Source organism: Mus musculus, chromosome 7 (assembly GCF_000001635.26).
Source record: "Mus musculus strain C57BL/6J chromosome 7, GRCm38.p6 C57BL/6J".
NCBI classification, from domain to species: Eukaryota; Metazoa; Chordata; class Mammalia; order Rodentia; family Muridae; genus Mus; species Mus musculus.
The window spans coordinates 13,554,648-13,616,887 of record NC_000073.6 but is presented as its reverse complement, the minus strand read 5'-3'; the positions used below and the strand labels follow the sequence as shown (position 1 = coordinate 13,616,887).

Genomic DNA, 62,240 nt, shown 5'->3' with positions numbered 1-62,240 from the left:
TGGATGCAGAAAAAGCATTTGACAAGATCCAACACCCATTCATGATAAAAGTTCTGGAAAGATCAGGAATTCAAGGCCCATACCTAAACATGATAAAAGCAATCTACAGCAAACCAGTAGCCAACATCAAAGTAAATGGAGAGAAGCTGGAAGCAATCCCACTAAAATCAAGGACTAGACAAGGCTGCCCACTTTCTCCCTACCTTTTCAACATAGTACTTGAAGTATTAGCCAGAGCAATTCGACAACAAAAGGAGATCAAGGGGATACAAATTGGAAAAGAGGAAGTCAAAATATCACTTTTTGCAGATGATATGATAGTATACATAAGTGACCCTAAAAATTCCACCAGAGAACTCCTAAACCTGATAAACAGCTTCGGTGAAGTAGCTGGATATAAAATTAACTCAAACAAATCAATGGCCTTTCTCTACACAAAGAATAAACAGGCTGAGAAAGAAATTAGGGAAACAACACCCTTCTCAATAGTCACAAATAATATAAAATATCTCGGCGTGACTCTAACTAAGGAAGTGAAAGATCTGTATGATAAAAACTTCAAGTCTCTGAAGAAAGAAATTAAAGAAGATCTCAGAAGATGGAAAGATCTCCCATGCTCATGGATTGGCAGGATCAATATTGTAAAAATGGCTATCTTGCCAAAAGCAATCTATAGCTTCAATGCAATCCCCATCAAAATTCCAACTCAATTCTTCAACGAATTAGAAGGAGCAATTTGCAAATTCATCTGGAATAACAAAAAACCTAGGATAGCAAAAAGTCTTCTCAAGGATAAAAGAACCTCTGTTGGAATCACCATGCCTGACCTAAAGCTTTACTACAAAGCAATTGTGGTAAAAACTGCATGGTACTGGTATAGAGACAGACAAGTAGACCAATGGAATAGAATTGAAGACCCAGAAATGAACCCACACACCTATGGTCACTTGATCTTCGACAAGGGAGCTAAAACCATCCAGTGGAAGAAAGACAGCATTTTCAACAAATGGTGCTGGCACAACTGGTTGTTATCATGTAGAAGAATGGGAATCGATCCATACTTATCTCCTTGTACTAAGGTCAAATCTAAATGGATCAAAGAACTTCACATAAAACCAGAGACACTGAAACTTATAGAGGAGAAAGTGGGGAAAAGCCTTGAAGATATGGGCACAGGGGAAAAATTCCTGAACAGAACAGCAATGGCTTGTGCTGTAAGATCGAGAATTGACTCCAAAGTTTCTGCAAGGCAAAAGACACCGTCAATAAGACAAAGAGACCACCAACAGATTGGGAAAGGATCTTTACCTATCCTAAATCAGATAGGGGACTAATATCCAACATATATAAAGAACTCAAGAAGGTGGACTTCAGAAAATCAAATAACCCCATTAAAAAATGGGGCTCAGAACTGAACAAAGAATTCTCACCTGAGGAATACCGAATGGCAGAGAAGCACCTGAAAAAATGTTCAACATCCTTAATCATCAGGGAAATGCAAATCAAAACAACCCTGAGATTCCACCTCACACCAGTCAGAATGTCTAAGATCAAAAATTCAGGTGACAGCAGATGCTGGCGAGGATGTGGAGAAAGAGGAACAATCCTCCATTGTTGGTGGGATTGCAGGCTTGTACAACCACTCTGGAAATCTGTCTGGCGGTTCCTCAGAAAATTGGACATAGTACTACCGGAGGATCCAGCAATACCTCTCCTGGGCATATATCCAGAAGATGCCCCAACTGGTAAGAAGGACACATGCTCCACTATGTTCATAGCAGCCTTATTTATAATAGCCAGAAGCTGGAAAGAACCCAGATGCCCCTCAACAGAGGAATGGATACAGAAAATGTGGTACATCTACACAATGGAGTACTACTCAGCTATTAAAAAGAATGAATTTATGAAATTCCTAGCCAAATGGATGTACCTGGAGGGCATCATCCTGAGTGAGCTAACACATTCACAAAGGAACTCACACAATATGTACTCACTGATAAGTGGATATTAGCCCAAAACCTAGGATACCCAAGATATAAGATACAATTCCCTAAACACATGAAACTCAAGAAAAATGAAGACTGAAGTGTGGACACTATGCCCCTCCTTAGAAGTGGGAACAAAACACCCTTGGAAGGAGTTACAGAGACAAAGTTTGGAGCTGAGATGAAAGGATGGACCATGTAGAGACTGCCTTATCCAGGGATCCACCCCATAATTAGCATCCAAACGCTGACACCATTGCATACACTAGCAAGATTTTATCGAAAGGACCCAGATGTAGCTGTCTCTTGTGAGACTATGCCGGGGCCTAGCAAACACAGAAGTGGATGCCCACAGTCAGCTAATGGATGGATCACAGGGCTCCCAATGGAGGAGCTAGAGAAAGTACCCAAGGAGCTAAAGGGATCTGCAACCCTATAGGTGGATCAACATTATGAACTAACCAGTACCCCGGAGCTCTTGACTCTAGCTGCATATGTATCAAAAGATGGCCTAGTCGGCCATCACTGGAAAGAGAGGCCCATTGGACACACAAACTTTATATGCCCCAGAACAGGGGAACGCCAGGGCCAAAAAGGGGGAGTGGGCGGGTAGGGGAGTGGGGGTGGGTGGGTATGGGGGACTTTTGGTATAGCATTGGAAATGTAAATGAGCTAAATACCTAATAAAAAATGGAAAGGAAAAAAAAAACAAAACAAAAAAAAAGATCCATTTGGTGTTAAAAGCTCTGTCAGATGTTGTCTAGGAGCTTGGAAGATAATTTTGAAAACAGTGCAGAAGATGGATGCCTGGCTTGTGAAATTTCAGAGGGAAAATTAAAGACCCTTTTCAGGGCCATTGCTATTTCAGATCGTGAAGTTTCAGTGGTTCTGGTTAGTTGGGGCTGAAGAGTCAGCTGTGATTAACAAGATTCCAGAACTATTAAAGCAAAACCTTGGCATTACAGGGACTATTGATCCTGGTTAGCTGGTGATTAAGAAGAGACCCAGCAACATTGAGGTGACATCTTCTGGGAAGTGTTTTCTGAAAGCACAGAGGCTGTGTTTCAGAGATAGCCAAAGCTGTACCTTTGTGCTGTGGCTGGACTTGGTAATGTGTAAGAGTCACCCAGGTGGTACTGGTTTTGAAGGCATGAAGGGATCACACAGAGCAGCTGAGGCTTGGCACTGTGAGGCCATGGAAGGGCATTGTTGAAGTAGTAGAAATTGATGGCCCAGGACTGAAGGGATCATGCAGTGTTTTGGAGATGCCAGTACCATGAGATGACCAACAAGAGCAGCAGCAGTGGAGTACAGGCATCTGGAGCCTAGAGGATGACACATGTGCTACAAAGGGCATGGCTGGAGAAGTGATCCAAGCCCTGAGAGGAGCCAAGAAGATCGTTAGTTGGATCCCAGACATTGGATGGTTGGAGATTGTTGCTTTTGATTGTGACTGTGACCTGATATTTTTCCATCTTGAAGGAAGTTTTATAGTGAAGCCCACAGTTAAGAGACTGTGAATTTTAAAAGATGCTGGATATTTTAAAAAGTTTGAACTTTTAATATGTAAATACTGTGGGATTTTAAAGTTATTTAAGATCTTGGAGATGAATAAGAACTAAGGTTTGAGGCTTACTAGTGATGTGTTTGTATGTCAAGTTGACAAGGGGTCAATTGTACTGGCTTGTTCTGGGTGTCAACTTGACAGAGGCTGGAGTTATCACAGAGAAAGGAGCTTCAGTTGGGGATATGCCTCCAGGAGATCCAGCTGTAAGGCATTTTCTCAATTAGTGATCAAGAGGGAAAGGCCCCTTGTGGGTGGGACCATCTCTGGGCTGGTCGTCTTGGGTTCTACAAGAGAGCAGGCTGAGCAAGCCAAGAGAAGCAAACCAGTAAAGAACATCCGTCCATGGCTTCTGCATCAGCTCCTGCTTTCTGACCTGCTTGAGTTCAGCCCTGACTTCATTTGATGATGAACAGCAGTATGGAAGTGTAAGCTGAATAAACCCTTTCCTCTCCAACTTGCTTCTTGGTCATGATGTTTGTGCAGGAATAGAAGCCCTGACTAAGACACTTCTTTATTTTCTTGTGTTTGTATCTTGGGTATTCTATGGGATTGCAAGCTGGTACAACCACTCTGGAAATCAGTCTGGTGGTTCCTCAGAAATTTAACCTAGTACAAATGAAAAACCCATCAATACCTCTTCTGGGCATATACCCAGAAGATGTTCCAACTTGTAATAAGGAAACATGTTCCACTATGTTCATAGCAGCCTTATTTATAATAGCCTGATGCTGGAAAGAACCCAGATGTCCCTAAACAGGTGAATAGATACAAAAAATATGGTACATTTGCACATTGGAGTACTACTCAGCTATTGAGAACAATGAATTTATGAAATTCTTAGGCAAATGGACGTGTCTGGAGGATATCATCTTGAGTGAAGTAACCCAATCTCAAAAGAACACACATGATATGCATTCACTGATAAGTAGATATTCGCCCAGAAACTTAGAATACCAAAGATATAATTCACAAAACAGATGAAACTCTAGAAGAAGGAAGACAAAAGTGTGGATACTTACTTCCTTCTTAGATTGGGCAACAAAATATTCATGGAAGGAGTTACACAAACAAAGTTCAGAGCTGAGACAGAAGTAAGGACTGTCTCACAAGGGGATTCAACGCAATAAACAATCACCAAACCCAGACACTATTGGATAAGTCAGAAAGATTTTGCTGACAGGACCATGATATAGGTGTCTCTTGTGAGGCTATACCAATGCCTGGCAAATACAGAAGTGGATGCTCACATTCATCTATTGGATGGAACACAGGGCCCCTAATGAAGGAGCTAGAGAAAGTACCCAAGGAGCTAAAGGGGTATGCTACCCTATAGGAGGAACAACAATGTAAACTAACCAGTACCCCCTAGATCTGTGTCTCTAGTTTCACATATAGCAGAGGATGGCCTAATCTGCCATCAATAGGAGGAGAAGCCATTGGTCTTGCGAAGATCATATGTCCAGGTACATGGGAATTCCAGGGCCAGGAAGTTGGATTGGTTGGGTTGAGGATCACATCAGGGGGACTGTATAGTGGACTTTCAGGATACCAATTGAAATGTAAATGAAGAGAATATCCAATTAAGAAACCTTCAAGAAGTCTTTTATTTCTTTTTCTACTTCTTCCTTGACCAAGTTATCCTTGAGTAGAGTGTTGTTCTGCTTCTATGTGAATATTGGCTTGAATTGAATGTTATTATTGAAGGTCATCCTTAGTCTGTAGTGGTTTGATAGGATGCATGGGATAATTTCAATATTTTTGTATCTTTTGAGGCCTGTTTTGTGAACAATTATATGGTCAGTTTTGGAAAAGGTACCATGAGATGCTGAAAAGGAGGTATATTCTTTTGTTTTATGATCAAATCTTCTGTAGATATCTGTTAAATCCATTTGTTTCATAACTTCTGTTAGTTTCTATGTGTTTCTGTTTAGTTTTTCTTTCCATGATCTGCCAGGTGTTGAAGTCTCCCACTATTATTGTGTGAGTTGCAATATGTGCTTTGATCTTTATTATAGTTTCCTTAATGAATGTGGCTGCCTTTGCACTTGGAGCATAGCTATTCAGAAGTGAGAGTTCATCTTGGAAGATTTTACCTTTGATAAGTATGAAGTGCTCTCCTTGTCTTTTATGATAACTTTGGGTTGGAAGTCAATTTTATTCGATATTATAATGGCTACACCAGCTTGTTTCTTCGGACCATTTGCTTGGTAATTGTATTCTAGCCTTTTACTCTGAGGCAGTGTCTGCCTTTATGCCTGAGTTGGGTCTCCTGTATGCAGCAAAAAGTTGGGTCTTGTTTACATGACAAGTCTCTTAGTCTATGACTTTTTATTGGGGAAATGAGTCCATTGATGTTAAGAGATATTAAAGAAAAGTCTTTATTGCTTCCTTTTATGTTTGTTGTTAGATTTGGAATTCTGTTCTTGCAGCTACCATCTTCTAGGTTTGTTGAAGAATTACTTTCTTGCTTTTTCTAGGACTTAATATCCCTCCTGTGTTGGCATATTTCCTTTATTATTCTTTGAAGTGCTGGATTCGTGGAAAGATACTGTGTGAATTTGTTTTTGTCATGGAATACTTTGGTATCTCCTTCCATGGTAACTGAGAGTTTTTCTGGGTATAGTAGCCTGGGCTGGAATATGTTTTCTCTTTGGGTCTGTATAAACTCTGTCCAGGATCTTCTGGCTTTCATAGTTTCTGGTTAGAAGTCTGGTGTAATTCTAATAGGTCTGCCTTTATAAGTTACTTGACCATTTCCCCTTATGCTTTTAATATTCTCTCTTTGTATAGTGCATTTGATGTTCTAATTATTATGTGTTGGGAGGAATTTCTTTTATGGTCTAGTTTATTTGGAGTTCTGTAGACTTCTTTTATATTCATGGGCATCTCTTTCTTTAGGTTAAGTAAGTTTTCTTCTATAATTTTGTTGAAGATGACTACAAGCCCTGTATGTTAAAAACCTTTATTCTCATCTATACCTAATATCCATAGGTTTGGTCTTCTCATTGTATCCTGGATTTCCTGGATGTTTTGAGTTAAGATCTTTTGCATTTTGCATTTTCTTTGATTGTTGTGTCTATATTTTCTGTGGAATCTTCAGCCCCTGACGTTCTCTATTCGATCTCATTCTGTTGTAGATGCTTGCTTCTATGGTTCCTGATTTCTTTCCTAGGATTTCTATTACAGAGTTGTCTCCCTTTGGGTTTTCTTTATTGTTTATAGTTCCATTTCTAGATCATGGATGGTTTTGTTCAATTACATCACCTGTTTGGCTGTGTTTTCCTTTAATTCTTTAAAGGATCTTTGTGCTTCCTCTTTAAGGACTTCTACCAGTATAGCAATGTTTTTTCTGTAATTCTTTAAGGGATTTTTGTGCTTCCTCTTTGAGGACTTCCACCTGTTTAGAAGCATTCTCCTGTATTTCTTTAAGTGAGTTATTAATGCCCTTCTTAAAATCTTCTACCAGCATCATGAGATGAAGTTTTAAAACTGAATCTTGCTTTTTGGATGTGTTTGGGGTATCCAGGACTCGCAGTGTTGGGAGTACTGGATTGTGATGATGGTAAGTGGTCTTGGTTTCTGTTAGTAAGATTCTTACCTTTGTTTTTCTCCATCTGGTAATCTCTGGTGTTAGATGTTCTAGCTGTCTCTGGTTGGAGCTTGTTCCTCCTGTGGTTCTGTTAGCCTCTGTCAGCATTCCTGGGAGTCCAACTCTGTCTTAAATCACAGTGGTCAGATAACTCTCTGCAGAGAAGCTCTCCTCTTGCAGGGAATGCGCACAGAGGTCTGGAGCTCAGCTACACTTCCTGGATGAAGATGAAGGCCCAAAGGGACCCCGTTGCTTCTGTGGCCCGCAGGCTCTCCTGCAGGTGCTGGTCTGTGAGAGACCTGGGATACAAGATGGCGCTCTCACCTGCATCCCTGGGTCAGAGCTCTCCCAGGAGGCTGATTCTCCTCTGGCAGGGAAGATGTACCACAGTTCTGCCTCTTAAAATTGTTTCTATATCCTTCATAGATGCTTGAGCCTCAGGATGGGTTTGATGGAGATATCCTCTTTAGTACTTGAATGCTCAATTTTTCACTGTATGGGTATTTTCAGTTGTGAATCTGTGTTTTAATTACCATCTACTGAAAAAAATAAAAACCTTATGTGATGAGGTTTTAGCAATGCACTGATCTAGGGGTTTAGAGATATCTCATTAGGAGTCATTTTATTGCTATGTTGATTTAGTGGAATCTAGGATAAGGGTTTGGGCCTCATTACCAGTATCAGGTGTGGGTTCCATCTCATGACATTGGATTTAAATTCAATCAAATAGTTGTCGGTCATTCCCATAACACTTATGGTTAATGCACAAATATATCTTGGAGATAAGTCACTGTATCTTATCTTCAAGTCCTAAATCATGACCATGAGATGTAATTTTTAAATCTGGGTCTTCCTTTTCCAGTATATTGGGATACCCAGGGCTTGCCGTGGTGGGAGTACTGGGTTCTGATGATGCCAAATAGCCTTGTTTTCTGTTGCTTATGTTCTTTCCTTTGCCCCTCACCATCTGGTTATCTCTGGTGCCAGCTGGTATTACTGGCTTTTCCCTTCTGCAAGCCTGTGTGTCAGTATTCCTGGAAGACCAGTTCTCTCTGGGAAGAATTTGTGTATGGAGTGCTGTGGTACAGGGTCAGCTCTGGGTGCAGACAGAACCTGGATGGATATTGTATCTGGCTGTTACTTGGTTTCTGTGACCTAATGACTCTGGGTGGGTCCCTCTTGAGCCAGGAATTTTAGCAGAAATGGTTGTCTTATGAATGTTCACAGACAATTTGGCACTCCTGGGAGTTCAGCTCTCTCCCAGCCATATTTGGGTATGGAGTGTTGTTGCACAGGATCAACTCCAGGGACTGTGACACAGGAGGAGTTTTTGGCACAGATGGAATCCAGAAGGAACCAGTCCATGTTTTCTCATTTTGTATTGTCTTTTAGGTTATTTTTATAAAATGGTGTCTTCTAAAGTAGAGAAGCAGGGATGAAGGCCAAGTGGGGATATTTGAATCTCACTTAGAAGGGTGAACAAAATAGTCATGGAGGCAGATGGATTGAAGGAACATTGTAACTTTGTAGAGGGGATTGAGGGGAGGATGTGGGTTTCAGGATCAGGTATGAGCAGGAACAGGAGAGATGTCCAGACGGCTATCAGAATGAATGAAAATCAGCAACTGACAGGGGAGGTTGGAGGATATGGAGGACATGCTAGAGATCTGGGGTGGAGGAGACTTTCAAACTATGAATCACAGCATTGGAGATACACAAATATGAAGTGGTCAACAATGGAGGGTAGGTACTCTAATCCACTCACAAAAACTTTGACCTAAAATTTATACTGTCTAGAAGAACTGTAGTCAGGGAGGATAGAGAAGATTCTGAAACAATAGCCAACCAATAACCAGCCCAACTAAAGATCCATCCTATAGTTAAGGAACAATCCCTTATGTTATTAGTGATATTCTGCTATGCTTGCAGACAGGAGTCTAGCATGACTGTCCCTTGAGAGGCACTATCTAGCAGCTAATTCAGATATCCCAACAGAAGATGGAGATTGGGGCCTCTTGTAGCAGTATTTAGGGAAGGATTGAGGGACTGAAAAGGGGACAGGAGCAATGCAGGAAGAACAACAGAGTCAACTAATCTGAACCCTTTGGGCTCTAAAAGTTGAATGACCAACCAAGAACACAAGTTGGACCTAGCTTCCTCCCCACTCCTCCATATGTATGTAGCAGTTGTACAGCTTGTTCTTCATATGGGTATCAAACAACTGGAGCCAGGGCTATACTGAAAGTTGTTTCCATTCTCAGGATATGTTAATTTAGCTGGGCTGTGTTGTCTGGTCTCAGTAGGAGAGAAAGTGCCTAACTCTGCAGAGATGTGTTTTGCCAGTGTTGGGGGACTATCAGTGGGGCCGCCACATCTTAGAGGAGAATGGGTGGTAGAGTCTTTAAGAAGGATACAATAACTCACAGAAAGAAACACATACACACACACAAACCACAGATAAACAGGAGTAGGAGTTGAATAAAGTCATTCAGGACCTAAAAGTGGAAGTAGAAATAATAAAGAAAACACAAATGGAGGCAAACCTAGTAATGGAAAACCTAGGAAAGAGGTCAGGAATTACAGATGTAAGTATCACCAACAGAATACAAGAGATAGAAGAGAGAATCTCTAGCTGAAAGGACCCTGATATAGCTATCTCTTGAGAGGCTATGCCAGTGCCTGGTAAATACAGAAATGGATGCTCACAGTCATCTATTGTATGGAACTCAAGGCCCCCAAGAAGGAGCTAGAGAAAGTAACCAAGTAGCTAAATGGGTCTGAAACCATATAGAAGGATCAACAATATAAACTAACCAGTACCCCTCAGAACTGTGTTTCTAATTGCATATGTATCAGAGGATGGCCTAGTCAGCCATCAATAGGAGGAGAGGCCCTTGGTCTTATGAAGATCATATGCCCCAGTACAGGGGAATGCCAGGGCCAGGAAGCAGTAGTGTGTGTGTAGCGGAGAAAGATAGGGGGAGGTTATAGGGGACTTTTGGGATAGCATTTGAAATGTAAATGAAGAAAATATCTAATAAAAATGAATTACAAAATAAAAAAGAAGAAGAGAGAATATCAGGTGTAGAAGATACCATAGAAGAGATTGACACAATAGTCAAAGAAAATTCAAAACATAAAAAAAAACTCCTAACCCAAAGCACCCAAGAAATACAGGACACAATGAAAAAACAAACAAACAAACAAACAAACAAGCAAACGTAGGAATAATCAGAATAGAAGAGAATTGAAGGTTCCCAGCTCATAGGACCTGGAAAAGTTTTCAACAAAATCATAGAAGAAAACTTCCCCAACCTAAAGAAAGAGTTGGCCATAAAGGTACAGGAACCCTAAGGGACACCAAATAAATGGGACCAGAAAAGAAAATCCTCTTGTAACATAATAATCAAAACACAAAAAGCACAGAATAAAAAACAATATTAAAATATTCAAGGGAAAAGGGCCAAGGAACATTCAAAGGTAGACCTATCAGAATTACACAAGGCCTAACAATAGAGACTATGAAAGCCAGAAGAGCCTGGTCAGAGGTCATGCAGAATCTAAGAGAACACAAATGCCAGGCCAGCCTACTAGATGAGAAAAAACAATCAATCAACACATATGAAGAAACCAAAATATTCCAGGACAAAACCATGCTATATACCAGCCCAGCCCCACAGAGGATCCTAGAATGAAAACACCAACACAAGGAAGGCACATGCACCAAAGAAAGGAGAAGATATTAAGCATCTCACAACAAAGCCAAAAGGAGAGAACCACAAGCACAGAAAGCCATCCATAAAAACAAACATATCAGGAACCAATAGTCATCTCTCTTTAATATCTCTGGATATTAATGGACTCAACTAACCTATAAAGAAACATATGCTAACAGCCTAGATATGCAAACAAGAACCAGAATTCTTTTGCATAGAGGAAACACATCTCAATAACAATGACAGTACTATCTAAGAGAAAAAGGATGGAAAAAGCTTTCCCAAGAAAATGGTCCTAGGAAACAAGCAGGAGTTGTCATCCTATCATCCAATAAAATAGAATTTCAACCAAAAGATATCAAGTGTGTTGAAAAAGGACACTTCATATTCATCAAGGGGAAAATCCACTGAGAGAAAGTCTCAATTCTGAACATGTATGCTCCAAAAGCAAGAGTACCAAGATTCATAAAAGAAACTTCACTAAAGCTCAAAACCTGCATTGAATACCACAGAATAATAGTGGGAGACCTCAACACCCCACTTTTGCCAATGGACAGGACATTGAAACAGAAACTAAACAGAGACACAGTGAAACAAAGAGAGGTTATGAACCAAATGAATTGAACAGATATCTACAGAACATTTTACCCTAAAACAAAAGAATACACCTTCTTCTCAGCACCTCATAGTTCCTTCTCCAAAATCGACCATATCATTGGTCAGAAAACAACCCTCAACAGATAAAACAAGATTGAAATAATACCATGCATCCTATCAGATCACCCTGGCCTAAGGCTGGTCTTCAAAAACAGCAAAAACTATAGAAGGCTCACATAAACATGGAAATTGAACGACTGTACTCAATGTAACTTGGTCAGGGAAGAATAACGAAAGAAATTAAAGACTTTCTGGAATTTCATGAAAATGTTGACACATCATACCCAAACTTATGGGACACGATGGAAGCAGTGATAAGAGGAAAGTTCATTGTACTATTTGCCCTGCTACTGAAATTGGAGAGATCTTAAGCTAACAATTTAAGAGAATACCTGAGAGCTCTAGAGCAAAAAGAAGCATACTCACTTGAGTGGAGAAGGAGGCAGAAAACAGTCAAAATCAAAAACTGGAACGGAAAATGAAGGGAAAATTTCTCTCTCTTGATTCAGTCTAATTATACACAGCGGAGGTTAATTAAAGTTGCCCAACACCTTATCCAGGGGTCTAGCACAGCAGGATAGGTCCTGCTGAAAAACTGTTTTTAAAAAAGGAGTCTGCAACTTCTTAGTTCTAAGGCAGATAAGTTGATAGTTGATTTTTCCTAGAAAATACTCTGCAATTGTGATTATTCAGTTTAGCGAATAACAAAGTGCTTTTTATCTTGAAGTTATAGCTAGAAAAAGTAAAATTTTTTGATTGGTCTAAATTCATAAGATTCATGTAGTGGCTTCATTTAATTTCTGACTGGTCTTTAAGGTATAAATATGCTCTACATGACTTGGTCAAGGAGTATTGGCTTATAAATTATTGGGTATGATTTTAAAAGGTATAGCATTAGTAACAAGAAAGTCAGCTTAAAACTGGTAATTCAGGGCTGGAGTCATTTTAAATAACAGTACACGGCATTTACCAGCCCTGGAAACTAGGCCTGTAAGGATATTTCCAAATTGAGATAATATAATATGTAATTCTTTTCCTAGAAAGTAGACTTATAAGAGATAAGATTTAAAACAATGTCACCTTAATGAGGCATTAAAGATTGCACTTTCATGCATTCATATATACAAAGTGGCAACCAACCTTCGTAATGTTAAAGTGATGTTTCTGGTATTGATTTTTAAGAGAAAAATTTGTTTAAATTGGGTTTTGCTTTCCAAAAGTTATAGATATATTCTAAGATTGCAAAGAAAACTTTAAAAATATGCTTAAAATTGCCAGTGTTCCACTGACTGCAGCTTGATAGCAAGCTTAAGATTTTTAACTCACCCATACATTGTTATTTAGGATGATTACATGAGTAATCATCTTATGAGAGCACTAATGCAGTTCATTGCAGCAATCTGGCCATACAAAGTAAAGGCAGAGTTATCTAGATATATTTGTCTTTGTGCAAAAATTTGATCCTTATATAATCAGTTTGGCTATGGCTGCAGCCTTGCACGGAACTAGAGTACAAGCAATTCTTTCACAGCACTAAGGTTATAAAGAATGTGTTAACTATAAGTCATCTTAAGAAAGACTGTCCAAAATTAAAGGCATAGACAGACAGTCCAATTGTTCCTCTGGAATCTGTCCTCACTGCAGGAAGGATAATCTTTTGGCTAGGTCTCAGGCAGTATGCTCAGATTAAGAAATGTTTACATTTGAGTTAATGCAAAGCTTAGAGAAGCCTCAGAGAGGCTTGTCCTTGTCCAGACCCAGGATCTTGCCTGGGGCCTGCTTCTTTTGTTCCACCCTGAGATTGTAGTTCCTGCCTTGACTTGCTTTCCTATTATAACCTAAAGATTGAGACATGTTTCCTTGTCCTTGGTCAATGTCAGATTTTTACTTAGTGGCAACCCATAGGTCTCTCCACAACGCATCCCAATAAGACTACATCTACTGTATTTATAAATAGCACTTCTATGGGAGAGAAGTATATGTTATTGGATCATATGTTCACATGTATATTCTTTTGAGTTTCCTCCTGCTTCAAGGCAAATAATTGAATAGTGTGCTGTAGCCAGGGTTTTGAAATGTTAAAAAGAATCAAGCTTTAATTTGTGTGTGTGTGTGTGTGTGTATGTGTATATATATATATATATATATATATATCAGTGATTACAATTGCTTAAAATTGTTCATTTTTTTAGATACTGCTAATTCACTAATTTGTAATTGCTGTGCATATACAACTCAAGTTAAGTAAAATAATACTGTTCCTTTAAAGGACTGTCTTTAGACACTTAAGAACTCATCCTAAGTTACCTGGACAAGACCTCAACTCATTCACAATAGCCACAAATAATATAAAATATCTTGGGATAACTCTCACCAAACAAGTGAAAGATCTATATAACAATAACTTCAAGTCTCTTGAGAAAGAATTTGAAGAAGATCTCAGAAATGGAGAGATCTCCCATAGTCTCAGATTGGCAGAGTTAACATCGTAAAAATGGCCACCCTATCAAAAGCAATTCATAGATTCAATGCAATTGCCATAAGAATCCCAACACAATTCTTCAAAGGCATGGAAAGAGCAATTCTCAAATTCATCTGGAGAGGCAAAAGTCCCAAAAGAGTGAAAACAATTTTTAACAATAAAAGAACAGCTGGGGAAATGACCATCCCTGACCTCATGCTTTACTATAGAGCTATAGTGATAAAAAGTGCATGGTATTGGTACAGAGACAGACATGTTGTTCAGTGAAACAGAATTGGAGACCCAGGAATCAAACCACACATTTAGGAACTCTTGATCTTTGATAAAGATGCTAAAAATATACAATGGAAAAAGAAAGCAATTTCAATTAATGGTTCTGGTCTAACTGGCTGTCTTTATGTAGAAGAATGAAAATAGACCCATTATTTGTCACCTGTACAAACGTCAAATCCATGTGGATCAAGGACCTCAACATAAAACCAGATACACAGAATCTAATAGAAAAGAAAGTGGGAAAGAGACGTGAACTCATTGGCACAGGTGGGAATTTCCTGAACAGAACTCCAAAGGTTCATGATGTAAGATCAATAACTGAAATATGGGACCTCATGAAAGTGGGAAGCTTCTTTCTGTAACACAAAGGACATAGTCAATAAGAGAAATTGGCATTGTACAGATTGGAAAAAAATCTTCACTAACCACATATCTAATAGAGTGCTAATGTCCAAAATATATAAAGAAGTTAATTACCAAAAAAACCAAACAACCCACTCAAAATATGGGGTATAGAACTAAGCTGAGAATTCACAACTGAGGAATCACAAATGGCTGAGAAGCACCTAAAGAAATGTTCTAAGTCCTTAGTGGTCAGAGAAATGCAAATCAAATCTACCTCGAGATTTCACTTTATGCCAATGAGAATGGCTAAGACCAAATTCTCAGGTGTCAACACATGTTGGAGAGGATGTGGAGGAGAGGAACACTCCTCCATTGGTGGTGGGGTTGCAAACTGGTACAACCACTCTGAAAATCAATCTGGAGGTTCCTCAGAAAATTGGAAATAGGTCTACTTGAAGACCAAGGTTTACCACTCTTGGGAATATACCCAAAAGATGTTTCATCATGCCACAAGGGCACTGTGTTTATAGCTTTTTATTTGTAATAGCCAGATGCTGGAAACAATCCAGATGTCCTAGTACAAAAGAATGAATACAAAAAATGTGGTTCATTTACACAACAGAATACTACTCCGCTATTAAGAACAAGAACATCCTGAGTTTGGCAGGCAAATGGGTGGAAATAGAAAATATCATCCTGAGTGAGGTAACTGAGACTCAAAAGGAGATGTATGGTATGTACTCATTAATATGTGAATGTTAGCCTCAAATGTACAGAATTCCCAAGATGAAGTCCACTGAACTCAAAAAGTTCACCAAGCTTAAGTGCTCAAGTGAGGACACCTCAGTCCTACTTGGGAGGGAGAAAAAGGCATTCACAAGGGCGTTGTAAGAGAGGGACCTGGAATGACAGGGGCTGGGGAGGGATGGGGAGAAGAAGGGAACCTGATCTGTTGTTGAGTGAGGGAAAATACCTAAAGCCATGAAGGATGACAGGTAGAATGGAAACAGGCATCTTCAGGAGATATGAGGTTGGGGGGACCCTCCAGAATGTACTAGAGATCTTCAAGTTAAGAGACTCTGAGGACTCAAAGGGAGGGATCTTAGATAAAATGCCAGAGAGTAGGGAGAGGATACTTACAGAGCCCTCCTCCAGAAGGAAGACAGGGCATCAAATCAGGGAGAGGTGACCCATCCCACTGTCACAACTCTGACCCATAATTGTTCCTGCCTGAAAGGATTACAGGGAGGAAAATGGAGGAGAGCCCGAGGAAAGAAAGGTCCAGAAACAGGCTCAAAGTGGGATCCAGCTCAAAGGGTGGTTCCAAGGCTTGCCACTATTATTTAGGCTATGGAGCACTCACAAAACCGGTCCTAGCATGACTGCATTCAGGAAGCCCCAGCAAGAAGCTGAAACAGTCAAAGGCAGATATATGTCCCAACCAATGGACAGAAGCAGCTGAACCCTGTTGTTGAATTAGGGAAGGATGAAAGAAGCGGAGGAGAAGGGCAAACCTGTAGGGGCGCCAGCAGTCTCAGTTAATCTGGACTCCTGAGATCTGTCCAACACTGGACCACCAACCAGGCAGCATACATCAGCTGATGAGTCCCACAACACACATACAGTGGAGCAATTCCAGGTCTGTGTTCATTCAGAGATGATGCACCTAACTCAAGAGATTGGCGGCCCCAAGGAGTTTAGTGGTCAGGTGGTGTGGAAGGTAAGGGTATCCATGTGGAGTCAGGATGGGGAGGAGGTCTGGGATGTGGAGCAGTCCAAGTGTGGCCTGGTAGGGGCTGATAAAATATGGAGTATAAAAACATTAATAATTAATTAAAAAGGAAATAAATTGAAGCCTGAGAGATATAAGATGGAATCTCAATGTACTTTTGAATTGTATTTCTACTCCAGGGCCAATCCCAGTGGGAGTCTTCTTTCTTGTCGGTTCTTCTTGAGGGACAGGTGAGGGAAGAGCATCAGCAGAGAGTAAGACTTGGTCATATGAGATACAGGCATGACTTTGTCTTACTAGATATTTAGGGTTGCTGCATAATAATGAAGAGTTTATGTATTGTACTGGCTGGTTTTATGTGTCAACTTGCCACAGGCTGGGGTTATCACAGAGAAAGGAGCTTTAGTTGGGGAAGTGTCTCCATGAGATCCAGCTGTGGGGTATTTTCTCAACTAGTGATCAAGGGGGAAAGGCCCCTTGTGGGTGGGGCCATCTCTTGACTGTCAGTCTTGGGTTCTATAAGAGAGGAGGCAGGGCAAAGACAGAAAACAATATCCTTCCATGGCCTCTGCATCAGCTTCTGCTTCCTGACCTGCTTGTGTTCCAGTCCTGACTTCCTTAGTGATGAACAGCAGTATGAAGTGTAAGCTGAATAAACCCTTTCCTTCCCAACTTGCTTCTTGGTCATGATGTTTGTACAGGAATAGAAACCCTGACTATGACACTTATCTAAGTCTATGTTACTTGCTACTGGAGTTGACTGGCCTCCTGTGAACATCTGAGACCAGAAACAAGTTTCTTTCTAAAACTCTCAAAGCATTAAGCCTTTGTACTATCTCAGCAGGAACTCTACTATTCTATCGGCCTCCTATTTGTAAATAGCAGGAAGAGAAAGGGACATTTATAAAAGTGATTATAGCATTTCTTACTAAGTTGTAAAAACTTTCCTATGAAAGCTAACTTAGGGGAAAAGCAAAAAGATCCTAAGTGGGGTAGGGTTGGGGGAAGGCGCAAAAATTCTAGTAGGGGAAAAATTCTTCTAAGGGAAAAATTCTTTTGTATTTGCCCCTCATCTCTTTGTCCTCAGTACTTATACATCTTTCAGAATACATGTTCACATGTTACAAAGTTCATCGCAAGTTCATAGAAAAATATCATATCATAAATTGAAGTAGGAGTTTTCAACAGAGAATGTTTACATGCAAATCCAACAGGAGTAATTATCTGGCTAAACATCCATCACCAGTCACAAATTCACAGGTTTTTGGAAGGTTTAAAACCATAACTAACTTATTAGTGAAGTTTTGTATAGAAAAACCCAGTCAATATTTTATCTTCTGTCCTCTAACCTACAAAATGTCATTAGTTTTCTTTTTATGACCTTTGATTAATTGTTTCACAACCTCTTGGAATATGCTCTGAGTAGGAGAAAGTATGGTTACTATCTAAGAAAAGTTAACTTGTGACACTTCCGAGACTGACAGACTTCTCATTGCAGTTTTTACTATCAGAAAATGACCTAATAGCAGTCCCACTACAAAAAAAGCATATTAATCTCAAATATAAGTTAGGAATTCTTATAGGATCATCATTAAAACTTAAGAAGTCATCTATTTGTCTATATAGCATCATTTCAAAAAATGCATCTTAATGTATCTGCAGTGATCTGCTAAAAAGGCTTGTATTGTTACTTAATGATTGTTACATATGTTTAATAGCAACAGGAAAAATATATTAATAGTAGCAATCTTTCCTAATATATATTCCCTTAAGGCATTTCCCAATAAGGGCAAACCTGTCACAGATGATGTAATAATCAGAAGCAGGCCATCTCAGAAAGATCACCTGCTTGTTATTACCTTGTCACATTTTGTCTCCTGACAATCAAGAATTGATAAACAGGAACTCATGAAACTGAGAAGCTTCTCCAAGGCAAATGACATAGTCAATAGGACAAACAGGCAAATTACAGATTAGGAAAAAAACTTTAGAAACTGCACATCAAATGGAGGGGTAATAATCAAAATATATAAAGAAGTCAATGGGCTAATCTCCCAAAAACCAACCCACCAATAAGAAATTGGAGAGTAGAGCTAAGCAGAGAATTTACGACAGAGTAATTTCAAATGACCAAGAAGCAGTTAAGGAAATATTCAAAGTCCTTAATGATCAGGGAAATGCAAATCAAAATGACACTGAGACCTTGAGACCCCACCTCACACAAGTCAGAATGGCTAAGATCAAAAACTCAGGTGACAGCAGATGCTAGTGAGTATGTAGAGAAAGTGTTGCACTCTTCCATTGCTAGTGCGATTACAAGGTGGTAAAAACACTCTGGAAATCAATCTGATGGTTCCTCAGAAAATAGGATATAGTATTGCCTGAGGAACCAGCTATACCACTCCTGTACATATATACAAAAGATGCTCCAACATGTAATAAGGACACATACACATGCTCCACTATGTTCATAGCAGCCATATTTAAAATAGCCCAAACCTGTAAACAACCCAGATGTCCCTCAACAGAAGAATCGATATGGAAAATTTGGTACATTTACACATGAAATACTACTCAGCTATTAAAAACAATGACTTCATGAAATTCACAGGCAAATGATGGAACTTGAAAATAACACCCTGAGTGAGGTAACACAGTCACAAAAGAACAGATACAGTATATACTCACTGATAACTGAATATTAGCCCAAAAGTTCAGAACATACAAGGTTCAATTCACAGACCATATGTAGCCTAGGAAAAGGAAGACCAATATGTGGATTCTAAAGTGCTTCTTAGAACGATTAAGAAAATACTCACAGACTCGAGCCCCGGGCTACCTTGCCAGCAGAGTCTTGCCCAACACCCGCAAGGGCCCACACGGGACTCCCCACGGGACCCTAAGACCTCTGGTGAGTGGACCACAGTGCCTGCCCCAATCCAATCGCGCGGAACTTGAGACTGCGGTACATAGGGAAGCAGGCTACCCGGGCCTGATCTGGGGCACAAGTCCCTTCCGCTCGACTCGAGACTCGAGCCCCGGGCTACCTTGCCAGCAGAGTCTTGCCCAACACCCGCAAGGGCCCACACGGGACTCCCCACGGGACCCTAAGACCTCTGGTGAGTGGACCACAGTGCCTGCCCCAATCCAATCACGCAGAACTTGAGACTGCGGTACATAGGGAAGCAGGCTACCCGGGCCTGATCTGGGGCACAAGTCCCTTCCGCTCGACTCGAAACTCGAGCCCCGGGCTACCTTGCCAGCAGAGTCTTGCCCAACACCCGCAAGGGCCCACACGGGACTCCCCACGGGACCCTAAGACCTCTGGTGAGTGGAACACAGCGCCTACCCCAATCCAATCGCGTGGAACTTGAGACTGCGGTACATAGGGAAGCAGGCTACCCGGGCTTGATCTGGGGCACAAACCCCTTCCACTCCACTCGAGCCCCGGCTACCTTGCCAGCTGAGTCGCCTGACACCCGCAAGGGCCCACACAGGATTCCACACGTGATCCTAAGACCTCTAGTGAGTGGAACACAACTTCTGCCAGGAGTCTGGTTCGAACACCAGATATCTGGGTACCTGCCTTGCAAGAAGAGAGCTTGCCTGCAGAGAATACTCTGCCCACTGAAACTAAGGAGAGTGCTACCCTCCAGGTCTGCTCATAGAGGCTAACAGAGTCACCTGAAGAACAAGCTCTTAACAGTGACAACTAAAACAGCTAGCTTCAGAGATTACCAGATGGTGAAAGGCAAACGTAAGAATCCTACTAACAGAAATCAAGACCACTCACCATCATCAGAACGCAGCACTCCCACCCCACCTAGTCCTGGGCACCCCAACACAACCGAAAATCTAGACCCAGATTTAAAAACATTTCTCATGATGATGATAGAGGACATCAAGAAGGACTTTCATAAGTCACTTAAAGATTTACAGGAGAGCACTGCTAAAGAGTTACAGGCTCTTAAAGAAAAGCAGGAAAACACAGCCAAACAGGTGATGGAAATGAACAAAACCATACTAGAACTAAAAGGGGAAGTAGACACAATAAAGAAAACCCAAAGCGAGGCAACGCTGGAGATAGAAACCCTAGGAAAGAGATCTGGAACCATAGATGCGAGCATCAGCAACAGAATACAAGAAATGGAAGAGAGAATCTCAGGTGCAGAAGATTCCATAGAGAACATCGACACAACAGTCAAAGAAAATACAAAATGCAAAAGGATCCTAACTCAAAACATCCAGGTAATCCAGGACACAATGAGAAGACCAAACCTACGGATAATAGGAATTGATGAGAATGAAGATTTTCAACTTAAAGGGCCAGCTAATATCTTCAACAAAATAATAGAAGAAAACTTCCCAAACATAAAAAAAGAGATGCCCATGATCATACAAGAAGCATACAGAACTCCAAATAGACTGGACCAGAAAAGAAATTCCTCCCGACACATAATAATCAGAACAACAAATGCACTAAATAAAGATAGAATATTAAAAGCAGTAAGGGAGAAAGGTCAAGTAACATATAAAGGAAGGCCTATCAGAATTACACCAGACTTTTCACCAGAGACTATGAAAGCCAGAAGAGCCTGGACAGATGTTATACAGACACTAAGAGAACACAAATGCCAGCCCAGGCTACTATACCCGGCCAAACTCTCAATTACCATAGATGGAGAAACCAAAGTATTCCACGACAAAACCAAGTTCACAAATTATCTTTCCACGAATCCAGCCCTTCAAAGGATAATAACAGAAAAGAAGCAATACAAGGACGGAAATCTCGCCCTAGAACAACCAAGAAAGTAATCATTCAACAAACCAAAAAGAAGACAGCCACAAGAACAGAATGCCAACTCTAACAACAAAAATAAAAGGGAGCAACAATTACTTTTCCTTAATATCTCTTAATATCAATGGACTCAATTCCCCAATAAAAAGACATAGACTAACAGACTGGCTACACAAACAGGACCCAACATTCTGCTGCTTACAGGAAACCCATCTCAGGGAAAAAGACAGACACTACCTCAGAGTGAAAGGCTGGAAAACAATTTTCCAAGCAAATGGACTGAAGAAACAAGCTGGAGTAGCCATTTTAATATCGGATAAAATCGACTTCCAACCCAAAGTTATCAAAAAAGACAAGGAGGGACACTTCATACTCATCAAAGGTAAAATCCTCCAAGAGGAACTCTCAATTCTGAATATCTACGCACCAAATGCAAGGGCAGCCACATTCATTAGAGACACTTTAGTAAAGCTCAAAGCATACATTGCACCTCACACAATAATAGTGGGAGACTTCAACACACCACTTTCTTCAAAGGACAGATCGTGGAAACAGAAACTAAACAAGGACACAGTGAAACTAACAGAAGTTATGAAACAAATGGACCTGACAGATATCTACAGAACATTTTATCCTAAAACAAAAGGATATACCTTCTTCTCAGCACCTCACGGGACCTTCTCCAAAATTGACCATATAATTGGTCACAAAACAGGCCTCAATAGATACAAAAATATTGAAATTGTCCCATGTATCCTATCAGACCACCATGGCCTAAGACTGATCTTCAATAACAACATAAATAATGGAAAGCCAACATTCACGTGGAAACTGAATAACACTCTTCTCAATGATACCTTGGTCAAGGAAGGAATAAAGAAAGAAATTAAAGACTTTTTAGAGTTTAATGAAAATGAAGCCACAACGTACCCAAACCTATGGGACACAATGAAAGCATTTCTAAGAGGGAAACTCATAGCGCTGAGTGCCTCCAAGAAGAAACGGGAGACAGCACATACTAGCAGCTTGACAACACATCTAAAAGCCCTAGAAAAAAAGGAAGCAAATTCACCCAAGAGGAGTAGACGGCAGGAAATAATCAAACTCAGGGGTGAAATCAACCAAGTGGAAACAAGAAGAACTATTCAAAGAATTAACCAAACGAGGAGTTGGTTCTTTGAGAAAATCAACAAGATAGATAAACCCTTAGCTAGACTCACTAAAGGGCACAGGGACAAAATCCTAATTAACAAAATCAGAAATGAAAAGGGAGACATAACAACAGATCCTGAAGAAATCCAAAACACCATCAGATCCTTCTACAAAAGGCTATACTCAACAAAACTGGAAAACCTGGACGAAATGGACAAATTTCTGGACAGATACCAGGTACCAAAGTTGAATCAGGATCAAGTTGACCATCTAAACAGTCCCATATCACCTAAAGAAATAGAAGCAGTTATTAATAGTCTCCCAACCAAAAAAAGCCCAGGACCAGATGGGTTTAGTGCAGAGTTCTATCAGACCTTCAAAGAAGATCTAATTCCAATTCTGCACAAACTATTTCACAAAATAGAAGTAGAAGGTACTCTACCCAACTCATTTTATGAAGCCACTATTACTCTGATACCTAAACCACAGAAAGATCCAACAAAGATAGAGAACTTCAGACCAATTTCTCTTATGAATATCGATGCAAAAATCCTCAATAAAATTCTCGCTAACCGAATCCAAGAACACATTAAAGCAATCATCCATCCTGACCAAGTAGGTTTTATTCCAGGGATGCAGGGATGGTTTAATATACGAAAATCCATCAATGTAATCCATTATATAAACAAACTCAAAGACAAAAACCACATGATCATCTCGTTAGATGCAGAAAAAGCATCTGACAAGATCCAACACCCATTCATGATAAAAGTTTTGGAAAGATCAGGAATTCAAGGCCCATACCTAAACATGATAAAAGCAATCTACAGCAAACCAGTAGCCAACATCAAAGTAAATGGAGAGAAGCTGGAAGCAATCCCACTAAAATCAGGGACTAGACAAGGCTGCCCACTTTCTCCCTACCTTTTCAACATAGTACTTGAAGTATTAGCCAGAGCAATTCGACAACAAAAGGAGATCAAGGGGATACAAATTGGAAAAGAGGAAGTCAAAATATCACTTTTTGCAGATGATATGATAGTATACATAAGTGACCCTAAAAATTCTACCAGAGAACTCCTAAACCTGTTAAACAGCTTCGGTGAAGTAGCTGGATATAAAATAAACTCAAACAAGTCAATGGCCTTTCTCTATACAAAGAATAAACAGGCTGAGAAAGAAATTAGGGAAACAACACCCTTCTCAATAGTCACAAATAATATAAAATATCTTGGCGTGACTCTAACTAAGGAGGTGAAAGATCTGTATGATAAAAACTTCAAATCTCTGAAGAAAGAAATTAAAGAAGATCTCAGAAGATGGAAAGATCTCCCATGCTCATGGATTGGCAGGATCAATATTGTAAAAATGGCTATCTTGCCAAAAGCAATCTACAGATTCAATGCAATCCCCATCAAAATTCCAACTCAATTCTTCAACGAATTGGAAGGAGCAATTTGCAAATTTGTCTGGAATAACAAAAAACCTAGGATAGCAAAAAGTCTTCTCAAGGATAAAAGAACTTCTGGCGGAATCACCATGCCTGACCTAAAGCTTTACTACAGAGCAATTGTGATAAAAACTGCATGGTACTGGTATAGAGACAGACAAGTAGACCAATGGAATAGAATTGAAGATCCAGAAATGAACCCACACACCTATGGTCACTTGATCTTCGACAAGGGAGCTAAAACCATCCAGTAGAAGAAAGACAACATTTTCAACAATTGGTGCTGGCACAACTGGTTGTTATCGTGTAGAAGAATGCGAATCGATCCATACTTATCTCCTTGTACTAAGGTCAAATCTAAGTGGATCAAGGAACTTCACATAAAACCAGAGACACTGAAACTTATAGAGGAGAAAGTGGGGAAAAGCCTTGAAGATATGGGCACAGGGGAAAAATTCCTGAACAGAACAGCAATGGCTTGTGCTGTAAGATCGAGAATTGACAAATGGGACCTAATGAAACTCCAAAGTTTCTGCAAGGCAAAAGACACCGTCAATAAGACAAAAAGACCACCAACAGATTGGGAAAGGATCTTTACCTATCCTAAATCAGATAGGGGACTAATATCCAACATATATAAAGAACTCAAGAAGGTGGACTTCAGAAAATCAAATAACCCCATTAAAAAATGGGGCTCAGAACTGAACAAAGAATTCTCACCTGAGGAATACCGAATGGCAGAGAAGCACTTGAAAAAATGTTCAACATCCTTAATCATCAGGGAAATGCAAATCAAAACAACCCTGAGATTCCACCTCACACCAGTCAGAATGGCTAAGATCAAAAATTCAGGTGACAGCAGATGCTGGCGAGGATGTGGAGAAAGAGGAACACTCCTCCATTGTTGGTGGGAGTGCAGGCTTGTACAACCACTCTGGAAATCAGTCTGGCGGTTCCTCAGAAAACTGGACATAGTACTACCGGAGGATCCAGCAATACCTCTCCTGGGCATATATCCAGAAGATGCCCCAACAGGTAAGAAGGGCACATGCTCCACTATGTTCATAGCAGCCTTATTTATAATAGCCAGAAGCTGGAAAGAACCTAGATGCCCCTCAACAGAGGAATGGATACAGAAAATGTGGTACATCTACACAATGGAGTACTACTCAGCTATTAAAAAGAATGAATTTATGAAATTCCTAGCCAAATGGATGGACCTGGAGGGCATCATCCTGAGTGAGGTAACACATTCACAAAGAAACTCACACAATATGTATTCACTGATAAGTGGATATTAGCCCCAAACCTAGGATACCCAAGATATAAGATATAATTTGCTAAACACATGAAACTCAAGGAGAATGAAGACTGAAGTGTGGACACTATGCCCCTCCTTAGATTTGGGAACAAAACACCCATGGAAGGAGTTACAGAGACGGAGTTTGGAGCTGAGATGAAAGGATGGACCATGTAGAGACTGCCATAGCCATAGCCAGGGATCCACCCCATAATCAGCATCCAAACGCTGACACCATTGCATACACTAGCAAGATTTTATTGAAAGGACGCAGATGTAGCTGTCTCTTGTGAGACTATGCCGGGGCCCAGCAAACACAGAAGTGGATGCTCACATTCAGCTAATGGATGGATCATAGGGCTCCCAATGGAGGAGCTAGAGAAAGTAGCCAAGGAGCTAAAGGGATCTGCAACCCTATAGGTGGAACAACATTATGAGCTAACCAGTACCCCGGAGCTCTTGACTCTAGCTGCATATATATCAAAAGATGGCCTAGTCGGCCATCACTGGAAAGAGAGGCCCATTGGACTTGCAAACTTTATATGCCCCAGTACAGGGGAATACCAGGGCCAAAAAGGGGGAGTGGGTGGGCAGGGGAGTGGGGGTGGGTGGATATGGGGGACTTTTGGTATAGCATTGGAAATGTAAATGAGTTAAATACCTAATAAAAAATGGAAAAAAAAAAAAAGAAAAGAAAATACTCACAGTTGGAAATATGGAGACAAAGTGTGGAGCAGAGACTGAAGGAAAAGTCATCTAAAGACCTGGGGATCCATCCCATATACAGCAACCAAATGTGGATGCTATTGTGGATTCTGGGAAGGGCTTGGTAGTGGAAGCCTAACATGGCTGTCTTATGAGAGGTTCTGCCAGTGTCTTTCAAATACAGAGGTGGATGCTCACAGCCAACCATTTGACTGAGCATGGGGGCCTCTGATGAAGGAATTGGAAAAGAGACTGAGGAGCTGAGAGGAGTTGGTTTGCAGACCCATGGAGGGAGCAACGGTGTCATAAGTCCAGAATCCTTGGAGCACCTGGGGACTGAACCACCAACCAAAGAATACACATGGAGGGAACCATGTTGTTGGTATCATATGTAGCAGAGGATGGCCTTGTTGGACATCAGTGGGAAGAGAGGCCCTTTGGCATGAAGGTTTTCAATGACCCTATGTAGGGGAATGCCAGGGAGGGAAGATGGGAGTGAGTGTGTGGATGGGAGAGCATCAGAATTGATGCAGTGGTGGAAGGGAGGACGGAGGAGGGAGGAATTTTACAAAGGGAAGACATGGGAAGGGGAAAACATTTAAAATAAAAAACAAAAACAAAAGCAAAAACAAAAACAAAAATAACCCTGAGAGTCCTCCTTACACTAATCAGAATGACTATGATGAAATCCCCAGGTGACAGCAACTGTTGGGGAGAATGTGGAGAAAGAGAAATACTCCTCCATTGGTACTGGAATTGCAAACTGGAACAACCAATCTTCAAATCAATCTGCAGGTTCCTTAGAAACTTAGAAATATATCTACCTGAAGACACAGCTATACCCTTGAGCATATACCCAAAAGATCTCCACCATGCCACAGTGACATTTGATCCACTATGTTCACAGCAGCCTTACACAATGGAATACTATTCAGGTATTAAGAATGAGGACAATATGAGTTTGCAAGCAAATCTGAGTGAAGTAAGTCAGACCCAAAAGGACACACATAATATGCATTCACTAATATGTGGCTATTAGCCAAAAAAACACAGAATATTCAGGATATAATCCACAGAACTCAAGAGGTTACTGAGCTAAATTACCTAAGTAAGGGTCCTTCAATCATACTAGGGAGGAAGCAAAAATCAATCATGGGGGCATAAGTAGGGAGAGGGGGGGAAAGGTGGGGAAAAGGGGAGCATGATCAGGTAACTCCTAGCTCTGAGTGTCTCCAAAAAGAAACTGGAGAGCATACACAAGCAGCTTCACAGCACACCTGAAAGCTCTAGAACAAAAGGAAGCAAATTCACTCAAGAGGAATAGACAGCAGGAAATAATCAAACTCAGGGCTGAAATCAACCAAGTGGAAACAAAAAGAACTATACAAAGAATCTTCCAAACCGGGAGATCTTTCTTTGAGAAAATCAACAAAATAGATAAACCCATAGCCAGAATAACTAGAGGACACAGGGACAATATCCCAATTAACAAAATCAGAAATGAAAAGGGAGACATAACAACAGAATCTGAGAAAATCCCAAAAAAAAAAAAAATCATCAGATCCTAGAACAGAAGCCTATATCACCAAAACTGGAAAACCTGGATGAAATGAACAATTTTCTAGACAAGTACCAGGTGCCATAGTTAAATCAGGATCAGATTAACAATCTAAACAGCCCCATATCCCCTAAAGAAATAGAAACAGTCATTAATAGTCTCCCATCCAAAAAAAGCCCAGGACCTGATAGGTTAATGCAGAGTTCCATCAGACTTTCAAAGAAGAGTTAATTCCAATTCTCCTCAAATTATTCCACAAAATAACAACAGAAGGGACTCTACCCAATTCATTCTATGAAGCCACAATTACTCTGATACCTAAACAACACAAAGACCCAACAAAGAAAGAGAACTTCAGACCAATTCCTCTTATGAATATCATTTCAAAATTACCCAATAAAATTATCTCAAACTGAATCCAAGAAAACATCAAAATGATCATTCACCATGATCAAGTAGACTTCATTGCAGGGATGGTTCAATATATGGAAATCCATCAATGTAATCCACTATATAAACAAACTCAAAGACAAAAACCACATGATCGTCTAATTAGATGCTGAGAAAGCATATGACAAAATCCAACAACTCTTCGTGATAAAAGTATTGAAAAGATCAGAAATTCAAGGCCCATACCTAAACATAATAAAAGTAATATACAGCAAGCCAGTAGCTAACATCAAACTAAATGCAGAGAAACTTGAAACAATCCCACTAAAATCAGGGACTAGACAAGCCTGCCCACTCTCTCCCTACCTATTTAATCTAGTACTTGAAGTCCTAGCCAGAGCAATTAGAAAGCAAAAGGAGATCAAAGAGATACAAACTGGAAAGGAAGAAGTCAAAATATCACTATTTGCAGATAATATGATAGTATATATAAGTGACCCAAAAATTCAACCAGAGACCTCCTAAACCTGATAAACAACTTCAGTGAAGTAGCTGGATATAAAATTAACTCACACAAATCAGTGACCTTTCTCTACACAAAGGATAAACAGGCTGAGAAAGAAATAAGGGAAACAACACCCTTCACAATAGTAATAAATAATATAAGATACCTTGGTGGGACTCTAACTAAGGAAGTGAAAGATCTGTAGGATAAGAACTTCAAGTCTCTGAAGAAAGAAATTGAAGAAGATCTCAGAAGATGGAAAGATCTCCCATGCTCATAGATTGGCAGGATTAATATAGTCAAAATCCTATCTTGATGAAAGAAATCTATAGACTCAATGCAATCCGCATCAAAATTCCAACTCAATTCTTCACAGAGTTAGAAAGGGGAATTTGCAAATTCATGTGGAATAACAAAAAACCTAGGATAGCAAAAACTACTCTCAACAATAAAAGAACCTCTTGTAGAATCACAATCCCTGTCTTCAAGCTGTACTACAGAGCAATTGTGATTAAAAAAAAAAAACCTGCATGATATTGGTACAGTGACAGACAGGTAGAGAATGGAATAGAATTGAAGACCCAGAAATGAACCCACACACATATGCTCACTTGATCTTTGACAAAGGAGCTAAAACCATCCAGTGGAAAAAAGACGGCATTTTCAACAAATGGTGCTGCTTCAACTGGAGGTCAGCAAGTGGAAGAATGCAAATAGGTCCATTCTTATCTCCTTGTAAAAAGCCCAAGTCTAAGTGGATCAAGGACCTCCACACAAAAACAGAGACACTGAAACTTATTGAGGAGAAAGTGGGGAATTGCCTTGAACATATGGGTACATGGGGAAAAATCCTGAACAGAACACCTATGACTTGTGCTGTAATATCAAGAATTAACAAATGGTGCCTCACAAAATTGCAAAGCTTCTGTAAGGCAAAGGACATAGTCAATACAAAATGGCAACCAACAGATTGGGAAAAGATCTTTTCCAATCCTGTATCTGATAGAGGGCTAATATCCAATATATACAAAGAACTCAAGAAGTTAGACCCCAGAAAACCAAATAACCCTATTAAAAATGGGGTACAGAGCTAAACAAAAAATCCTCAACTGAGGATTACTGAATGGCTGAGAAGCACCTGAAAAATATGCTCAACATCCTTAATCATTAGAGAAATGCAAATCAAAACAACCCTGAGATTCTACCTCACACCAGTCAGAATGGCTAAGATCAAAAACTCAGGAGACAGAAGATGCTGGCGAGGATGTGGAGAAAGAGGAAAATTCGTCCATTACTGGTAGGACCACAAGCTAGTACAACCACTCTGGAAATCAGTTTGGCAGTTCCTCAGAAAATTGGACATAGTTCTACCTGAGGACCCAGCAATACCACTCCTGGGCATATATCCAGAAGATGCTTCAACATGTAATAAGGACACATACTCCTCTATGTTCATAGGAGCCTTATTTATAATATCCAGAAGATAGAAAGAACTCAGATGTCCATCAACACATGAATGGATACAGAAAATGTGGTACATTTATTTACACAATGGAGTACTACACAGGTATTAAAAACAATGAATTTATGAAATTCTTAGACAAGTGGATGTATCTGGAGGATATTATCTTGAGTAAGATAACTCAATCACAAAAGAACACAGATGATATGCACTCACTAATAACTCACTAATATCACTGATAAGTGGATATTAGCCCCGATGCTCAGAATACCCAAGATACAATTTTCAAAACACTTGAAACTCAAGAAGGAACACCAAAGTGTGGATACATCAATCCTTCTTAGAAGAAAGAACAAAATTCCCATGTAATGAGTTATGAGACAAAGTTCATAGCAGAGACTGAAGGAATGACCATCCAGAGACTGCCCCACATGGGTATCCATTCTATTGAAAACAAAACAAAACGAAAAAAAAAAAAAAACCAACAAAACCAGACACTGTTGTGGATGCCAACAATAGCTTGCTGACAGGAGCTTGATATAGCTGTCTCCTGAGAGGCTCTGCCAGTGCCTGACAAACACAGAAGTGGATGCTCACAGCCAACCATGCCATCCATTGGACAGAGCACAGGGTCCCCAATTATTAGGAGCTATTAAGACAACTCTTGATCTCTGAATTGGGCCTCTCCCCCCGAGAAGAAAAGGGGGTCAAAAGCGGGCCACCAGATGCACCACCGCTCCGAGAAAGTCAGCGCCGGATGTCCTGAACTCAAGATGTACCCTGATGCCACCAAGTTCCTGCTTCCCCTTGTAGTCGCCAAAAGAAAAATTTCCACTGCCCCATCCCTCCTGCCCTTCGGACAACGGATTAAAGAGGTACCCCGCAGACAGGGAAACAGTGGTTCAGTCCGCCGACACTTCGCTCAAGTGTCGAGGACGGAAGTCGGGAGGTAAGCCTAGGCATTCAGTTGTTGTCCCACTAACCATGGGGAATTTAGTCAAGAGATGAAGGGTTCTCTTAAGGAGAGAGGGATAAAAGTTTAAAACAAAGGAATTTAATAAAATATTTTTGTTTTGTGGATGAGAGATGTGCATGGCTGGTATTAAATGGTTCTGAAATACACCCTTTAACTTAGAATAAAGTAGGCAAAGATATTAATGCTTTGATAAAACAAGGAGAAGATGTCCCTGAGTCCTTTTTAGTTATTGGGGAATCATCAGAGACCTCCTTGAGCAGGCAGAAAAGGGCGGAGAAGGTGCTCACCTCCTAGCCCTTACTGAAGATTTTTTTAGAAAACTCCCAATCGCCATCTCGCAAGCCGGCGCACAGTATCTCTATTAGAAGGTTTAGCAGAAGGCTACTTGATACCCAATGAATGGAATAAAGTTATTCAGTCTGTCCTCACTAGAGGCCAATATTTAACTTGAAAGTTGGAGTTTGTGGAAGACAGCCTCCTGGACTGCTGATAAAATCTGTGGTTAAGGCAATTTCGATGCAGACATGAAACAATTAGGGCTCTCCCCTTGTGTCCTCGCCCAGACGGCACAAGCGGCCCTGAGAGCTTGGTGCGCTGTCCCTGCTGCAGGGGCGCTAACTACGCCCCTAACCAAGGTTATACAAGGGCTCCAAGAGTCCTATGCGCAGTTTGTTGCCAGATTACAGGAAGCAGCTGAGAGAATTTTGGGACCTGAGGAAAGTGAGGGTCTGTTAGTCCGACAACTTGCTCTTGAAAACGCCAATTCGGCATGTAGGGCTGCCCTGAGAGGTAAAACCAAGAGTTTAGATATAAATGGTATGATCAAGCTTTGTAATGAGGTGGATGTGTTTTCTCAACAAGTTTCTAAGTCTATTAACCTGGCCATTGGGGCTGCTCTACAACTAAGTAAAGGACAGAAAACTTGCTATAGATGCCACCAACCTGGACATTTTGCTAGAGAATGCCCTACGCAAAGACAGACCACCCTAGTCTCAACCATGCCTGTTACCCAACAAAAACTCTCCCCCGGTCTTTGCCATAAGTGCAAGAGAGGACACCATTGGGCACGAGATTACCGATCTAAGACTGATATCAATGGCCATCCACTATCTGCGGTCCAGGGAAACGGTCAAAGGGCCCCCCTGCGGGGCCCGTCTCCCCTAATAACAACTACAGACAACCCCCTAGCCCCCACGGGAGATTGTGCAGGGCCACGACAGAAAATGCAGCGTTAGACCTGTGTTCCTCCACCACCAGGATTATAACTCCTGAGGAGGGAACAGTGGTCATCGAAACAGGTGAATTTGGCCCCCCTCTCCAAAAGATGTTCTTTCTCATCATCGGTCGAGTTTTACAAGGCCTAACGGTGACTCCTAAAGTGGTTGACACCAATTACCATGGGGAGATAAAAATCTTAGTCACCACCACGCAGGGACCACTTACCCTTAGGGCTGAGAGCGCATAGCCCAAGCCCTACCACTCCCACTATTCGGCCATTTCCCTTATTTGAAAGAGGAACAAGGACCATCCTCCCCGGGATCCTCGGAAGTCTACTGGGCACAAAAAATAATTGATTCACGGCCCATGCTGACTTTGTTTCTAGAGGACAAACAGTTTCAAGGGCTCCTGGATACCAGGGCAGATGTGACAGTAATTTCCTCAACACATTGGCCTGCAGCCTAGCCCTTACAGCCCACTAAGGGATGGTGTAATCCACTGATCATAAAATTTACTGCTAAGAGGAGGAACTTAGAGGCTTGAGAAAATTCTCGCCCTCTCACCTGGGGCCTAAGATTGTATCAAGATAACTATGACAATGGCCTTACCTTTAAAACCATCCCTAACAATCATAAAGCATCCATAGGACTTCCAGGTACCCGCCCCCCTGTTCCTGCCCCAGGGTGTGCTACGACCCTGTTTCAGCCCATTCTCCCTGCGGAGAAGCCCCCCTCTTCCACTGATTTACTGTGGTCTATATTGAATACTTCTACTTTAGCCTTGTTGGATAAGACCCAAAGAGATAATGCGTCAGAATTTGAAGATTGTCGGATGTGCTTTTCTGTTTCCCCGCCCTTTTATGAGGGCATAGCCTTATTTGAAAAATTTTCCCTGATTTCAGATGCTAGACAGCTTCCCTTCGAGTCAGTTCAGCTTACCTTGACAGAACTCTCTGGGGTAAGAAGTTGTGTGTTGGGCCCAGGCATGTTTCGAGGCCCTTGCTAGAGATTTGCAATAACACGTTTAGAGTAAATAAAAATGGGTTTTAAAGAGACTTCGTAAAGGTCAAAAAATTCATAGATTAGGTTTTATTGGAAGTTAAGAAATCATTTCCTAAAACATATATAATTCATTTTGTCGATGGTGTTTTTGTTGATTGCACAAAATAGAGAGCGTTTTTACAGATGGCTATAAAATATTTAACTAAGTGTGGACTGATAATGGCTTCAAAAAAGATTTAGCATGGTAAACTTTTAGGCTATTTGAGACATTTAGTGTATAGAGATTGTGTGTTTTCTCAAAAATTTGCCCTCAGAGTAAATAAATTAGAAGTTTTAGATGCTTGCCAGAAACTGTTAAATATTTTTGGATTTTAATCTTGGTTTAACAAGCTACCTCTTACAAGCAGGAAAGGAAAGGAAGGAATAAAGGAAAATGGATTTTAGAACTCTCCCAGGGACAGAGAGAAATCGGGGGACGCCCTGTTTTATTCTCTCTGGCCCCTACAGGAGAAGCTCTCTACCCTCTTTCTATTGTCTATGTTTGGTGCACCAATCACGTCAATTCATGTATGTTTTATGTCTCGTTGTCTAAATTATTGTTTCATTGTCTGAATGACTGACTGTTTTATGTTTCATGTTAAAAAAAAAGAAAAATAATGGTTAAAACTTTACCTGCTGAATCACTCTCAGTTTGCACAACTGAAGCTCAGAGGCCCCTCCCTTTAGCCAAAAACCAAGCACAGCAGGAGAGGTCCTGCTAAAAAACTGTTTTTAAAGAAAAGGAATCTGCAACCTCTTAGTTCTAAGGCAAATAAGCTGATAGTTGGTTTTTTTTTTTTTTTTCTAAAAAAATCTCTACAATTTTGTGATTATTTTGTTTAGCAAATGACAAAGTGTGTTTTTATCTTATAAGTATAACTATAAAAAGTAAAATTCTTTGATCTAAATTTATAAGATTCATGTAGCCACTTCATTTGGTTTTTGATTGGTCTTAAAGGTATAAATATGATCTGCATAACTTGGTCATAGAGAATTGGCTTATAAGTTATTTGGGTATAATTAAAAAGGTATAACACTAGTTACAAAGTTAGCTTAAGTAGTAACTCAGGGCTAGAGTCATTTTCAAACAAAAGCACCTGGCATAAACCAGCCCAGAAAACTAGTCCCCTAAAGATACTTCTAAATTGAGATAATATTTTATGTAATTCTTATCCTAAAAAGTAGACTTATAGAGATAAGATTTTAAAACAATGTCTCCTTAATGGAACATTAAAATTTACACAGTCATGCATTCATGAATTGCCAGCCAAACTTCGTAATGTGATAGTGATATTTCTAGTATTGATTTTAAAGAGAATAAATTGTTTAAAATTGGGTCTTGCTTTCCAAAAGTTATAGATATATTCTAATATTACAATGGAAACTTAAAAATTATGGTTAAAATTGCCAGTGTCCCATTGACTACAGTTTGCAATTTGATCGAAAGCTTAAGATTTTTAACTCACCCATATATTGTAATTAAGATAATTATAAGAGTAATCATCTTTAAGAAAGAGTATAAAAATTAGAGACATAGACAGTTAAATTGTTTCTCTAAAATCAGTACTTATTACAGGAGGGCCAAAATGCCCAGATTAAAAAATATTTTACATTTGAGTTAATGCAGGGCTCAAGGCAGCCCCAGAGAAGCTTGTAACCTTCTTTTATTTTGCAAACAGTGCCTAAGAAAGTTTCCCCTGTGTTCAAAAAAAATTTCTTTTTAGCTTTGTTGCAAATCTATTCAGATGTTTAAAATAATGCTTAAATTCGAAGAGTTTTTCTTTTAATGAACTGGTGATCACTAGATAACTTTGCCTGTAGATATGACTAACATAGCTTTACAATATGTAAGAAAATTTTATTGTCTGCTTCAATACAAGAAACAAAGAGTTTAAATCTTTCAGTATATATTGTTTCCTAAGTGAAAAGTATTCTATTACCCAATGCCTCTAAAGGGAAGTTTAAAGTTCTAGAGAATAATTGTTGGTCCATAAGATTCAGAGGCAATATTTTTAATATTTAGGGTTTTTAGTTATACTAGAAAATTGTGGTACAAATTTGCTTCACAATTTTATTTTCAAAAGCTTCCAGGAGATGTTAATTGGCTAAAGACCTCACCTTAAACTCACCACAGGAGAACCTAAGCCTTTGTTAGGTGCTATCAAGTGAGATTCAAATTAACTGGTGAGAACCAAAAAGTCTTTAACAAAAAGTAGAGGAAACTTCTATAATCTATTGGTATCAATTATAATTGGTAGTAACCAAATATTAGCTACATATTCTAGTTATTGTTATTAAATGTGTCCACAGCTATTCTCTGGCAAGAAAAACCATTAATGTAAAATCATTCTTCTTCACCTTAAAGTTTTAACATCCTATTATAAAGCTGCTGTGGTGCTAATTAAGAATTCCTTGTTCCAAACAGCAATTGGTTATTGCAAAATATTGATATTTGACCTATTACATACCATCATTTTAAATAAAATTGATAACCATTCCTAAAAATAAGTTAAAAATTGCTTATATGCATGCTTTTGTATCTCCTATAAATTCATGCATGCATGCATCCCATTTACTGTAATTAAAAACAACCCTACTATGGGAGAAAAGTATATGTGAATTGGATCACATGTTTATTCTTTTGAGTTTCTGCCTGCTTCAGCACAGATAATTAAATTATGTGCTGTAGATGGTGTTTTAAAATGTTGAAGATTGCCTAAAAAAGACCTCTTAAGGCAATGCCACGCTAGATTTATATCCCAGGTAGATTATGGATCTTATACAAAAATAATTGGACATATAATCTCATTCTTTACATCATCAAATTAGTAATGGCTTAAAATAATAATTTGGTACTTAAAATAAGTAAATAAATGTGCATGTCATATTGTAAAGATTTGCCCTCAGTGTCCTCAGTTTCTACCTGTTCCACACATTGGTGTTAATTCTCGAGGACTTATACTTAATAAATTATTGCAAATGGATACTCATTTTTAATTTTAGAAAAATAAAAGCACATATGACTATTGATACCTTTTTAGTCTTTCTAGTTACAACTACTTTAATAAGTAAAGCAACTAAAAGTATAGTTAGTCATTGCCTGTGTTGATTTTTTTTTACTTACTTGGTGTTCTAAATCAAATTAAAACTGGCTATTACAGCCAAAGATTTGAGATGTTTTGTCAACAATTTAACGTTACACGTGTTACTGAGATATTTTATAATTCTCAAAGACAAGGTATTGTAAAACTTTAAAAACTATACCTTCTTTAAAAACAAAAAAAGAGGGGAATTATATCCCCGTGTACATTATTTGGATCACATTTTTGTTTTTAGATAAACTGGATATAATAGTGTCTAGGGCAGATAAAAAGGATCCACTTATTGGCACATGCCATGATCATGCTCAGATAATTAATATGGGGGGAAGAGGGAAGGTTTCTGTTTTTTCCACAGAATGCTACAAGAGCATGCTAGCTTCCAATGTGACAGGCTGACCTGTAACCTGTGAGTGGTCTGACAGTGGTGACCAGAAAGCTGTGTTGAGTGCACAAAAGAGGAGAAATCGGAGAGCAGCCACTTACAAACAAATGAAGAAACTTCATATCTCCACCATGGGCTGCAGCAAGGAGTACCAACCTGGTGCCAACTTAAAATAAAAACAACTAAAAATGACTCGTGAGGCAAAAAGACTGGTACAGAGAATGTACAAGATGCTTTCGTCAGAGACACTGTTTTTTGCCATTCAGGCCAGCTCCTTATAGCTATGAAAGTTTGTGTACCTTACCTATATGCTTATTGTTAGATAATTTTAAGAGTTAAGATCGCTAATCTTGGCAAGTCTTTTTATATTCATTGTAATTCTTGTCAATTAACTAATTGTGTAGATCCTAATTTAGATAAGGAATCTACTGTTATGTTTTTGTAAGAGACCTGCTTATGTTTTGCTGCCGATTAGAGTTAGAAAATGATCCTTGGTTTGAAAATCTGAGAATGCAAACTTTGAAAAGGTATCTACCACAGCCTTAGATCAGCAGCTGCATACTGCGCATTTTGTACTCATATTCTATTCCCGAGTTAGTCTGGTGTATAGATCCACATGCTCTCTTTTAATATTATCTTATTATAAGTGCCTTTTAAGATTGAATTCTGACATAGCTAAGCCTTCACCGGTGTTCCAATGTCCTAAAAAGCCCTTGAACAGACCATGGGCTTAGAATTCAGGGAGAGTGTTGCCTATTCAGTGACATTTAGAATTGCCTCTGGCATTACACTATCACTTTAAATAAAAGCTAGGTCACTGCCTTACACAGGAATTTACCATCATCTAGGAAGAAGGAAGTTTGAGACCTAAAGAGGAACCAGAGTAGATACTTAGACACAAGTATTTACAATGGCCTAGAGGGAAGGTAGACTACCAAAACTGGTTTTCAGACTCCCCCTGGCTTTCTACCTTGTTGCCCTCCATTTTGGGGCCCCTATTGGGATTCCTATTATTGATTTTCTTCGGTCCTTGGGCATTTCAAAAATTGACCTGATTTGTTAAATCTCAAATTGATTCATCTCTTTCAAGCGCATTTGTTTCAGTTCATTACCATTGGCTGGACGTTGGTGATAACAAACAGGTTACTAGAAAAGAGTCAGAAGTGAATGCCGCTTCATCACCCTCGTCTCAGGGAGAGAGAGACTCAATATCCATAAGATGCTTAAGTAAGATCATTCCCCTCTCCCTAAATTCGGCCATCAGTCTCATGCCACAAATCATTTATAGATTGCCGTAGTCTGTGCTTCCGACATGGTAATATACATTCTCGCCACATTGGAAACTAAACAGTCATCCCAGGCTAGACACATCAAAAAATTGGAACTTGAAACCATCGCCCATGAGAGTTGTAAGACTGCACAGAGTACTGCACAGAGATTAGTCTAGAAGCTGTTAGTCTCTGAGAGGCATGTCTGATTGCATGAAGGTTGAGTGCCCTAGGGTCCTTCCCCCAAGAAAAACAGCACAGGAGCAGGTCAGGGTTACTCTGGGTAAAAAAATTCCAGAGAGTCAATCCTGTACATGGCCCCTAACATTACATACTGGGGATCAGACCTCTACCTCTACCCATGGAGCTTGCTTCATTCCTAAATCCCTTGGCCGGCCCAGGTTATATCCAACAGGCTGGGACCATTAATTCAAGCCTCGTAGGTGACTTGTCCTTGTGTCCTTTGTAGTTTTAGAAAATTACCCAGTGAGCAAACAGATGCTTAGGTGATCGTTAAAACGTGGCTACAAATTTATTATACAATATGCCTTTATAAACATATTAAAACGGGGGAGATGTTAGGAGCTATTAAGACAACTCTTGATCTCTGAATTGGGCCTCTCCCCCCAAGAAGAAAAGGGGGTCAAAAGCGGGCCACCGGACGCATCACTGCTCCGAGAAAGTCAGCACCGGATGTCCTGACCTCAAGATGTACCCTGATACCACCAAGTTCCTGCTTCCCCTTGTAGTCGCCAAAAGAAAAATTTCCGCTACCCCATCCCTCCTGCTGAGAAGTACTTCCTCTCTTTCCAATGCCCCATCCCTCCTGCTGAGGTGCATTTCCTCTGCCCCATTCCTCCTGCTGAAAGGCACTTCCCCTTTTGCTTGTGCATAAAAACTCGGGCCTGGCTAATACATTTGGGGTTTTGATGCATTCTAGAACGTCTCCGTGTAGTTATTCGCACAAGGCCCTTGTCCTTCTCTACCCCCCATTTGGTTCTTAGGAAGAGGTCCCCTTGAGACCCTCGAATAACTGGACCTGCTGGACGGGTCACCCAATGAAAGTATCAAGCTACAGAAAGTATCCAAGGAACTGAAGGCGTTTGTAACCCCATATGAGGAAAAACAATATGAACTAACAAGTACCCCCACCTGTGATGTCTTAGACTCTGCAGCGTATCTGTCTTGGCCCTTCTGTCTCTTAGAGGCTACACTGATAAGTCAGGTGTAATTATAATAGATCTGCCTTTATGTTTGCAAGGACTAGCCTCATCCTGGAGAGGGTATCCTGAGGAAGGGGTGTTCAGGAATGACAAAGAAAATGACTCAACTTCAATAATGGGTGCAAGCTGACAGCCTATGCTTCTGTCTGAGATGGTTCTCCAGAAAGATATTCAGAAAGCTCAGTTCTTACAGAACAAACCCTAGTCTTTTATTTGCATATGATTAAATCACCTACCCCAGGTTCCTTTTTGATTATACAATGAATCAGCATTTTATTAACTTAGTCCCTTGATTTTAGAAAAAACATCAAGTACATTTTTATAACATAGCAATTGAACACAGAGATCTGGTTGCATTTGTAAGCACCAACAATACTGGGTGAAATATGACTCTGAGATCACCATTCCCACCATGTCGGGACCAAAATTTTTTCCATCCCAGGCTGACCTTAAACTCAGAAATCTGCCTGCCTTTGCATCTTTCTAACAAGCTGGCTTATTAATACAGTTAGTTGCATTTGTTCTTTCAGGTCCATGAAGCCCCTTATACAATACATATTACATCATTATATTTTGCATCATTGAGAAAATTACATTTTTCAATTCATGTTTTTAGATTTCTTTCCCACACCCTTAAGGACTTTCCTGAAGTCACAGCATTCACTGCTTTGCAGACAAACACCAGACCCACTCTTGCCTTCTGGACTCATGCTATTTCTAATTATCATGGGGTCACTAGTCATGGCTGAAAGAATATTTCCAGAAGGAGGAACATAAAATAAATTATGTATATTGTTATATAAAAAGAAGCCTTATACCTACAGCAAGCATCAATACTCATGGAGATGCATGCCCTACTGGCTCTGATCCAGAGGTGGGACCATGTCTCTCTGTCCCTTCCATGGGCAGCATATGTTACTTTGTTCTTTTCCCTTGCAGCTTTTAATATTTTTTCTTTATTCTGTATGTTTTAGAGTTTTGACTATTATGTGGCATGGGCCTGTCTTTTCTGGTCCAATCTATTTGGTGTTCTGTGTGCTTCTTATACTTTTATAGGCATCTCCTTCTTTAAGATAGGAGAACATTCTTCTATAATTTTGTTGAAAATATTTTCTGGACCTTTGGGCTCCCTTTCTCCTCTTTCCTTTATTCTTTTTATACTGTCCCAGATTTCCTGGATATTTTGTGTTGGGAGATTTTTAGATTTGACACTTTTTTACTGATGTATTCATTTCTTTTTTCCTACCTTCAACCCTTGAGATTCTCTCTTTCATCTCTTGTACTCTGTTAATAAAGTTCACCACTATATTTCCCATTCATATTCCTAAATTTGTCATTCCAGAATTCCTTGTTTGTTTTTTATTGATTCTATTCCCAGTTTCATGTTTTGATCAATTTTATTCATTTCCTTTTACTGTGTGTGTTTGTCTGTCTGTCTTTCTGTCTGACTATGTGTTTGCTTCATCAATGTTGGAATATTCAGGGCCCGCTGTGGTATAATATGTGGACTCTAATAGAGATACATTCCCCTGGCTGCTATTGATTGTATTTGCATGCTATTTTCTAGGCACTTAGTGTTGGAATGATTATTTGTCTAGATGGTGGCTTCTGGATATGTCTCTGTTGAGTGATGTTTTGTTCCCTGATTTCTGTTTCTTCTCTAGATGGAATGGCTGTGTGTTGTCTGTTTTCTTGGCATGTTCTGATGGTGTGGTCAGAATGAATGCCTGCTGGTGTTAGAGGCTAAAATAGTGTGATGTGCTGAGGAACAAAATTGGAGAAGGTTGTAGCCTCTCCCAGCCTGAAGCGAGCTGGTGCAGACCTTGTCACCACTGAGGTGGGGCCACCTGCGGTGTAGCTTTCCATCTTGGCTGGCTTCTTTTGTTTGTATCAACTGCCTCTGCTCTTCTCCAAGATCCTGCTGCCTGCTGAGACACCTTTGAGACAATCCAAGTTGTGCGGAGTCTTCAGGCACCAAGGATGGACTGACAGGGGGAAGGGCCTACCCCCTATATAAACTTAGACTCTAAGTAAACTTTAAGATGCCTTGAACAGAGAGTACTTTTGTGTTGGTGTCTTTATTTCTCTCCCCATTTAGTCTTTTTCAGCCCCAGCCTGCCTTTCAGGAGTACCCAGTTCATGTGGGCCCGGGGCAGCTTACAACTACAGAAAGTCATTGTGATCCTTTGAGAATGATATCAGAAAGAAAATTCAGACCATAGCAAATTTCCTCCTAGAGAGCCCGGGATATGACTGGGGGGGATTGGATCTCAGGAACAGTAGATGTATGGATCTGCCTTTTTCCCACTTTTTTTCCCTGGGAGGAATAGTCCTTAGTTACCAAAGGTGCCTGCTACAATTGGGATTTGGGGGTCAAAGCAACAAGCCTGGTGAAAAAGGTTAGAAGAGGAAGATCTATGGAAGCTACAGGAGAAGGAAGCAGGGTGGCAGGAAAAGCTGCCAAAGGGGTTTTGCTGCAACGCTGGAGATGAGACTGAGGAGTTAGATCTGAAGAAACAATGGAAGAATAAAAGGTCTGCATGCAACCTTACTTGTTTTCTGGCAGGCCTGGCCTATGGGTTAATAGGGGCTGCATTCTGGATTTGGGGACTGGGAAAAAGCAACCAATGGGGAAAGGATGTTTAGAAGATGAAGATTGGTCCTATCCACAAGAGATGGGAGAGGGCAGGAAAGGCTGTCACAAAGTGTTCTGCTGCAGAATTTGAAATCCACCCAGTTAAGCTTCCAGTTTGTGAAAAGTAATTAAAGAAAAGTTTAGGTCCAGGTACATGCCTTTAATTCCCAACACTCAGAAAGTAGAGGCATGCAGATCTCTAAATTCAAGGCCAACCTGGTCTACAGAGCAAGTTCCATGATAGCTAGGCAGAGAAGAAAAATAACAAAACAGCTATGTTCCAGTCCCAGTAAGCAGCAGAACTTGACAGCTTTGGCCACATGGTTCTGGCTTTAGAGTCAAGGATAGAAGAAAAGACTTATGGAATCTTCCTTTGTGACAAAGGAAAGTAGCTGAGGCCAGGTGTGTGGCAGGGGTGACCCTGCATAGAGGCCTAGAAAGGTCATCATGTGAAGTTGGGAAAGTGAATCCTGGATTGCTTTGGAGACCCCAAGAGGTGAGAGTTACTAGAATCTCAGGATACTTGCCAAGACAGATGCTAACAGGGAGTGAAACCAGCCCAAGAGGAAAAAAAAAAAAAAAAAAAAGAAAAAAGTGCTACATCCAACAAAACTGAAAGGAGCTGAGACCTGAAGAGTGTTTTGAGATTTGACATGGAAATGCAGAATTTGGAGTTTGTCCAGCTAGTTTTTAGTCTTGCTTTGATCCAGTACATCTTCACTATCCTCCCTTTCCTCCATTTTGGAATAACAATATATATCCTGTGCCATTATATTTTGGAAGTATGTGATCTACTTAATAGGAGATTCCAGTTAAGAGATTGCATGAATCTCAAAAAGGATGTTGAACTTTGAACTTTTAAACATTGTTGAAACTGTGGTTCCAAACTCCACCCACAAACACCCATAATTCTTATCTCTCCATTTACTCTCCCTTGGGATATATCTTGTAATGCAGCTTCAAGAGTTAAAATAAGTTTCATCTAGAAAGAAGTTTCATAATCTAGAAAAAGAGGCTAGTGTGTTACTGTAACATTATCTGGAGTCAATGGAAGCTGAGTGTTGGGAGTAATTTGCCAAGGAATATAAGTTATACTACCATGTATCATATTAGTTTATTTCTGATACTATGATAAAATACTATGACTAAAAGTACACTAGAAATAATTAACAAATCAAACAAATGGCAAGTATTAGTCTTTCCAGGTGCTTTAAAATATATAAAAACAAAATAGTTGACTATACTTTAAATTTTTGTTGTCACAGTCTGCAAGAAAAAACAATGAAACATGTTCCTCCTCTAAGAACTCTGTAAATGATTAATTTCAAGTTTCACATCTCTTTTTTTGTCTTTTTTTATTATTTTCTTCATTTACATTTCAAATGCTATCCCCTTTCCTATAAAATAAAATAACAATGTACTCTTTAAAAAATGTACACTAGAGGAAAAAGTAGTTTATTGTAACTTATAATTTGGAAAAGAATAAAATCCAACATGAGAAGAAGGCATAGCATCAGGAGGAGCATGAGCCCAATGTGAAAGTAAGAATGCACAGATATCACTTTGCATCTACAGACAGGAAGCAGAAACAAGGAATAAGAAGTGGAGTCATCCTATAAAACTTAAAATCCTGTCACCAGTGATATGTTTTCTCCAGCAAGACTACACTCTCTCTAAATATTCCATAGCCTCCTCAAAAGGGCCACCAATTGGGGACTAAGTTTTCCAAAACAAGATTCTATAGGTGACATTTCTCATTCACACCATTTTCTGCCCCTGGCCAGCATAGGCTCATGACACCTCATAACACAAAAATGCATTTAGCTCAACTTCAAAATAGCCATAGTCCTTAAAATTCTTTCAAATGTTTCCATACATGTCTGAGATGATAGATTTGTCAATACAAAACCTGATAAATTCATGTACTATAAGCACTGAAATGCCACAAAATTTAATAAGAATGTAAAATTACTGTAAGTCAATCTACAACACTTATTTATTTTTTAAAAATAAGAGATCTGAACGTGGTAATACTTGTATTGCCACTGTTAAGAGGTAGAATTAAGAGGATCAAGAATTCTAGGCTGCCCTCAGCTACTTGATGATATAGCCTGACTTCCACAAAACCTAGTCTCAAAAAACTAGTGAAGCTGGGCGTGGTGGCCCACGCCTTTAATCCCAGCACTCGGGAGGCAGAGTCAGGCAGATTTCTGAGTTCGAGGCAAGCCTGGTCTACAAAGTGAGTTCATTCCAGGACAGCCCGGGCTATACAGAGAAACCCTGTCTCGAAAAAAACAAACAAACAAACAAACAAACAAACAAAACAAAACAAAACAAAAAGTGAATATTAAAATATGGAATGATTCTTTTGAATGAAGTGATTTTTAAAGAATATAAGCAATAACAGAAATGTGGGCATTATGAGATCATTTGAATAGATCTTGACCTCTGACTATTATCTTCCAAGGAATAAAAATAAATAAGATAATAGGAGGAACAACCATATGAACTGGCCAGTACCCCACCACCGCAGAGCTGTGTCTCTGGTTGCATATGTAGCAGAGGATGGCCTAGTCGGCCATCAATGGGAGGAGAGGTCCTTAGTCTTGTGAAGATCATATGCCCCAGTACAGGGGAATGCCAGGGCCAGGAAGCAGTAATGGGTGGGTTGGGGAGCAGGGCAAGGGGAAATTATAAGGGTCTTTGAGGATAGTATTTGAAATGTAAATGAAGAAAATATCTAATTAAAAAAAAGAAAAAAGAAACAAAAAAATAAGACAGACACAGGATTTTTCCTTCACACAGGAAAAATAACTTTCTATTATTTTACTTTGGGTGTTTTTCTATAATCTCTTATATTCTCAGCCAGTCTCTCTCTAACATTCATGTCTTCTATGTGTGTGAGAAAATATACTCAACGAGGTCAGGAACATGCTATTGTTACGGTTTATGACTATGAAACACAGATATTAAGTGTCCTCTGCCACAGATGGAGTTTTAGAACAATCCACACTTATTACCACTTGGTAGGTCTGTGATTTGGACATTCATCTGTATGAAATTAATGTGAATGAATATATTTTAAACAACTTATAGACACATCTTTTTAAATAAAGTGTAAAACGCAAATATATTGCTATATCTATTCATTTTTGTGTGTTGCATATAAAACTCAACCCTTTATATGGTCTTTGTGTATCAGAATCACTGGTAATTGTCATCGACCTTAAAATGTAGTATTCATATAGATTCTTTGGGATTTAATTTCAGCTCTGCCACTTTGTAAGCTCTGCCACTTGGGTAAAATTTTACTTTTTAAAATCACTTCACTCTACCTAATACTATCAATAAAATACCAGTCCTGTTCCTGAGAAAATCAGAAAATATTACCTTCAGTACAAGTGACCAGAGCCCCAGGACATAATAACTCTCCAGTCGAGCAAAAAAGGGATAATAGGTTCTTTCTGGTGCTCGTTACAGTTTTTACACAGGGCGGGATGTTCTAGTCTCAGATCAAAATGTCCTTTAGCATGTAACATGAGGCAAATCTTTGGAGCATGCCTCACTCATTATGTATATGTTTATCATAATTTCCATAACTTCATGAATATTCAGGATCATATCTGCTTGTCTTTGGGGAAAGTTATGACCATAGTAAAGAGGACTAGAAGAATATTTTTCAACAAAGCAGGAAAAAGATATTTCAAGGATGTCATAACTCCCAGCCACAAATATCATTCTATAAATAAGAGATATGGGAAAGGCTCTTTTATTCTGAGAAATGTATGTTTATTGAATTGTGATAGTTCTGATTTGAGATCGTGCTATGATGGAAAATCATAATCAAAAAGAGCACCCATTTCTCTCCCAAATTGGGTTCCGAATGTAAAATCATCTCTCTAGAGTTACTTGGGTGGCAATGTTTAAAAAGAAAATAAATTTTGTCTTCTGAGTTGCTATTTCCTGGTTTTCTATACATATGGAATGAGTTCTGTAACTGCACAAAGTCAATGATTTCAAAAGAATAGATGGGTATAACTTAACTATTTTATGTCTTAAAGAGAAAAAGACAGAGATCAAAAATAACATAACAAAGTTTTCAGATTGGCTGGCATGTTAGCAAAACCAAAACCTCCCCAAAAGACAACACTATGACACCATAGAACATTTTAAAGTAGATGTTTCTAATGTGTTGAATAACTCTATGAAATTTAGGACAAAGAATTCACTGTGGAGAAAGTGTGTGTGAGCAGATGGAGTAGGAGGAGCAGAAAGAGAGAGTATAAAGTCAGAGGCAAGGTATGCTCCTGTGTGTGCCATCTGCAGGCAAATGGAAGTGATGAGCCATCTTGTGCACTGGGTGTTCCTAGCTGTCTACATGTATGAGCTGAATGCAGGTGAGGTGAAAAAGAGGAGGTGAGGGTTATAAGAGGAGAGTCCAGAGCAAGTAAGGATAGATGTCAGCTGGAGACAGCCCTCTCTGATAGCTTTTCAATCAAGCAAATCAAGAGCAGGGAGCCATAGATTCTGCTGGTGTTCTTTGCCTCCTTTGTTGAGTGAACACTGAACAGGTGACTTTACCTATGACGGAGCCTTGGTCTCGGTACTCATACGGCAACAAAAGTTTTCATGAAAGAGGGGGGAATGATTAATCGATTTAGAAACTTCTGCAAGGTCTGTTGTTAACAAAGCAAGGTCTAAATTAGTGTATGGGCTCAGCAACTCTTTGCATTATGATAATTTATTAATGCCCTTTTAGCTTGATGTTCACTGACAGTCTCTGTAAGTTTCAAATGCACATGGCAATCTCAAGTGCTCTTAGATATTGTCTTTCTGTATCAGTCTGAGTAAGTTCTTTGAGGTTATTATTCTATTCACATCCAGTAGAAAAATAGCCTGGCTACCTGGATTTTTTTTCATTAGTTATATGATTACCATGCAAAATAATGGTTTTTGTTAGCTACATAGTTTCTCTAATGTGAATTTGTATATTATGAGATCTAAATTATGAAGCATTTAAGAAATGGCCATAAAGAATTACAGGGATGGAAATGGAGAGGAGCCTGAGGGGGAAAAAAAGGTCCAGCGACAGGTCCAAAGAGAGATCCAGCTCAAGGGGAGAGACCAAGGCCTGGCACTATTACTGGGGCTATGGAACCCTCACAAAAAGGGACCTAGCATGACTGCCCACTAAAAGACCAAACAAGCAGCTGAGTCAGAGGCAGATAGTTGCACCCAACCAATGGACACAAGCAGCTGTCCCATGTTGTTGAATTAGGGAAGGCTGAAAGAAGCTGAGGAAAAAAGCAGCCCTGTAGGAGGACCAGCAGTCTCAATTAATCTGGACCCCCAAGACCTCTCAAACACTAGACTACCAAACAGGCAGCATACATCAGCTGATATGAGGCCACCAACACACATACAGCAGAGGACTGCCCAGTCTGTGTTCATTCAGAGATGATGCACCTAACCCTCAGGAGACTGGAGGCCACAGGGAGTTTAGAGATCAGGTGGGGTGGGGGTGGGGACATCCACATGGAGACAGGGAGATAAAGAGGAGGTATGGGATGTAGAGCAGTAGGAAGGTGCATGGGGGAATACAATATGGAGTGGAAAATAAATAAATAACACAGACATACAGATAGACAGTCAGACAAAAATTTTTAAAAATAACAAAAAATGAAGCATTTAAATATCACTATTTTATGTATAAATATTATGAAGTATATAGTTAGTTATATAATATGACAAATGTCTATCACTCTCAATATAAGCTCATAAAAGTTATCATTTTCTATGTAATACTCACTATGGATTTTTCATACATCCTTTGTTTTGTTGATGTTCTTCTACCACTAGCCTCCTGTGACCCTCTGTTCTCTTCTGTAAATTTCTTTCCTCTCATTAAGAGACATCTTTATGATTTCATGTCACATAATAATTTGGGTGATGATTAATTATGCCTATCAACCTGACAGAATCTACTGTCACATAGAAGACAAGCCTATTATAGACGATTCTGTGGTGAGTGATCTACATTGCATTAGTTTCTAGGCACACTTGTGAAAAGTTTTCTTGATTAGATTAATTGAAACAGAAGGATACACCCATAAAGTACATGGCACCAATTTCTTGACTTGGATTATGGACTGCATTAAATGAGAAAGATACCTAAAAACAAATATTCATCATCTTCTGTTTCACAATTCTAGCTCCAGTGGTGACTAATATAATATATAGATATGAGCATATATACATATACTCCCACACATGAGAAAAATTACATTTTGTTTTTGGAATATGGAATGGCTTAATCCATTTAACTGGAAGTATAATAATTTCAGAACCACAACTGTACCCAAAGGATACATACATACTCATACAAAAATGTTCTGTTCACCACAATTTTCCAGCAGATGTCTGTTGAATTTTGAGTTGCCATCAGCCTGGTTATAAAGGACTGATTAGGACAATTCTAATCCCTATTTATCTGAAAATTCTCCTTATTTTCGACTTCACTTTTCCCCCTTGCCCCAGATTCCTTACATATGGCTAACATTCGCCATGATACCAGTAATCCCACTGCAGTATTCTGCTAATCCCTGATATATGCCATTGTCTCTCAGACAATATTTTCTCAGTTGAAAGCTGGTGAACAACAATGAGTGGGTAGAATTTGAATTGTACTTAATACTGTAGATGATTCTGACCTACTATAAGAAAGACATTTGGAACTGAGCTCTCATATGAGAAGGTAGAAATTCCTGGCTTTTCTTTTTCTTTAAATTGGATATTTTATTTATTTACTTTTCAAATGTTACCCCCTTTCCCAGTTTCCCATCTGCAAACCCCCTACCCAGTCCCCCCTAACCCTGCTTCAAAGAGGGTGTTCCCCCACCCACCTACCCACTCCTGCCTCACCTCCTCTACACTGGGGCACAAGCATTCACAGGACCAAGGGCCTTCCCTTCCAATGATACCAGATAAAGCCCCTTCAGCTCCTTCAGTCCTTCCCCTAAAGCCTGCATTGGGGTCCCTGTGCTCATTCTGATGGTTGGCTGCAAACATTCACATCTGTATTGATCAGGATCTGGCAGAGCCTCTCAGGAGACAGCTGTATCGTGTCAGCAAGCACTTCTTGACATCTGCAATATTGTCTGGGTTTAGTGTTTGCATGTGGGATGAATTCCCAGGTGGGGAAGTCTCTGGATGGCCTTCAGTCTCTGTTCCACTCTTTACCCTGTATTTCCTTTAGGCAGGAGTAATTCTGGGTTAAGATTTTGGAGATGAGTGGGTGGCCCCATCCCTCAACCTTGGGGCCACACCTAACATCTGAATATGCTCTCTCAACAGGTTTTCCCTAGCCTATGTGGGGTATTTCAGCCAATGTCACCCCCGGGGGTTCCTGGGAGGCTCTTGCTTTCCTGGAATCTGGGACTTTCTGGTTGCTGTCAACAATTCCCAATCCCCTATTGCTACACACCTCTGTTCAATTTCCTGACCCTCTGTACATTTCCTCCATCTCCTCCCATAACTGATAGTTCCCCTCTTTTTCCCCTCCCCCTCTTCTCTTCCTCAAAAATTCCTCTCATCTTCTACATCCCTTAATTATTTTGTACACCTTTTTAAGTAGGACTAAAGCATCCACTCTTTGGTCTTCCTTCCTCTTGACATTCATGTGGTCCAAAAGTTGTATCATGAGTATACCTTGTGCTTTGCCTAATATCCACTTATCAGTGGGTATATACCATGTATGTTCTTTTATGAAAGAGTTACATGACTCAGGATGATATTTTCTAGATCCACCCATTTTCCTGTGAATTTCATGAAGTCATTGTTTTTAATAGCTCAGTACTATTCCATTGTATGAATGTACCATATATTCTGTATCCATTCCTCAGTTGAGAGACATCTGGGTTGTTTCCAGCTTCTGGTTAGTATAAATATGGCTACTAGGAGCATAGTAGAGCATGTGTCCTTATTACATGTTGAAGCACATCTGAGTATATGCACAAGAGTGGTATAGCTGGGTCCTCAGGTCGTACTATGCCCAATTTGGGGAGGAAGAGACAGACTGATATCCAGAGTAGTTGTACCACCTTGCAGTCTCACCAGCAATGGAGAGTGTTCCTCTTTCTCCACATTCTTGCCAGCATCTGCTGTCACCTGAGTTTTTGAACTTGGCCATTCTGACTGGTGTAGGGTGTAATCTAAGGGACATTTTGATTTGCAATTCCCTGATGACTAAGGATGTTGAACATTTCTTTAGGTGCTTCTCAGCCATTCTAGTTTCCTCATTTGAGAAGTCTTTTGTTTAGCTCTACTTCCCCATTTTTAATAGGGTTATTTGATTCTCTGGAGTCTAACTTCTTCAGCTCATTGTATATACTGAATATTAGCCCTCTATCAGATGTGGAATTGGTAAAGATTTTTTTCCCAATCTGTTGGTTGCCATTTTGTCCTATTGACAGTGTGCTTTGTCTTACAGAAGATTTGCAATTTTATGAGGTCCCGTTTGCCCATTCTTGATCTTAGAGCATATGCCATTGGTGCTCTGCAAGGGAAATTTCTCCCTATGTCAAAGTGTTCCAGACTCTTCTCCACTTTCTCTTCTATTAGATTCAGTGTATCTGGTTTTATGTGGAGGTCCTTGATCCACTTGGAATTGAGCTTTGTACAGGAAGATAAGAATGGATCAATTTTCATTCTTCTTCATGTTGAATACCACTTGAACCAACACTGTTTGTTGAAAATGCTGTCTTTTTTCTTTTTCCTTTTTTTTCAAAGACCCCCACTGAGCAAAACATTAACTCCTTACAGCTAAAGTTAAGTGCAGTGCCTATAGGTTTCTTTTTTTTTCTTTTTTTCTTAGATATTTTCTTTATTTACATTTCAAATGTTATCCCCTTTCCTAGTTTGCCCTCTGAAAATCTCCTATCGCCTCCCCCCTCCACTGGATGGTTTTAGCTCCTTTATCAAAGATCAAGTGACCACAGGTGTGTGGTTTCATTTCTGGGTCTTCAATTCTATTCCATTGATCTACATGCCTGTTCCTGTACAAATACCATACAGGTTTTATCACTATTGCACTGTAGTGCAGCTTGAGGTCAGGAATGATGATTCCACCAGAGATTCTTTGATAGTTGAGAATAGTTTTTGTAATACTGTTTTTTGTTTTTTGTTTGTTTGTTTGTTTGTTTTTATTCCAAATGAATTTGGGAATTGCTCTTTCTAACTCTATGAAGAATTGAGTAAACATCTAATGAAATGATCGTGTTTTTTTTCTTTGACTTTGTTTAAGAAAAACAAAGATTATGTTGATGGATTTCCTATTTTGAATGATCCCTGCATTCCTGGGATGCAGCCAAGTTGATCATGGTGAATGATCATGTTGATGTGTCCTTGGATTGAGTTTTGTTGAGTATTTGTGCATCAATATTCATAAGGAAAATTGGTCTGAAGTTCTGTTTCTTTCTTGGGTCTTTGTGTGGTTTTCTTATCAACGAAACTATGGTTTTATAGAATGAATAAGGTAGTGTTCCTTCTGTTTCTAATATTTTGAAGAGTATTGGTATTAGGTCTTCTTTTTTATTGTTTTCTTCTTTAATATATTACATATTTTCTTTATTTACATTTCAAATGTTATCCGATTTCCTGGTTTCCCACCAAAAGCCAAATCCTTTTATTGCCAACCCTCTCCCCCTGCTCACCAACCCACCCACTCCTGCTTCCTGCTCCTGACTATCCCCTACACTGGGGCATAGAGCCTTCACAAGACCAAGGACCTCTCCTCCCATTGATGACCAACTAGGCCATCCTCGGCTGCATATGGAGCTGGCATCATGAGTCCCACCATGTGTACTCTTTGGTTGGTGGTTTAGTCCTTTGGAGTTCTGGGAATGCTGTTTGGTTCACATTGTTGTTCCTCCTATGGGGCTGTAAACCCCTTCAACTCCTTGGGTCTTTTCTCTAGCTCTTTCATTGGGAACAAGCCATCTGGTCCTGGGCTTTTTTCTGGGGGAGGGATGGCGGGGGGGGGGACTTTTAATGACTGCTTCTACTGCTTTAGGAGTTATGGGATGGTTTAGATGGTTTATGTGATCCTGATTTAACCTTGGTACCAGGTATCTGTCTAGAAAATTGTCCATTTCTTTGAGATTTTCCAGTTTTGTTGAACATAGGCTTTTGTAGTAGGATCCGATGATTTTTTAATTTCCTCAATTTCTGTTGTTATATCTCCCATTTCATTTCTGATTTTGTTAATTTGGATAGTGTCTCTGTGCCATCTGGTTAATGATTTATCTATCATGTTGATTTTCTCAAGGAACCAACTCCTGGTTTTGCTAATTCTTTGTGTAATTTTTTTCTTCCTACTTGGTTGATTTCAGCCCTGAGTTTGATTATTTCCTGCCATCTACTCCTACTGAGTGCATTTGTTTCTTTTTGTTCTGGAGCTTTCAGGTGTGCTATTAAGCAACTAGTTTATGCTCTTTCTGGTTTCTTTTTGGAGGCACTCAGTGCTATGAGTTTTTCTTCTTAGCATTGCATTCATTGTGTCCCATAATTTGGGGCATGTTGTGCTTTCATTTTCATTAAATTCTAAAAAGTTTTTAAATTTTTTTCTGTATTTCTTCCTTGACTAAGTTATCATTGAATAGGGCATTGTTCAACTTCCATGTGTATATTGGCTTTTGGTTTTTATTTTGTTGTTCTTGTTATTGAAGGCCAGCCTTAGTCAGTGAAGATCTGACAGTAGGGATGGGATTATTTAAAACTTCTTGTATCTGTTGAGACCTGTTTTGTGACCAATTATATGCTTAGTTTTGGAGAAGGTACCATGAGGTGCTGAGAAGAAGGTATATTCTTTTGTTTGAGGGTGAAAAGTTCTATAGATATCTGTTAAATCCATTGGTTTCATAACTTCTGTTAGTTTCAATATGCCTCTGTTTAGTTTCTATGATCTGTCCATTGATGAGAGTGAGGTGTTGAAGTCTCCCACTATGATTGTGTGAGTTGCAATGTGTGCTTTGAGCTTTTGTAAAGTTTTCTTTATGAATGTGGGTGCCCTTGCATTTGGGGCATAGATATTCAGAATTGAGAGTTCAGTTTATCAGATTTTTCCTTTGAAGAGTATGAAGTGTCCTTCCTTATCCTTGTTCGTAACTTTTAGTTGAAAGTCGATTTTATTCTATATCAGAATGGCTACTCTGACTTGTTTCTTGCAACCATTTGCTTGGAAAATTTTCTCCCAGACCTTCAATCTGAGGTAATATCTGTCTTTTTCACTGAGGTGTGTTTCCTGTATTAAGCAAAATTTTGGGTCCTGTTTATGTAGCCAGTCTGTTAGTCTATGTCTTTTTATTAGGGAATTGAGTCCATTATTGTTACAAGAGCTATTAAGGAAAAGTGATTGTTGTTTCCTATTATTTTTGTTATTAGAAGTAGAATTATCCTTACGTGGCTATCTTCTTTTTGGTTTGTTAAAAGACGATTATTTTTCTTGCCTTTTCTATGGTGTAGTTTCCCTCCTTGTGTTGGGGTTTTCCAACTATTATCCTTTGTGTAATTGATTTGTTAGATTATATTGTGTAAATTAAGTTTTGTCGTGGAATATCTTGGTTTCTCCATCTATGGTAATTGAGAATTTGGCTGTGTTTAGTAGCCTAGGCTGGCATTTGTGTTCTCTTAGGGTCTATATCACATCTGCCCAGTATCTTCTGACTTTCATAGTCTCTGGTGAAAAATTTGGTGTGATTCTGATAGGTCTGTCTTTATATGTTACTTGACCTTTTTCCCTTAATGCTTCTACTATTCCTTCTTTGTTTAATGAATTTGGTGTTTTGGTTTTTATGTGATGGGAGGAATTACTTTTCTTGTCCAATCTATTTGGAATTCTGTAGGCTTCTTGAATGTTTATGTGCATCTCTGTCTTGAGGTTAGGGAAGGTTTCTTGTATAATTTTGTTAAAGATATTTACTGGCCCTTTAATTTGGAAATCATTGTTCTCTTCTATAGCTATTATCATTCATTTTGGTCTTCTCATATTTCCTTGATTTCCTAGATGTTTTGATTTAGGATATTTTGCATTTTGCATTTTCTTTAACTGTTGTGTTAATGTTTTCTATGGTATTTTCTGCATCTGAGATTCACTCTTCTATTTCTTATATTCTGCTGGTGATGCTTATATCTACAGCTCCTGATCTCTTTCCTAGGATTTTTATCTACAGGGTTGTCTCCCTTTTGATTTTTTTATTGTTTCTATTCCCATTTTTAGATCCTGGATGGTTTTGTTCAATTCCTTCCCCTGTTTTGTTGGGTTTTCCTGTAATTCTTTTTTTTTTTTCCATTTTTTATTAGGTATTTAACTCATTTACATTTCCAATGCTATACCAAAAGTCCCCCATATCCACCCACCCCCACTCTTCTGCCCACCCACTCCCCCTTTTTGGCCCTGGTGTTCCCCTGTACTGGGGCATATAAAGTTTGCAAGTCCAATGGGCCTCTCTTTCCAGTGATGGCCGACTAGGCCATCTTTTGATATATATGCAGCTAGAGTCAAGAGCTCCGGGGTACTGGTTAGCTCATAATGTTGTTCCACCTATAGGGTTGCAGATCCCTTTAGCTCCTTGGCTACTTTCTCTAGCTCCTCCATTGGGAGCCCTATGATCCATCCATTAGCTGACTGTGAGCATCCACTTCTATCTCTTTCCTAGGATTTTTATCTACAGGGTTGTCTCCCTTTTGATTTTTTTATTGTTTCTATTCCCATTTTTAGATCCTGGATGGTTTTGTTCAATTCCTTCCCCTGTTTTGTTGGGTTTTCCTGTAATTCTTTAAGAGAATTTTGTGATTCCTCTTTAAGGGCTTCTACCTGTTTACCTGTGTTCTCCTGTATTTCTTTAAGGGAGTTATCTATGTCCTTCTTAAAGTCCTCTATCATCATCATGAGATGTCATTTTAAATCAGGGTCTTGCTTTTCCAATGTGTTGTGGTATCCAGGACTTGCTGTGGTGGGAGAATGAGGTCCTGATGATGCCAAAAAGCTTTGGTTTCTGTTGCTTATGTTCTTGCCTTTGCCTCTTGCCATCTGGTTATCTCTGGTTCTTGTTGGCTCTATTCGCTCTGACTGTGGTGTGTCCCTCATGTATGCCTCTGTGTTAGCACTCCTAGGAGACCAGTCTTTTCTCGGAGGAATTTATGTATGGAGAGCTGTGGCACAGGGTCAGCTCCATGGTGCAGAGAGAAACTGCAAGGGTTCTGACCAGAACTGTTCCTTGGTTCCTATATCCTAGTGGCTCTGGGAAAATACATCTTGAGTCAGGAATTTGAGCAGAAGTGGTAGTCTTAACCTGTGCTCGCAGGTGTGCCAGCACTCCTGTGAGACCAACCCTCTTCTGGTGGGACCCTTTAATGGAGATCGCTGGCACAGAACCAGCACTGGGGCTCAGAAGGAAACCAGAATGATCCTGTCCCTGGCCGTTCCTTGGTTCCTGTGTCCTGATGGCTCTGGGCTGGTCCCTCTTTGGCCAGGAATTTGAGCAGAAGTGTTGGTCTTACCTGTGTACTCAGGTATGTCAGCACTCTTGGGAGACCTGCTCTCTCCTTGTAGGCTCTGGATATGGAGAGCTGTGGCACAGGGTTAATTGCAGGCACAGATGGAACCTGGAAGGATCCTGTCCCAGGCTGTTCCTCAGTTCCTGTGTTCTGAGAGCTCTGGGTGGGTCCCTCTTAGGCCAGATATTTGAGCAGAAGTGATGATCTTACCTGTGCCCCCAGATGTGTCAGCACTCCTGAGATATTAACTCTCTCAAGGCAGGGCTTGGGTATGAAAAACTGTGGCACAGGGTCAGCTCCAGACTTCCTGGTTTTCATAACTTGATGTGACATTTCCAGGATAAATACTCAACTCCAACTTGATATGACATTGCAGAATGTTTTATGTATTTCATAGTTAGTCTGGGAATGCAGTTTTTGGGAGGTGGCTTACATTTTGCCCATTCATTTTGTCTTTCAGAATTGATCTCTCATTTACATCCTCCAGAACAAGGTAAGCAACCAACTCTATTGGGCAGCAACTAAATTATCACCCCTTATAAAGCATTAGGTTTGAGGAGGTTCTGACACTTTTTAGACATGTAACTTTTCTTGCATTATTCTTCTGAAATGGGTCATAGTGGTCAAACCAGATATTGAAGATCCAGGTTAGTGACCAACTCCTGGTCACTCAAGAAAAATACTCCCTTCTCCATTAGGAACAAGATAAGACAATGTAGGTTTCTGCATTTTATTATTTCCTTTGTCATTGACAAATAATAATTATATACTTATACATGTTAAAAATAATATTTGGATATATATATATATATATATATATATATATATATATATACCATGGGTTCTTAAATTGAGGTAAGTAATATAGCTATCCTATTACAAACAGAAAATTTTAATGCTCAGAGCATAAGCCATCTGAAACTATTTCTTATTTTAAGATCAAGAAAATATAAGTACATAATCAGTGGAGGTGGGTTAGTAGTTAAGAGTGAACCCTTCACCATGGAGCAATACATTATGAGAAGACAAAGATATGCTGCTGCTGCTACTGCTGCTGCTGCTGCTGCTGCTCCTGCTGCTCCTGCTGCTCCTGCTGTTGACAGGACAAAGAATATTTGTGGAGGGCAGTGGGGAACTTGGAAAGAAGTTTTGGACATCTTGATAAGTCAGGAAAGCACATAATGAAAAAGGTTCCAGAGTCAAAGCCATAATCACCTGTGCCAAATTATAGTTGCATGTTTCACTAATCAGAATTCAGGATACAGGACTTTCCTAAGAACATTTCTTTGTGGTACATTTATTGTCTTTCCATCGGTTGGTTTGCTCAGCTGTGGCAGAATAACATGCTCATGATTTATGTCTCAACTTGCCAACTGGGATGTTGCTCATCCAGGGAGGTCTTAGGAACTTAAAACTTGTTTGACCTCTATTCAAAAATAGGAGTTTTATTGAAAGGGGCCTCAGTTTGGTTCCTTCTTACATTGATAAAACACTGACCTACTGAGAAAGAAATTAAGGGGAAATGCCACTCACAACAGCTACAAATAATATAATATATCTTGGTGTAATTCTAACCAAGAAAGTGAAAGACCTCTGTGACAAGAATTTCAAGCCTCTGAAGAAAGAAATTGAAGAAGATATGATGAGATGAAATGACTTCCCATGCTCATGAATCAGTGAAACTAACATAGTGAAAATGCCCATGTTACCAAAAGCAATCTATAGATTCAATGCAATTTCCATCAAATTCCAAAACAATCTTTTTACAGACCTTGAAAAAAATTCTCAACCTCATTTGGAAACACAAAAAACCTAGATAGCTAAAATTATTCAGTACAGTAAAAGAACTCTGGAGGTATCATCATCCCTGATCTAACCTGTACTACAGAGAAATATAATAAAAACTCATAATATTGGCATAAAAATAGGCTCATCAATGGAATTGAAGTGAGGACCCACAAATAAACCCACACACCTATGGACATTTGGTGTCTAACAAAAATACTCAAATCATACAAAGGAAAAAAGAGAACATCTTCAACAAATGGTACTGGTCTAACTGTATATACGCATATAAAATAGTGAAAACATACCCACATTTATCACCCTGCACAAAACACATGTCCAAGTGGATCAAATACCTCAAGGTAAAACTCAATATACTAAGCCTAGTAGAAAAATAAAATGAAGAATATCCTTGAACACATTATTTCAGAAGACATTCCCTTGAACAGAATACTAAGAGCTCAGTCTCTAAGATCAACAACTAACAAATAAGACCATGTGAAACTGAAAAGCTTCTGTAAGGCAAACAACATTGTCAATAGGACAAAGTTATACCCTACAGAATGGGAAAAAATCTTTACCAACCCTAGATCTGACAGTGATAATATCCAAAATATAGAAAGAATCCAAAAAAAAATGAAGACCAAAAAAAACCAAATAACCTAATTTTAAAATGGGGTACAGAGTTAAACAGAATTCTCAACAGAGGAGTCTTGAATGGCAAGAAGCAATTTTAAAATGTTCAAAGTCCTTAGTCATCAAGGAAATTTATCAAAAATTGCCCTAAGAATCCATCTTACATCCAGCAGACTAGCTAAGATCAAAACCTCAAGGGATAGCACAGGCTGGGGGGTATGTGAAGCAAGAGAACCTCTCTTCTACTGATGTTGGGAATGTAAACTTATACAATCATTTTGGAAATCAATCTGGCAGTTTCTCAGAAAACTGAAAATAGTTCCACCTCAAGACCAAGTTATACCACTCTTGGGCAAATATCCAAAAGATACTTACTCTACCATACTACAAGGACACTCACTCAACTATGTTCACAGCTTCTTTACTCATAATAGCCAGAAACTGGAAACAACCTAGATGTCCCTCAAAGAATAAATAAAGAAAATATAGTACATTTTCACAATGAAACACTACTTAGCTTTTAAAAAACAAGAACATCATGAAATTTGCTAGCAAATGGATGGTACTAAAAAATATCCAGAGTGAGGTAACACAGACCTAGAAGGACACATATGGTATGAACTCACTTATAGGTGGACACTAACCATAAAGTACAGGATAAGCATGCTACAATCCGTAGGCCCAAAGAAGCTAAGTAACAAGGAGGGCCCAAGGGAGAAGGTTTGAATTTCACTCATAAGAAGAAATAAAACAGACATTGGAAATGGATGGGTGGACAAAACTTGGTATGAGAAGGGGTGAGGAGTACAACATGGATGGAGATCAGGTGTGAGGAGAGTAGGGACTCAAGAGGGGTGAGAGAAAGAATAGAAATTGTTGTGTAGGTACATCTCCAGGATACACTAGAGACCTGGATTGGGAGAAGCTCCTGTGAGTCCAAGCTGAGACTCCTAACAGTGGACAGTTTTGAGCTCTAAGAGGCTACCTCCTGTAACCAGTCAGGACTTCCAATGGAGGGGGGAAGACACTAACCCAATCACAAATCCTTTGACACAAAGTATATCCTGTCTATAAGATATTCAGGGATAAAAATAGAACAGAAATTGGAGAAATGGCCAACAAATGACTGGCTCGACTTGAGATACACCCCATAGGAGAGAGCCAACCCTTGACACTATTAATGATACTCCCCTAAGCTTGCAGACAGGAATCTAGCATAACTGTCATCTGAGAGGCTTTACCCAGTAGCTAATGGAAACAGATTCAGTGGTTTGGTTTCCATGGGCGATCTCCTATTCTCTGGGGTCAAGAGGAGAGGAAATGGTGGAAGGGATGTGAGGATAGGACTGGGAGAAGAAAAATGAGAAGGAGCTGCAATATTAAATAAATAAATAAATAAATAAATAAATAAATAAATAAATAAATAAATACTGGTGACCTAAAACAACTTGGGGAAGAAAAATGAGAAGGAGCTGCAATATTAAATAAATAAATAAATAAATAAATAAATAAATAAATAAATAAATAAATAAATAAATAAATAAATACTGGTGACCTAAAACAACTTGGGGAAGGGGATTTGGCTTACACTTATAAATCACAGTCTATCATTGAAGGAAGTCTGGAAGGAACTTAAGCAGGATCAGAAGTAGTAATATTTAAGGAAACGTTCCTTCCAGTAAAAAGCTTCACGGTCAATTCACGGTATTCCCAAGGAATAACACACTGAGGTCCATATTAAGCAACACCCCACTCCTGGCAGCAATTTCAATTCTACTTATATTTGGATGGTGTGATAAAATACAAAATTCAACTTGAGAATAGAAGGGATTATTTGGCTAACACTTTGTAATCACAATTCATCATTGAGGAAATCAAGGCCAGGAACTGAAGCAGGGGCAGAGGAAGAAAACATGAAGGATGCTGCCAGCTGGTTTTCACTCCCTTACTTGTTCATCTTAATTTCTTGTACAAAACAGACAAACCTCCCAGGAATAACACCACCCACATTGAGATAGACCTTTCTATATCAATCATTAGTCAAGAAAATACCCTACAGATATGCCCACAGACCAATCTACCTAATCAACATAGATGATAAGAAAGATGAAAAAGAGTGTGAACTTTGATAAATGAGATCCCTCCTTGCTAAAGAACTTTTTATGAGGAAGCCAGCATCTCCAACCTGAACCCAGCTCTGGGCCAAAATGAGACTTCCTTGGAAATTTTGCTGAAATTTTGTATTACAAGTGTGAGAGGCAGCAAGTGACATCAGCTTCAGGTGTATGTGAGGATGATGAGAGAAAAATTGTTATGTTGCTGCCAAAATAGGTGTTCCAAAGTCAAGTCCCAGTTATGCATGACAGCTCAAGCTTCCAATCTTAGCACTCACAAAGCTAGACAGGAAAGGTAACATGAGCTACAAGCAAGCCCTGGCCTAAGGAGTGAGTCTGAAGTCTAACTGAGTGAGAACATTTTCAAAGACAAAGCATTTGAAAGTCAGTCTCCTACATGATCTTATTTTGTATGCTAAAATTTTTCTGTTTTCCAGAGATTTCTACTGATAGCTGTGTTTTTCCATTTGTTTATGCTGATGGATTCCACTACAGTTGTATCTCCCTCCACAGTGACTATGATTGGTGTTCTCTTGACTTTCAATTCCAAGGAAGGTGGCGGTACTGTACAGCACAGGGTAAGAATCCTACAAAGGCATACATCAGATGCCAGGAACCAAAAAGAGAGTACATTGGGATTTTAGAAATAATAAGGTTCATATATTTTCATTTCTGCACAGTTTGCAAAACTTCAACACAATCTGGCAGAAAGAAAAAATAACTGACTGTTTTCTCAGCAGGGATTAATCTGAGAACAGTGTTCATAGTTCATTCTTTACCCATCTTTCTCTGCAGATCCCCCAAAGTGTATTTTCCCTTTCCAATTCAAACAGAAGCTCATTAAGAAGTGCACCAAGGAGGGCTATATTTTGAATCGGAGTTGGTGTTCATTGACTGAAAATTACAACCAAGATGGAAAATGGAAGCAATGTTCTCCTAACAAGTAAGACAATGGGAGAAGGTAGATCAGTGCCTCGCTGAGCTATGAAAGAGAAACAAAGCATTAGGTTGATTGATAAGGAGCCTGAGATCTAGATCTCTGGGCTATGACTCGGTTACAGGGCAACAAATACTTCCTGTGAAGTATCTCCTGTGGAGTACAACAGGCTTATCAAGCCATGTGGTACTAGTAGGAAATATTCAGCTCTGGTTTTGTAGCACAAACTAAGCCACTAGCAGAACAAGTGTACTGGGTCATTGGCAAGTATAATACGCTGGTGTGTTTATACATGCTGTCTAATGATTATAATCATATATGATCTTTTTGTCATTCCTGTGACAAAACACTCCAGGAAAACAATCTGGCAAAGGAGGGGAAGGATTAGTTTCATTCACATTTGGATGTGAGGATGCAGGACACAGTCTATCATGGTGAGGGAGGTGTAGGGGTGAGAGCATGAGACAGCTGATCACATTGTGTCTGACAACAAAAAGACATATGCTGGTAATCAATTGGCTTCCACCTTTGTCCATTATGTTGTCTGCGCCCTCAGTCCAAGAGCTGTTGATGAGTTTTCCCTCCTCAGTTAACCTTTCCTGATGTGCCTGAAAGTGTGTCTCTTAGGTGTTTCCCAATCCAGTCATATAACAAGGAATACTAAATAGGCATTTCATTATGTATGCATTGAGTTTCAGTTTTAAAATTGTTTTGATTTACAAAATGAAAGTGAGATAGATATTCACTGAAACATTGAAGCAGCACATGACAAGATAAAGTAAACATGAGCATTGTTTATATTCTCCCCTGAAACTCCCTTCCACGGGCATCATAACAGCTAACAAATCAACGTGTGACATCTTGTTCCTCCCTACACATCTACACAGATGCACAATTTTTATGCCTTTAAAATATAACTGACTCTGCTTTCTCCTTTGCTACTATGGCTCAATTGTCATTTAAAAGATATTGTAGAATTTTCCCTGTGAATGTATAAATTTCCCCCATATTCCTGTGTGCATACATATCTAAGTAATTGGAGATTGTCCACCATCCATATGTGAGACTTTTGATTAAAGCCAACTTCTTGAACATTGACAGTGATCAATGACTTAAATGTCTTTCAAACCATTGACTGTATGTCTTACTTTGTTATAAAAATACAATGTATATTCAGTTCTCACAATCAGAAATATATACACTTTTCTTAGGACACATCTCCTGCCCCATGGACTGGTGCTATTTTGATATCTCATTAGACAGCAAAAATTACTATTTATTAGGGAAGGAGATACATGTGATGTTGATCTTGGGACAGTAGGGGAAACTGAGACATTCATTCTAACATGTTTTTTTTCACCTCAGTTTTTAGGTATGCTTGTGTGTTTTAGAAGACAGGAGTTATAGATACATCAGATGTTCCTCCAAATGTAATTAATCCTTTATCTTTATGGAGAAATCTGTTAATAAACTTCTGTTCTCTTATCAACATTGATGTCTTGTTTCCCTAGGATGGGTGGAAATAGACAACGCACATTAATTCTCACATCGTAGGTTTATGACCCAGGGGAACAACTTGCAGTAAGTGGTTACATCATCTGAAATCATGATACAAAAGAATAAAATCTGGTAATTAGGAGACCTACCTGTATTTAAAATTTCTTTTCACTGAATGACCTCAGTGCATGGGATGGGATGCTAGCCA

The 62,240-nt window shown here is 39.4% G+C and overlaps 1 protein-coding gene across 1 annotated transcript; it reads left to right on the top strand.

Annotated features, from left to right (window-relative positions):
- Nucleotides 1–45,820: 45,820 nt before the first annotated feature.
- On the top strand, nt 45,821–62,022 carry Bsph2 (binder of sperm protein homolog 2). The gene is made up of 5 exons (NM_001080942.2): nt 45,821–45,906; nt 55,524–55,556; nt 60,036–60,176; nt 60,394–60,541; nt 61,901–62,022. The coding sequence occupies exons 1-5, from the start codon at nt 45,840–45,842 to the stop codon at nt 61,905–61,907; spliced, it is 396 nt and encodes a 131-aa protein (NP_001074411.1). The 5' UTR covers nt 45,821–45,839; the 3' UTR covers nt 61,908–62,022.
- The last annotated feature ends 218 nt before the right edge of the window (nt 62,023–62,240 follow it).

Excerpts from the sequence above, each read along its gene's own strand:
- Bsph2 (NM_001080942.2), top strand. The coding sequence starts at position 45,840 with ATGGAAGTGATGAGCCATCTTGTGCACTGGGTGTTCCTAGCTGTCTAC. Across the intron at positions 55,557-60,035 it reads TTTACATCCTCCAGAACAAG|AGATTTCTACTGATAGCTGT; the intron begins GTAAGCAACCAA and ends TCTGTTTTCCAG. Across the intron at positions 60,177-60,393 it reads GCGGTACTGTACAGCACAGG|ATCCCCCAAAGTGTATTTTC; the intron begins GTAAGAATCCTA and ends CTTTCTCTGCAG.